General features: G+C 39.1%; 1 protein-coding gene and 1 long non-coding RNA gene across 2 annotated transcripts; both read right to left on the reverse strand.

Moving 5' to 3' along the window:
- Positions 1–2,091: 2,091 nt before the first annotated feature.
- On the reverse strand, positions 2,092–43,905 carry crtac1b (cartilage acidic protein 1b). Its single transcript, XM_082154475.1, has 15 exons — positions 43,828–43,905; positions 36,401–36,600; positions 35,337–35,533; positions 35,109–35,245; positions 22,572–22,728; positions 20,616–20,750; positions 20,358–20,503; positions 16,849–16,985; positions 15,297–15,379; positions 14,013–14,113; positions 12,734–12,902; positions 8,616–8,761; positions 6,892–6,934; positions 5,841–5,984; positions 2,092–3,814 (listed from the first exon to the last, which is right to left on the reverse strand). The coding sequence occupies exons 2-15, from the start codon at positions 36,592–36,594 to the stop codon at positions 3,702–3,704; spliced, it is 1,902 nt and encodes a 633-aa protein (XP_082010601.1). The 5' UTR covers positions 36,595–36,600; positions 43,828–43,905; the 3' UTR covers positions 2,092–3,701.
- A 15,840-nt stretch (positions 43,906–59,745) lies between these two features.
- Positions 59,746–60,722, reverse strand: LOC309486673. The gene is made up of 3 exons (XR_014201640.1): positions 60,565–60,722; positions 60,278–60,362; positions 59,746–59,812 (listed from the first exon to the last, which is right to left on the reverse strand). It is a non-coding gene; the product is annotated as an uncharacterized lncRNA (long non-coding RNA).
- Between the last annotated feature and the right edge of the window lie 9,979 nt (positions 60,723–70,701).

The following is a 70,701-nucleotide window of genomic DNA, read 5'->3' on the forward strand; positions in this document are numbered from 1 at the left end:
ATCTAGTGTGAATAGAATATATTGCTATTTGCACTTAGTGTACACAGCATATCACTAAGAAAATACTGCTATTTGCACTTAGTGTAAATATATATCTAAGAAAATATGCTAAATAGCCGCCGCCTTAAAAGTTTGGGGTCGGTATGTTTTTGTGTGTGTTTTTTTAAGAAGTCTTTTATGCTCACCATGCTGCATTTATTTAAGCAGAAATACAATAAAAACAGGACTATTGTGACATTTTATCCCCAGTTAAAATAACTACTTTTCTATTTTAATAATTTTTCAAATGTAATTTATTCCTGTGATATAAAGCGGAAATAATTCAGAAATAATTTTTCCCCATCATCAGTGTCAAATGATCCTTCAGAAATCATTCTAATAAGTTGGTTCTCAAGAAACATTTCTAATTATCATCAGTGTTGAAAGCAGTTACGTTGTGCTGCTTAATATATTTGTGGAAATGTGGTAAAAAAAAAGGATTATTTTACAAATAGAAGTATGTGTTTACATAATGTATGTATACACACACACACAAATACATATGTGTATATCTACACACATATATTAAACACAAACTTATCTTAGATGCGATTAATCACGATTAATCAATTTGGCTATATAAAATGTTATAAGTAATTTTGAACTTTCTAACTAAAAAGCTGCTAAGTATTTAATGTAATAATGTAATAATGTTATTTCTAATTCTTAATGCAAGTACCTGAGATTAATTGTTACTGAGAAATCTAGCTTTGTATTTTTTACTTTAAGGTGGAAACAGGCTTCTATAGTCAGTCTGGGAGGCTCATGAATGTTGAACATTGCTGCGAGAAAAAACAAGACAAACACCAAGACAGAAAAAGATCTTGACTTTATTTTACACATGGATCCCAAATTATAGTGAATTCTGCAAAAGAAAGGAGCAACTATTCATTGGATTCACTGGATCTAACCTGTTTTTAAGTCAAAATTGCCATCTTTTCTTTGAACATAATAGGCGTGTGTGCTATTTCCAAATAAACCATTTTCACATAAAAGTAGAGATGACATCACCATCAGGAGCAGCTCTTCATATAATCTAATCGATCATTCAGTACTTTGCCAACCCTGTTGAAAACACATGTGTTTTGCATGCTATTCTGCCCACCAGGCTTAACCAGTCTTCTTTTTTTTTCTTTCTACAGGAAACCCATGCTGGTTAAACAGCTTTAACCACTCTGGACTAGCATAGAAATTCATGCTGGTATTTTCAACAGAAATTGCTACAGTATGGCAGAAAATATGAAGACTGATCAGTCTCACATATCCCTTTAACATGCATTTCTTGAGATTCTACACTGTGCCTTTCCTTGTAGCCATGACACTGAGGTGAGATTGATTTAATCTGCTCTGTAACTACATATCACTATCATTTCAACACTAATTATAGGTGGCATCTGTCAGCTCATGTGAGATCTGACATTCCGCGTGAGACTCAACATGGAACATTAGAACAGTGTAATAAAATAAAAAGAATCTATTCTCCCCAGAGACTGAAGGGTCTTTAGCCAATGCACACATCATGAGTCAGTTTAGAAGTTATTTAACACCTCCAGAACACAGTGGATTCATGTCAAATGTTTCTGAGGTTATGACAGTTATGACAGCACACAATGTTTAAAAAATGCAACAAATGTGGATTCTGAACTCTGTAACAACAGTGATGATCTGAAACCCTGTCTAAGCAGACTCATTTCAGTAAAGGACATTCTGTAGGAAATAACATTTACATCCAAAGCTAACGACTATGCGAACGGAGCTCGCTCTTCATTTTAAAATGCCTTTTCATTGAACCACACACGGTTCATTAACCTTTGGTGAATCTTCTGCATAGCAAACGCTAATATTCCCGATAACTAGGGTTGAAAGGCAAAATTAAATCAATTTATAAAAAATTCATAAAAAAAAAAAAAATGTCTAGAGTACATAGTGGTGAATTTACTACTGAGCCTACTGGTTTAGAATAAAGGGGGGTTGTAACCATTATATATATATATATATATATATATATATATATATATATATATATATATAAACTGGTAACTATTACCAGTAAATAATGATCTAAAGCATTAGTTCATCTAAAAATAAAATTCTGTAATATATTTACTCAAAACAAAACACCATAAAGGTGGTCCATATGACTTATCTTTGCAGACTTCTTAAGCCACTTACAAGCTCTGTGTGAGAAATTTTCATTGAATAATGACCTAAACTTTGGTCATAACTCTTCAGATAACACTAGGAAGACTGCGGACTACAGGCAGACTATTTTATGGTGCTTTTATGGGTTTTGGGATCCTTTTCTGAGCAAACGAGGTGTGAAGATTATTTACCATGTACAGAAAAAAAATAATAACAGCGTACAGGTTTGAAACAAAATGAAGATAAGTAATGACAATTTTCATGCTTGAGTGAACTATTCCTTTAAATTTCTACCTATTTCCCACAGAAAACTACTATTTGGCTTGTAACATTGCACAGAAGTATCAGGTGTTTTTACATTTTATATATGTTTGACATTGGCTATGGATACGTTTTACTTTAGTAGAAAAGATCTCTTTACAGAGCTTTAAAATATTATAACTTTAAAACATAAAAAATTTGGTAATGGCAATAAATAAATAAATAAATAAAACAACGAAGACTCAAATGAAACCTTGACATACTCTAGTCTTAAAAATAAAGGTTCTTTATTGGCATCGAAGTTTCCATGAAGAACCTTTAAAATCAATGGAATCTTTCCATTCCACAAAAGGTTCTTAAGTAGAAAAAGGTTATTTATATTATTAAAATGTTCTTCACACTTAGAAAATAAAATGATTATTTTAAGAACTGTTCACTGAAAGGTTCACTAAAAATGTTTCTTCTGTGGCATTGCTAAAAAAAAAAAAATAAAAAAAAAACTTTTGGAACCTTTATTTTTAAGAGTGAACTTTAACCTGACAACTTCTATAACAATATGCTTAAATCAAAAATAATACAAGTTTTACCTCATGACAAGATCTGGGTCTATGTTTCTGCAGCTAGATTGCTGTGAAATCCCATGTGTGTAAATCTGAACAACATTTTGCTAAATGAAACAGAGTTTTGCGACACTCATCCATGCCAAAAACATGCACCAATCCCGAGGGCAGTCGTGAGTTCTGGTGAGGGTCAAAAGTGTAACGTACAAATCTCATGTGAATGTATTATTCAGAGAACAAGGAATGTAACCTTGCGTGAAACAGATGGCCGGGCATATGCTCTCCTGAAAAACCTGCAAACACGCTGCTGCCCATATGAGACTTTACTCGCTAGAACCCATCGCCTGTTTATGTGCCTGTAACACGCTGGGACACGGCCTTTTATAAAGATCACTACAATTACAATCTTATCCCACATCATAGTTGACGGACATGAAGGTCATTAAGTTTCCCTAAATCTAGATGGAGTCAGAATGTTTGTTCTGTCCTAAAAACAGGGATTTTTTTGTGGTTCCCAACTGGAAAGCGAAGCATTATTTATACAGGTCTGTTAGTGACAACATTGCAGGAGCGACAGATCCATGAAGAGTTCAGTTTACAGCTTACGTCCAAACACCTCAGTGCGAAAACGAAGGGAAAGCAGAGAATCAGAGACCAAGCAGGGTGGCAGAGATGTCAGGAGAGGGGAGGCACTGCCCTTTATGCCTCAAAGCAAGCAGTAAAGATAGCGAAGAGAGTTAGTAGAGGCCAAAGACGAGACTCGAAGAGTTTGGAGGCTGAGGACCTGTTTCCTCCGAAATAAGCCACCTGAGCTGCAGAGAAGAGGGAAGAGTATAAAATTACACAAATAATTGTATAAATTACACAAACTAGACTGTTTGTGTAATTTTTTATACTTCAATTTTTTTGAAGTATATTTTACAAGAAAATACTATCTCACTCTTTCTACTTCAAAATGTCACTTGTTACTCGCCATTTCTTTGTAATTGTTTGTAAAATTGACTAGCACTTTCTAAGTGAAAACTGTTTCAAATACATCCTAAACCTTTTTTAGGTGCACTTACTATTTTCAACTTAAAATTAATTGCAATTAAAATAGAAAATATTATACAATAGTTGATGTAAAGTAAGAAATAAAAGTAGTTATAAAATTAATTTGCCTCATTTGGTCTTAGAAATGTTTTGAGTTCATATTGAAATAATGCAGATTTTGATATCTTTGCAAATCGTTGCGCATGTTATTCAGATGCTATTTTAAGGGTGCATGCTTGGCCATAATCAATGTAGCGTGTGCACAACGCGCATACACTTTGCTTATCTCATCTACACACAGACGCAGCAGTTCTCATTTTTAGAAAACCATACATTATCACAAGGAAAAATATTAACACATGAGGGAAATCATTGTTGTGTCCATGAAGATGTGAAAAAAATAGGCATAAATCTAGCTTACACATTTACCCAAATTATTATACACCAGTTTAATCGAAGCTAATTTGGGTGTGTTTCTCCATCCCCAATGTCACTTCTCTGTGTTTTACTGACGAGAACGTCGGTCTCCTCGGCTGTGAACCGCTCCTGGCGCGCGCCTGGCAAATCCGCCGTTATAATAGCAATCCGCCATGGTATGGGCGCGCCTGCTCTTAAAGGTGCATTAAGCAACTTTTTCATGTTAAAAATACCCGTTTTCTAACCCATACATGCTTAAACAATTGCCTGATGGGCTGAATGAGCCCTTCTCTGATCACTGAGATTGTCTCTATAATCCTGTAAAGTAAAATAAATAAGAGGGATTCGGGCCGGAATTTTAGACTGGGCGTGACGTCATGCGCGTTCACGGCACGCTCACCTGGCTGTCTGGCAGGTTTGTGTATTCGCCGCCATTCTCCGTAGAAGATGGATTCTAAGAGACCGGCTTGTAGTTCATTTCAAACACCAACGCAAACTCCACGTAAGATAAAAAAAAGAAAACTTTTGTCCGTGAGCGTGCACACTTCTGGCTGCAGTTTCGCTTGCCGCCAGAGGGGGCATAGTTCTGCAAAAACTCAGAGCACCTTTAAAGGGAATGTGAGATGTCGCTCTGATTGGTTTATTCCACGTTACGCCCAAACCACACCTATGAATAATGAAGCTACTTCAGACCAACCCATTTTAGATTTGCGTCGGGCGCAAGAGTAATTTATCCCGCCGGTATAATAGCAGCAGCGCCCAAGACCCGCCCACAAAGTTACTTGCGTTTAGCGCTTGATACTTGCGTTTCAGATCGTTAAAATAGGGCCATAGTTGATGTAAAGTAAGAATATAGAGATAGAGAATTAATTTGCCTCATTTGGTCTTGTAAGTGAAAAAAGTTTGAGATTTTTGAGAGAGTATTGAGAGTATAATTTCCAGAATGACAACGCAATCTACCAAGAGCAGCACAAATTAGCATCTGGTTTAAGAAAAAAAAAATTGGGTGGTAAATAATGGCGCAAATACCAGTAAATTGACTAGCGCAAACCTTAGTAAATCGCCTTGTGGGATTCATTTAAATACTGTCCTCCCATCAATTTTGCGTCTGACATGGAAACTCCAACAAATGCATATGCAATACGGTCAGCCTCAAAAATAACTGTGTCCACGCCTTTTTCTTCCATAAATCCTGACAGTAGTTTTTTGACACCAAAAGAGGGTTTCCGCTGGCAAAAGCAGTTAGTAAATCTGGCCCTTAGTATTTTCTCAACTACACCCCCAGTCCCAAAGCTGAAGTGAAAGTCTACCTATGTGAAATGTGAGAAAACAGCTTTTCTCCAGGGCTTCGTATTGCATCAACCCACCCTGGCTTTAGTCTCAACTCACCTACACATGCTGTCCCTTCATCATTAGGCTCATATCCCTGGTTACACCTCTTGTTTGCACGGCACTTGAAGCTCCCGTACGTGTTCGTGCAGACGGGGCGCTCAGAGGGACAGACAGACGGGAACTGTGTGCATTCGTCTCGGTCTAGGGAGTGAAGAGGAGTGGAATAAATATGAGGTCTTATACATGATGCTATGGTGACAGCCACATTTGCTTGTGAAAGTGGATGCTTCAAGTTATTATTATATGTGTCAGTATAGTTATCAGTATAGGAGTCGCTTCTACAAGTTTAGCTTCTACTATCAAACAAATGATGGCTGACATAGCTTCTGTACCAACACCTGCTGTGCTGTCTTGCTGTCTGTTGCCTACATAGGTAGCTTCCCATTAAGACAACATCCTAACTGAAATGGAAATTCATAACTCGAGTGATTGATTTGGACTACTCTGCACCACATTATGCAAACAGGGATTTCATTGTGAATTACATAGGAGAACCGACTCACAATTTCAATAACGTTTGCCATTAGTATGTTGCTAAGCTAAAGACCCGGTAATTATTTTATTTTTTTTGCCTTTATTTTTGCAAAAGAAAAACATTTAAAAAAACACACACACACACACACACACACACACACACACACACACACACACACACACACACACATTTAAAAAGAGCAAAATTATTCCTAACTTCAAATCAAAAGTCAAAGTTTGCAATAATTCTATAATTTTGCTTTTTGCTCACCAAAAAATATTGAAATACAGTAGTATTGTGAGATATCATTACAATTTAAAATAACTGTTATCTGTTTGAATATATTTTAAATATCATGTATTCCTTTGATGGCAAATCTGAATATTCAGCAGCCATTAATCCAGCCTTCAGTGTCACATGATGCTCTATAAACCTGCTGATTTATATATTTTGTAATTGACATTACTCTTGCTTTGTCCACCATCTTTCATTTTGTCATCTTGTTGGAATCCATTATGGGATTTAGGCTTTACGGGAGGTTAAAATTAAAAGTCACAGAGCTCAAATACTTACCAGTGCAACGGCCGTTTTCGTTGACCTCAAATCCTGGTCCACACTGTGAAAATAAAGAGCATTTATTGAATACAACAATTACACTTCTCAAAGAAAGAAAGAACACATCATTGTTTTCTCCAGAGCTGCTTTATAGCTGAATTGAACTCTGTGGCGAGCAGGACGAGGTCGAGGGCCGTGGGAGAACGGCACGAGGCCGGTGGCGTGATTGCAAATGAGTGACACCTGCGCGACGCACCGGTCTCGCATCTCTCACGGAGGAGCGGAAGCATAAAGGAGGAGCGACGACAGTGAAGAGCGAGAGAGGACAGGCCTGATTTTTAGTTCATGTTTTGTTTCTGTTTGTGTTGCCAGCAGTCGTCCGTGAGGGGCTGCTGGCTTTTACTTTCATTTTTGTATTTGTGTATTTATTTATTAAATATGTTTGAATGTCCGCCGGTTCCCGCCTCCTTCTTCCCATAACATCTGTCTGAACCCCGTTACATTGGTGCCGAAACCCGGGAAGAAGGAGGGACACGCTGTCGGAGAGCCCTCGCTGCTGGGAGGAATCGCGGTGCTGAGGAGGTCGGGCAGCACGAGGGAGCGTCGGCCGCCGATTGCTGCCCGAGGCGATGGTGCTGGATCGAAAGAAGATCAGGTGGGACGGAGAGCTCGCTGCCGTCCTCCTGGGTCGAGGAGGGATGGCTGCCATCCGCGAGGGAGCGGAGGAGTCGCTCCCGTTCGCCGTGGGCCGGAGCCTGTTGCCGTCGGCCATGATGGGGGCGGAGCAGGGGACGGGAGGCTCGCTGCCGGCTGCCCTCGACAGGAGGAGCCATCGCCGTCCGCCAGGAGGCGGAGGAGCGTCGAGCCGTCCCCCAACGGATGTCCAGTACCATCGCATGGCACCGCGAGTGAGTCTCTCAGCTGGTTGAGGGCCGAGTGGCAGTGTGTCCGGGAACCGGATCAAAGATTTTTTTTTTTTTTTTCTCTCTCCCCTCTCTCGTCTCTGTCGCTCCTCATGCTTCCGTCTCCTGTACTCTCGCCTCGTCTGTCCATACCCCCAGGTACCGCAGCCGCCGTGATCGGTCCTCCCGGGGAGGGGGGGGGAGTAGGCGCAGCCTCGGTGGTACCCCCCGGCCTGCGAGGGGCGATGGGGGTATGTGGCGAGCAGGACGAGGTCGAGGGCCGTGGGAGAACGGCACGAGGCCGGTGGCGTGATTGCAAATGAGTGACACCTGCGCGACGCACCGGTCTCGCATCTCTCACGGAGGAGCGGAAGCATAAAGGAGGAGCGACGACAGTGAAGAGCGAGAGAGGACAGGCCTGATTTTTAGTTCATGTTTTGTTTCTGTTTGTGTTGCCAGCAGTCGTCCGTGAGGGGCTGCTGGCTTTTACTTTCATTTTTGTATTTGTGTATTTATTTATTAAATATGTTTGAATGTCCGCCGGTTCCCGCCTCCTTCTTCCCATAACATCTGTCTGAACCCCGTTACAAACTCATTCCATATTGATGAACTTTACACAGTTACTGAACCGAACCGAATCAACACTGAACTGATTTCAACTGAATAATGATTGTTTTATATTGTCTTTTAGAGCTGCTTTACAGCAAATTGAATTCTGTTTACATCACTGAATTATTTTCCTGTTTATCACCGTAAAGCTGCTTTGAAAGGATCTGTATTGTATAAAGCGCTATATAAATAGAGGTGACTTGACTTGACTTGAGTATGATAGGTATGTACCTCGATCTCCAGCGCTGGGGTTGCCTCCTCCTCATTCTCAGGGTAATAGATCTCCATCACTTTGTTCATATCACTGGGCTCCAGAGGCCTAGCCACAGAACGTCCATCTGGCCAGAAGACTTCCACACTGGTGGCCACATCTTTCCCTGTCAGGGCGGCAAAGAAGCAATCCTTTTAATACTTTTACGAACAGTCTGCCTTTATAACTTCCCCTCAGGCTTAGGAGACATAATGAATGATTTATTTTCTTAATGTACAACTCTCCATGGAAAAATACCATTCTGGAGAAAGGGCCCTCCCAAGAAGTTTCTCGGCAAAAGCCAGGTTGGAATAGGCTCTGGTTTGGCACATGCCATGTAGACTCTTAAACAAATGCACAAGAATGTGTTCAGTCTCAGCTGTGGGCAGCAACGTGAGCAGCGAGGCCTGAATACGTCTCATTTGATGTCGGCAAGCCCGGTTTCTCATGACTGCCGGTGTGTGGGGTTCACAGGCCAGAGAGTTTCTGGCATAGCAGACACTGAGGCATTACAGCAATGAGGCTCTCATATGCCAGACCGATGAAATCTGTCTGTTGTTCAGTGGATGAAATAAAGAGCCATATAAATGGCACGGTGGTTGGAAAGCACTTCATTTAAGAAGGTTTACAGCGGCATCCATTTACTGACTTCAATCTGATTGTCGAAGACACTTTCTCAGAGACAGGACGACAGCAATTAACAAGGCAGTTAGAGGAGACTGTCATAGTGATCATGAATGGAGAGATCATCCATTAGAAATGAATGTGGTGGAGGAGGAAGGCAGAAGTTCAAAGGAGCAGAGATGAGGAGGGACAGGGTGGGCTCTAGACTTTCCTTCCATTATAGTCTTTAGTCAAGCAGGAGAGAAGCTGACCGCCTTCCCAGTTCTTAATTAAAGTGACATTTCTTAGGTAAACAGATCCACTGGGCTCCTGGCATCGCCCGGACTGGCACAGGTGTCTCTTCAAGACAAAAAGCATGACATTTCACCAGCGCTTACTGAAAGACACAGTTTAGTTGGGGAAGACACATTGGGCATCTGTTGGGTTTTTATTTAATGAAGGGGTAACACGTTGCAATAAGATCTAATTTATTAACATTATTTAATGCATTAACTATAACATGAACTAACAATGAGCGACATTCTTACAGCATGTATCACCTTTGTTAATGTTAAAGGTGAAGTAAGCGATTTCTCAAAACTGTTATTGAACACTGTTGATTTTTTAAATCAACCCAAACAAACACACCCCTCCCTTCATTGCTCCGCCCCCAAAATGCACGAACACACAATGCAAGAGTGTCTTTTTTTCAATGCAAGAGTGATAATCGCCCGCACCACACAAGCTCCAGACATGACACTCAAAACCAATGTTACTCACGTATGGAGCAGAAACAACGCAAACCTTAGCACGTTTAGGCCTTCCCCCTTCCGCACTGGAAAACTTTTTTAATATTAACATGCGTCCTAAAGCTCTTGCCTTATCATAGCCCTCCTTTTGACTATGAAATTCTTCAGACCATTTCTCTTTTGTAATGTCTCTCAGCTATCTCTCTTTCTAAAGACTTTCTTGAAATTTCCCTTTAGCTCACTCTCTCTCCTCCCCCATCATGAGATGACACGCCCCCTACTGCTGATTGGCTACAAGTTTGTTGTGGTGCTCAGTCTGACACACTTTCAACAGTGTTTTTCATAAATCACTTACTGCACCTTTTAATAAAAAGGCTCATGTTCATGTTAGTTCACAGTGTATTAACTAAAGTTAAAAGATACAACTTTTGATCTTAAAAATGTATTAGTAAATGCTGGGATTAACATTAACTAAGATTAATAAATGCTGTAGAAATATTGTTAAAGGGATACTTCACCTCTGGAAAGATGAATGTGTATTTAAAATAGGTAATTTATGTAGACGAAATGTGAAATTATTTTTGAATTTGGAGCTTTCTAGACTGAGAAAAGCCAGAAAATGTATTTTTGGCTTATGTGGATGAAAGACAACAACTCCCAGAATGCACTTGCTTCGCTGCCCTAGGAGGCCACTCCCAAGCCGCGCCTACCGGCAAGAGAGCGCAGTTGAAAACAATAAGGCTAGGCTACTAGTGAGACTCCGTGACGAGTTTGCCCGGAATTTCGAGATCGCCCAAAATGTCCGGGATTCAGCTTTTGCGTTCTACAGTCGCCATTCATCATGTTTACTGTGGCGAGCAGGACGAGGCTGAGGGCCGCGGGAGAACGGCGCGAGGCCGGTGGTGTGATTACTGATGAGCGGCACCTGTGAGACGCACTGGTCTCGTATCTCTCACGGAGGAGCGGGAATTTTCTTAGCAATGTTAAAATGCACATCAACCGATCACTTGTTTAGCGTTCATGTAAACACTACATTCAGATTCACCAATCGGAATGAATTCAGTTAGATTGAAACAAAAGGTGTGCATGTAAACAATGAATGGCGACTGCAGAAAGCAAAAGCCGAATCCCGGACATTTTGGACGATATCGACGGCCGGACATGTCCGTGAAAAAGAGGATGGTAACCCCTACTACTCAGCTTTCTCCTACTTCTCAGCTTTCTCCACAGAACAAGAGCCTGCTAGCTTAGCTTCCAAAGAAAGACGGCTGATACTATGTGTACATTCTGTGAGTGAGATCCCACCCTCTATGGGCGGGTTGAAAACATGCGGGACAGCCCCTCCTACTGGCTGTAGTCTTTAGCCTCTGGCCAAAAAATCCTCCGATGACGCAAAATGATGATTTTTGCGTCATCGGAGGATTTTTTCCAGACAAAAAATACATAAATCTCTCATCTCAGGGGGATATGAGGGTAGAAAGCATGGTAATTCGAAAATAGCATATATACAATTATTTCTAACAGATCTATACAGGTGGAGCTGGGGAAGGTGGAGGGTTTCAGATGGATTCTGAAGCATGCTGCAAACTGCTTTAACAGACTCTAACCAGCAATTTAAATGTTGAGGTTAGATTGGCTGCAGACGTGACAGGAACTAGCTTGTGCCATGCAGTAAACAATGTAAATATCATCAGGTTGCATTAAAGACCCATCAGCCTGTGCCATCTAGAGTTTCAAGACAGAACTTGGTATTTCATGTTAACTAATGTAGTTAACTAATGAAAGCTTATTGTAAAGGTTCACAAACAAAAAGTACCATGGTATTTAATGAATTTAAATACCATGGTACATTTAAAATTTTTGGATTTCTTAGACATGCATTTGTGACACCATACTGTAAAGTATAACTAATCCAAAACATACTGTAACTGGGAACTTCATTAATAACCAAAATCCCATTGTGAGATATAAAGTATCAAATGTGACATACAGTCGCAATCGTGATAAATAAAGATGCAATTGTAAGATATAAAGTCATAATTTGAGACAAAGTCACCATTCCACAAAATAAGGCAGAAAACGGATTTCTATAATCTGATAGCTTTACTTTATAGTGTAGACATTTGACATCAATTTACAAACACTCTTACTGATAGAAACATTGATGAGAGGCCTGAACACGTACACACATATTTACGAGCCCTCGGGGTGATCCTGTGGGTGATCCTGTGACCGCTGATGGCTATCGTTTTGTTTTTCACAGCACATTCAGAACAATTCGAGCTTCCAGCTGGCAGCCTATTCCTGCCACAAATCCATCCGAGAGCTCCCAGATGAAACCATGTGCCTCGAAGCATCTGTAACACGGCCGAGCCGTGGGGAAAAGGTCCCGGTCCGCTGCCACTGGCTGCTGCACCTGCAGGCTTCTCTCCGGGTCTCCAGTCTATGAGGATATTTAAGGAGCCGGCCTCCACGCGGAGGATAATGTTACTGAGACCCGAAGCCCCCCACTGAACATGACCTGGAGTTACATCATAATTGTTTCTCTGTAATGAGTCAGCAGAGCGAATTTTTGTTTTCCCGCTGCTCGGCGACCCTGAACATTTCCGAGACGGTGGATGTACTTATGAAATAGATATATTACAGGTCTGGTCATTTTCATAGCTGTTTCTTTCTTAATGTCATTTTCCCGCAAAGATTGTTTAGGCAGACTTTTTAGGGAAAGAGAGTGGAAAAGAAATACATACCTAGTCCAAAGTGAGCCACTGGCTCCATCTCGCACAAGTACCCTGATCCTCCGTCTATAATGCGTGTGTGAGGGCCGTTTCTCTTGGTGTAGACGATCACCTTTGCCCCACGAGCAAAAGCCCCAAACTGTGTGCGTGGAATCACACGGAGCCATTTATTAGTTGAGCCCTGCAATGAGATATCAACAAATTATAAACTCAGTGTCAGAACAACAATGTAAAAACTTTCAGATGTTAAAATGAACCAAAAATGCAAAACACTTTCAATAAACTAACAAGCTACTGTATCATGATGCATGCCTATTTGGACCAAATAGACCTGTGAAAAAAGTACAAATTAGATCTCTTAAAGTCACTATGAAATCAAAATGGACGATTCTCGTTTTATGGAGTATTGCAGTATTTATTATAAATGATGTATCTGAATAAAGATGAGGGCATTTTTTTTTATAAAGTAACTTCCCCTCCCTCTTGTAACAACATCTCTTCTCTGATGAAGTGTTTACTGGCGTGAGGGCGGGACAACCTGTCACTCACAGGAGATCAACTTACTATCAACAATACAATCAATTCCCAATGGATAAAAAAATCAAGTCCTGCCCTACATTTTTCCTTATTTAAAAAGCCATGTTACTCTGACATATGAACATCATAATAGGGAAGACAAACACAACTTTCGTTTCATGCCGACTTTAAATATCTCAATTGTCTCTCCTCAAGATCAAAAGGAGATATTTTGTCTGAGAAATTATTCCAAAATAATTTGCCAAAAGTCAACGATTTCAAAATGAACACAAATAGTTCCATCACATTCTTTCTAGACCATATTATCTGCTCTATGCTATCCACATTCATGTTATACTGTATCTCTATACTATTTTATACAGTTGTCTCATTTGCAGATACTGTACTTTCACTTATCCTAAGGAATTTTAGGAGACAAAGTTGAGACAAAGATGATAAAACCAAGTGTAAATGATTTCCCTGATTTTCCGAATAAGAAGTCGCCCCCCTACACCCTCAAATAGGGCACTATTTGAGGGGGCAACCATTTGTAGTGGTGTCCGAAACCATAGTGAATGTTATCGAGTGCACTCATTCTATCCCACATTGCACCGCAATAATGAGTGTCAGCTGCTGAGAAACGTATTCTCAACAGCTGTCCAAACTCACTCACTCGTTTTCATTCACTCCTTCAACTGAACTGTATTAGTAGACTAACATAGGGTATAGTGAATGAGGGTATAGGGGGCAATTTCGGATTCAGCCATGTTCTCACCTGAGTGACTCGATACAATGAAATGGGTTGAGCCGCACTTTCCCCGTGTGTAACCAGAAGATCCAGCTGTCCATCTCCATCAAAATCAGTCACAGCTGCTCCTGAAATTACAGATCATTCTGCTCAGAAACAGCTGTAACAAATGTTGTTTCAACATCTCAGTATTAATACTGTGGTTTTCTAATAATGATGATTCAGCTGTGAGTGGTGACTGCAAATGTCAGTAAATGACCAGGGTGCAACTCATGACTACAGTAACATAGAAGCCTGGATTTATAATGCCATCTAGTGGTTGAGGATAACCAAGATTAAGATTTGAAGAGACACTGAACCATTCCATAACTGCAGTTTAGGTGTTTTGTTCATCTAACACACGTAAAATCATCATCTCTTCATTACCTGAACTGAGTGTGCCTAATTAATATACACTACTGTTCAAAAGCTTGGGGTCGGCATTTATTTGATTAAAATGCAGTAAAACACTAATATAGCGAAATATTATAATTTTTTTCTATTTTAATTTATTTTAAATTTAAATGTATTCCTGTGATGACAAAGCTGAATTTTCAGCATCGTTACTCCAGTCCTCAGTGTCACATGATTCTTCAGAAATCATTCAAATATGGTGATTTTGTGCTCAAGGAATATGTCTCATTATTTTCAATGTTGAAAACAGTTGTACTGCTTAATATTTTTGTGGAAACTATGATACATTTGGTTTCAGAATTCTTTTATGAACAGAAAGTTCAAAAGGACAGCATTTATTTGAAATAGAAATATTTTGTGACATTATAAATGTCTTTACTGTCACATTTATTCAATTTAAAGCATCCTTGCTGAATAAATTGCAGAATTTCTGAATGTTAGTGACATTTTTTCACCACTCCTAACAAATGGGAATTCAAATTATTTTTTTATTTATTTTAGTGGTGTTTGCACAGTGGATGACAGTGGTTGACAAGCAAGTAGGTGGTCCTTTGATACTGTCCAAAATGCATCAAGATGCACCACATCATATTTTTACACAAGAAATATGATGTGGTGACATGCAGTAAAACAACACAAATGTGAATACATTAACATTGTCTTTTTAATACATTTTTGACAGAACACGCTCCTCAATTTTTTATTAAGAAGTGAGTATTTTTAAACAAGCTTTGGGTAAATTACCAAGTTATTTTAAGGGGAAAATCTAAAATTTACGATTTGTAAAACTCATGGAATGGATTTACAAAATAAACAGTCTTAAATTTTGATGGAATGAAAGAGCCAAACCCTTCATACCGGTTCCCCGTCCCTCTGGTTCCGCGGCCTCCCCGATGTTCAGCTCCTCGATCTGTGGATCTCCGCGTTCTCTCCGAGAAACTCTGCCATGGTAGAGATTAATTACTTACTGACTTTGCCTTTTGGCTTGAGAGAGCTCCACACAATGGAACAGTCAAAGATAAATGTACCTTGTCAGCTGCATGTTATATAACATGTCTCAAAGGAGATATTCATTTACAGGCTCATGAAATCCCGGCAATATTGATTCAGTTAAAACATTTCTGGGACTGGTAGTTCCTACTTTGTATTTTGATGACTAATAGTGCTAATGAAGAGGGTTCTTTATACAAAAAGCTTAAGTCTTTGCTTTCTGAGAACTAAGGTCAAGATTGTTTGAGTTTGGGATTAGGAACAAATTTGAAACAATGTTCTGTTTAATGCTACATCCAGTCTTCTCATTAGAAAGCACTCGCATAAAGAGGTCGGATGTAGGGGGAATTTCCCATCAGGTAAAGTTGTGGTTGGACTGGGTTGTATTTGTGGTCTGGTGGTTGGACTTTCTGGCTTGCCCTGCCGCCTGGGCTTACCACCAAATCCCCAAAATAGAGAAAGAGTTTCCATAATTATTTCCTACCTTACAATGTAAATGTTAAAGAAATAACTCTGTTACATAATGAAAATACTGTTTTGTGAGGTCATGTTGATCTAGCAAGCAATTGTATAGATACATTCCAGAAACACAAAAGATCCCTGGGAGGTTATACTTATTAGTTAATTTATTCTTATTTCTTTCTAAATTAAATCTTACTGATATCTATAAAAAATAATAAAAATAAAAATAAATAAAAGAATAAGAAGATTTTATCTTTTTTTGACCAACAGTATTGTTACTGTTAATTAATTGAAATTAAAGCTGAAATGAAATAAAATAGAATATAAATTAAGAGAAAATAACAAATTTTGCCCTGACAACTAATAAAAAAAATAAAAAAGTTAAAATATAATAAATAGTCAAATTAATAGAACTAGAACTAGAAATGAAATGAAAATAATAAATTAAAGCTAAATAAAATAGAAAATAAAAAACAATAACTATTGATTTAAAAAAAACATACAAAATCTCAAAAAGTTCAACAAATGAAAATATAACATTAAAAGCCAATTCAAAATATTAATAAATACTCTAATTATTTATAATTAATACTAAAATAACACTGGTGACGAGATGTAACGTTCCAAAAACAACAAAAACTTGTGCACGATATTTCTAAATTCCTTACTAGATTTCAGAACTATAAAGGAGGGATGTTTTTAGTGAATAATGACCAAAACGTTCTTTCTGTCCCTAAGACAAAGTTATTGAAAGGCTTCTGAAGACTTTAAATATAGCACAAGTCATATGGACTACTGTTACATGTATGTATTTTTAAGGCACCCTATTGCCATTTTTGGAGCTTGACAGTACTTAATCACCATTCACTTACACTGTATATTCTGCTAAACATATCCTTATGTATTCTGTCCTCTAAGACGTAGCCTATGCATGCCGGTATAGTATTTTTGTACATACCTAAACAGTCTGTTGGCTGATGGTCCTCTGTAGGCAATGTTGTTGAAAAAAACCTCCAGTTCATTGTCATTATCAAAGTCAGCTACGATGACAGTGCGAACAGGAGATGGCATGGCAAACTTCTGTGTGGCAATGTCCTGTTACAGAGATCAAAAGTTGAAAGCACACTGTTTATATTCTTTTCACTTGGGATCAATCCACCAAATAATGGCTCACTTATAATGTACAGTATCTGTCTCTGCAGATTAAACTGGGACAAGAATGTGTTTTTTCCCCCTTCTCTGACAGGAGAATGTCAGCTTTAATATTTGGAGAGTCAGATGTATGATATCTATGATGACATAAAGATCTAAGCTGCAGGTAAATCACAGTCTAAAAACTTCAGGGAGTGGGAGCAGAAAAAAAGTAACTGCTATCGTCGCGCTTCAATAGTGCAGCAACGAGTCATGGAAGAGTTATTGAGCATGCCGGCACTCTCTCAAGTATTAACCCCAATTTTAATTATAGGGCTCATAAAACCTGCAGGTGAAAGCCCGTGAAGTGACCTTCTGCTGTCTGGTTGAAGGAGAGGTGATGGCCATCTCTGGACAGGACCCAGAAGAGGAGGTACAGTTGAGCATGAGAGAATACTGATCATCCCATGGATGGATAGATGGGCGGGTGGATGGACAGACGGGCAATTATTTTCATAGAGAGATAGAACGACCGAAAGACAGACAGACAGACAGACAGACAGACAGACAGATAGATAGATAGATAGATAGATAGATAGATAGATAGATAGATAGATAGATAGATAGATAGATAGATAGATAGATAGATAGATAGATAGATAGATAGATAGATAGATAGATAGACAGACAGACAGATAGACAGATAGACAGATAGATAGACAGATAGATAGATAGATAGATAGATAGATAGATAGATAGATAGATAGATAGATAGATAGATAGATAGATAGATAGATAGATACAGTAGATAGATTTGTTCACCCTTATTATAACTAAAACATGCACTTACACTAGCTGGTGGCCTTGTTCAGCCAAAGTTTAATTACCACATGGAATATAAGAGCATCTTAATCACAATGCAATTATACATGGCAAAGGTCACAGTACCCTACGCTGATGCACAAATCCTTCTGTAAGCTCTACCATGATACATTAACCCAACAATTGACCCCCATAAAACAGCTTCCTGCTGACATTTATCACTGTGCTAAAGAAGCCAATCACTGGCGCTAACACTGGGATCAAACTAAAGCCAAAGATGGCTTACACACACAACCGTCCAGTCAAAGACAATTGTCTGACACACTCTGGTAAAACAGAGCTCCATGACTTACTATTGCTGGAAAATAGATACAATTTTATGTTCATTCCTTTTTGTGTGTTCTATTTTTAAGGAAAAGCTTGCTTACATAGCCTAATTAGCCAAGATTAGCAGACTTCCAAATTGATTGGCCTCATAGGACAAATGTTTCTCTTAGACAAAAATAAGATTAAGGAGAGCAGATTGAAATTCTTTAAGACTTCTGCATATCAGATGGCAGTGTCAAAAGTCTCTTCTGCTCACCAAGGCTGCATTTATTTGAAAAATAAAATAAAATATATAATATATATAATTGACATGCCAAGCTCCCGTTGAGTCGTAACCTACCCAGCGCCCCACGTAAGCCCAGAATGATTGTCCTCCATGCCAACGGGATGGAAGGGACAGGGCTTACCATGGAGATGGTTGTAGCTGCTGTTCCTTTACATTGTTATTTCACAGAAAGATGGCTTCGATTCACGATTCCATTTTTTCAGCCCTACTACAGTTAGACACAGAAGCAGGGCAGAGCAAAGGGAAAGACATAGATTTAACTACAGGGAAACCGCGCCGTGGAAGAATACACATATGGGATTACCCAAGGGGAATCACAACACATGGGGCATCTAGCCCAGTACAGGTACTCGAGTACAGGGCCTGGCGTCAGACGACTCCGCCGCATCTGACTGCTGAAGGATGCTCGGAGGAACTCAATTCAGGATTCAATAAGTGAGGAACTTACCTGGAGAGCCAAGAAGGCGCTCATATCCTCACTAGGGGTGTCAAAATTAATCGTTTCTACGATGCATCGCGATGCAGACGAGGACGATTCGGTATCGGTTCAGTAATAGACCATAACCGGTTATAATGTACTGACGCTTTTCTTACGTCATTTGTCGCGTACGAGCTTTGTTGCGGTAGCATACAATGGCAGAGGGAGGTGAGACGCGAGTGAGAGAAAATTAAAAATGCTCCAACTACTTTAAAAGCCAACATCTGGGCACATTTCGGCTTTTATGAACAACGTGGTAAGCACGACCTGCAGAAGACACGCGCTGTGTACGCTCATGTCACGCACAAATAGAATATGCAGGTAATACCACTAACTTGATAAACCACGTTAGCCGTTTTCACCCCGAGCTGTTATCGCCCGGCAGAGTCTGACTGCTTTAGAGTAAGTGGATGAGCTCCGTAACCCGAATCCGCAGCCAAAAACAAATCATCCACCCGCCCCAATAACTTTCTCTGATTTAAGTATCCGCACCCGATGGTCAAATTACAATTATTCTGTGTTGTTACGCGTGATTATAAATGGATGATCGTCACTTTCAACAGCTGACTCGGCGACGGTTGATGCGCGCATCTTTAATGGTAACATAATACACTGATTAATGAGCGCTGCTTTTAAATGAACATTTCTTTAAAACAAAATTTATTTGACAGATTTTCCTTTTCTTAGTGTCATAAACAAGCTTTAATCCCATGAAACTTAAACTGGAATGTCACTGTTTCTGTCACTGCAACTTCCCGAACAGGCGAGCACATGCGCGCACACATCACTTTTGAAGTAAAATTTAAAATTGAGGATGCGGTGCATCGTGATATCGAATTTAACCGGATCGATGACATAATAATCATAATCGAATCGAACCGAACCGTGAGACCAGTGTCGGTTCACACCCCTAATCCTCACCCATAGAGGGAAATGGGGCTGCAATCTAAACACCAAACCAGCGTTCCCACACATTAGCCCACACATGTGTGAGTCCCAGGAAAAAAAGAGGGTCTTCGATCTTACTGTGACTAATTACAATCACTGTGCTTTACCAGCTGAAATAAAGGCCAGGTTTCTGCGCAAACAATAGAACAATGATTAGAGAATAATTGAATACTCTATTCAGACAGCAGATGTTATTATTTTATCCTCTGTATTCTGTCATAAGAATTTAATTATGCAGCTTAAAATTTAGGGATCATGTTTTGTTCTGCATTACAAAGATGAAGCCTACCATTCAGATATATTCACATCTAATTAAAACAAAACTAGATTTGCATTTCCTGAAGGAAATACCAGTGCTTGCAGAGCAGCTAAAGAACAACATTAACATATCAGGCCTCACAAGCACTGTAATAAACTTTTAGTGTCCTCCATTACAGCTAAAAGCATAAGAAAATAGAGATTTTAAAATCTGCACCTTAAACCTTTGCTTGCGATTGTTGCTGAGCTGTAGAAACAGACGATGAGGCCCATTCCAGTTTCCATAGACGATGTCTGTCTTCCCATCTCGATTAAAATCGGCTAACGCCACTCCACGGCCATGCTGCATTGGGTCATCCACCCCTGCAACAACAAAAAAGCTCATATTTAATTTCATATTTGCTGTAAAAGGTTAACAAATTCACCATTCAAAACAAAATCATCAAGAAAAAGAAAAGTGACAGCTCTTGCTTACCCGCTTGTGCCGCAACTTCTGTAAAGGTACCGTCTCCGTTGTTGCGAAACAGGAAATTAGGACTGTACTCATTGTCACAGAATATATCAGGTAGGGTCTGACTGAGGATCGGACCGACCACGACCCCCCGTCCCCCTATAACACAAAGCAGAGACGGCCATCATCACCAAAAGCACAGCAGAAATCGTTAGTGGCTTTCCAGCTCATTTCCCCGGCCCCTGCTCACTGCTGCTTTTGCTGACACAGACTCTGGCTGCCCATAATCACATTACAAGGAGTGTGAACATGTGCATTTAAAAAGCTTTCCTTCAACACATCTTGCCCGACGATCACTATTCTACAGCTTTGACCTCTAGTAGAATTACAGCAGCAAGACAATTTTATTTGTATAGCACTTTTCACAATGCACAATGTTTCAAAACAGCTTTAAAGAAAATCATGCCTTAATGTCTATAAGCCCAGCTCTACCAAGCTTTTCTTTATGCTAAATATGAGCATCATATTAACAGGTTTAATCGCTCTTACTCTCAAATCTTTTGAATAACATTGGAGCAGAAATGTGGGAGTTGCAAGATTTCTGATTAAATTATTGTAACATTAGGTACTGATTAAGTACTTGTGACATTGTTGTAGATGGTTAGAAATAATATAAAATAAAATAAAATAAAAATACTTTTATAATAGAAATAAAATAAAATATAGTGTGGTTGAAACCATACCATGTTTTGTGTCATTTAAACGTGATATGTGAATAGTGTAAGATATGTAAAAAATGAAATATTTGAATAAAATAAAATAAAATGCATTTAAAAACTTAATTTACTTAACTTAATAAATAATTAAAAAACATACTACGGTTAAAACCATTCCATAGGTAGGTTCCAATAGCCAAAAATACATTGTATGGGTCAAAATTATCGATTTTTCTTTTGTCAAAAATCATTAGGATATTAAGTAAAGATCATGTTCCATTAAGATATTTTGTAAATATCCTACCGTAAATTTATAAAACATTTATTTTTGTGAGTGAATGCAGCACAATCGCGAACATAAATGGACAACTTTAAAGGCAATTTTCTCAATGTTTCGATTTCTTTGCACCCCCAGATTCCAGATTTTCAATAGTTGTATCTCGGCCAAATATTGTCCTATCCTAACAAACCATACACCAATGGAAAGCTTATTTATTCAGCTTTCGGATGATGTATGAATCTCAATTTCAAAAAACTGACCCATGTGACTGGTTTTGTGGTCCAGGGTCACATATATGAATAGGCCTTGGAATAAAATGTGAAAATATGTGAATAAAATATGTAAAATATTAAATATGTGAATAAAATAAAATAAATAATGCATTTTTAATATAAATTAAATAAAATATATATTTAGTTTAAGCCATTCCATGTTTAGTCATTCAAACATGTGATCATATGTGAAGCTTGCCGAAGTTTTGACAGAATCCTCCATGCTGAGGTGAGAATATCTTCATTTTGTTGCTACAGTGACATTTCACTCTTGCTCATACAAGAGTGCCTCCCTCGAAACAGCTCTGAACAGTCGTCCAAAGCCCTGCTCTCCCCATAGAGATTAATGGAATGGTTGCTTCATTGAGTAAGTCAGAGCTGAAATACGGCTCACTTGTCCTTGTTCCTTCACATGACTTTCAGTGCAGTAAACAGCTGAGTGGGCCAAAACTCCCATCTCTTTATTCAGCGCTGCCTTCCAGGGCCCTGTTCTCTCTATTACTGGCTGCTTTAGCTGATAAACACTGTCTATAACTCAGTGATTCAAAGCTGATATGAGCACTGAGGTCTACTGTAAATCAGCCACAAGGCAAAAAACCTGGATCCTACAGCTCATGGCCTTTAAAGAGTCCTGGGTAATATATTCACTGTCTGACATCATCATACACTTACACACTCCTGCTCACGCATTCATAAATAAGCGGACATGCACCTGTGAACTTGTTGACTCCTGCCTGCTCGGCCACGTTTGACAGTGCAATGATTCCCTTGGACAGGTCACTTGAACTTTCATCCATTTCAATCAGAGCATGAGGACCTACAGTCCCACTGGCATAATTGGCAATGTAAATGGAATAACGACCTGTTCCCTTAAAAAAAGAAGAAGACAAAAGCATTAAGTTGTACAGAGATACCTAATAGTAGTTCCCTTTTGAGGGAACTCGAACTGCGTTGATACGACACTTTGGGGAATGCCCCCAGCTTGTCTGAAGCATGAATGAAACTATTCCAATCCTGATTGGCGTTACGTCATGACGTAACATGTGACGGCATACACGGAAGCTACAAAGGGCATACACGCCGGCACACAACAGAGTTAGATTTTTGCTCTTCAGGAAGTGCTCTGTGTCAAACTGTCTGTCCTATTTGGTATTGTTTGTCCCATAAGAACTTAAAATAAAGATTCTGTGGCTGGGATCTTGCGTTTGCCGAGGCAGCGCGTAGATTTAAGGTTTGTATTGCAATACAGAATCTAGTGGCTTGGATCTCGCGTTTGCAGAGGCAGCGCGTAGATTACGGGTCTACTTTGCAATAAAGATTCTGTGGCTAGGATCTCGCATTTGCAGAGGCATCGCGTAGATTTAAGGTCTGTATTGCAATACAGAATCAAGTGGCTCGGATCTCGCGTTTGCCGAGGCAGCGCGTAGATCACGGGTCTACTCTGCAATAAAGAATCGGTGTGTGAGTGTGATACTGTTTGGCTGCGAGGCATGCAGGGTCAGATCCTGAGGGGGATATTATCTGACTTAGAGAAGTTAGATATTTTAATTCAGCCAACCATCCAGAAAAGGAGAGTGTCGCTTCAAGAGGTCCCCCTCAGAGAGCTTGGGACTGTAGGCGGCGCTCTCGCCCACAGCCTCCTGAGAAGACGGATCTGAGGATCGTCATTAAGGCCTGGAAGGTGTCAGGAAAGAGATAGGAAAGAGATCCTACTTCCTAAATCCGTTCCATATGATCATGGTTACGCACAGATGCCTTTATTCCCTGTCCATATGGAAGAAACCTTGGTTCCTGTCCCAAGGCCCAGAGTGAAACCTGTCCGCCGGAAAACCGTTTCGACAGACACATCCCTCATTGGCTGGGGCGCGGTCATGGACGGCCGCTTTTCGAGAGGTCTGTGGCAGGACCGGCACCATTTTTGGCATATAAATTGCCTGGAAATGCTGCCGGTCTTGAGGGCTCTGAGGAGCTTCCTCCCAGACCTCAGGGGTCACCACGTTCTGAAACGGTCAGACAATGTGTGGTGGTCTCCTACTTGACTCATCAGGGGGGTCTGAGATTGTGCCCTCTATCCAGATTGGCGCACCAGATCCTCCTGTGGTCCCAGGGGAAACTGTTATCTCTCAGAGCAATGCACGTCCCAGGGGAGATCAGAGAGCAGACATCCTGTCGAGGCAGGGGCTGAGGCCTGGGGAATGGAGACTTCACACTGAGGTGGTGAAGTCGATATGCGAGAGGTTCGACCCAGTGGAAGTGGATTTGTTTACATCTCGAGGGACGTCCCACTGTCCACTGTGGTTTTCTCTCACCCATCCAGCCCCACTGGGGTTTGGATGCCATGGTACAGACGTGGCCGAGGCTACGCCTGTACGCTTTTCCCCCGATCGCTCTGCTCCTGGGAGTTCTGGAGAGGGTCCGTCGAGACGGGATCAGCCTACTTTGAGTAGCCCCGTACTGGCCGGCCCGAGTATGGTTTCAGACACCATAGCACTGGTAGATCCCTCTGAGGAGGGACCTGCTTCCGCAGGCCGGGGGCTCAATATTCACCCTCGACCAGACCTGTGGAAACTTTGGGCCTGGCCCTTGAGGGGGCTCAGTAACTAGAGCTTGGCCTGTCGGCTGGAGTGGTTGAGACCATACTCAGTTCCAGAGCTCCTTCCACGAGGAGACTGTATGGCCTAAAGTGGAATGAGTTTGCACTTGGTGTAGAGAGCGTGAGGTGGACCCAGTTAACTGCACGGTTGGCTTCAGTGCTGGAGCTCCTCCAAGATCGCTTATCGGCTGGTCTTACAGCCCGTTCTCATCCCAAGGCGTCATATATTGACGCTTTTGACATTTCGTCTACATCGAACGCACATGGCACCCTTTAGCGTCAATATGAGACGCAGATAGAAATGGGCCAGAAGGCGCCTCCTAGCGGTCTAACCCTATCCCTACACTACACCTAAACCTACCCATAACCGAACAAAGCTCTGTGCGTCTCATATTGGCGCTAAAGGGTGCCATGTGCGTTCGATGTAGACGAAATGTCAAAAGCGTCAGTATTATGACGCCCAAGGATGAGAATGCGTTGGGTCTTACCCCGTCCACACTCAAGGGGCCCTATCTTGCACCCAGCGCAATTGACTTTGTACACCGACGCATGTATCATTCCTATTTTGCACCCGCGCAAAGCGGACTTTTCCCTCCAAAGACGCACGTCGGTAAGTTAGGAAATACACTTGCGCTCCCCAGGGCGGTTCAGCGCAAAGAGGAGGCGTGTTCCGGCGCAAACGTTCCTTCATGCTATTTTGCAGGTTTAGAAAACAATTGCGCCACTAACCAGGAAAAAATCGTTTAAAGTCAGTGGCGCGTTGCGCATGTTATTCATATGCTATTTTAAGGGCGCATGCTTGGCCATAATCAATGTAGCGTGTGCACAACGCGCACTTTGATTCTCTCATCTACACAGAAGCAGCAGTTTTCATTTTTGCAAATCATACATTATTACGATAGATAGATAGATTAGATAGATAGATAGATAGATAGATAGATAGATAGATAGATAGACAGACAATTTATTATAAAAGCATACATCTAGCTTACACATTTACCCAAATTATCATACGCCTGTTTAACCGAAGTTAATTTGGGTGGGTTTCTCCATCCCCAATGTCCCTGACGAGAACGTCGGTCTCCTCGGCTGTGAACCGCTCCTGGCGCGCGCCGTTATAATAGGAATCCGCTTTAGAACAAGTGCGCCTGCTCTTAAAGGGAATGTGAGATGTCGCTCTGATTGGTTTATTTCACGTTACGCCCAAACCACACCTATGAATAATGGAGCTACTTCAGACCAACCCCTTTTAGATTTGCGCCGGGCGCAAGAGGCATTTATCCCGCCGGGAAAATAGCAACAGCGCCCAAGACCCGCCCACAAAGTTACTTGCGCTTTGCGCTTGACACTTGCGTTTCAGATCGTTAAAATAGGGCCCAATGTGTACGTGGCTGCCATTACAGCTTTCCACACTCCTCTGGGTGATGGGCCTCTGGGGAGACATCAGCTGATCGTACGTTTCCTCCGTGGGGCTTGGAGGTTGAGACCTGCGGCTCGTACCAAAGTTCCCACATGGGACCTGGCAGTGGTTCTCGAAGGACTGGTCGAGGCCCCCTTCGAACCTCTGGAGTCGGCTGAGGCCAAGAATATTTCCCTCAAGGTAGCTTTTTTATAAGCCATTACTTCTCTGAGGAGAGTAGGAGATCTTCAGGCGCTCTCTATATCTCATGGGTGCCTGGAGTTTGCTCCAGGCGACATTAAGGCTATCTTGCATCCCAGGATGGGCTATGTGCCTAAAGTGCCATCTAATGTGGCACGGCCTTCGGTTCTGCAGGCTTTTCATTTCTCCACCTCACGTGACGGTGGATGAAGAAAGAGATTTATCTCCAGAATTCTTCTTCATGGTGGAACTCAGACCAGTTGCTGGTGTGCTTCGGGTCACCCAAGAAGGGGCTTCCCGCATCCAAACAGACCATCAGTAATTGGATCGTTCAGGCTATCTCTATGGCCTATCAAGTGCGTAGCTTGCCTTCACCTTTGGCCATGAGGGCTCATTTATCCAGAGGCATGACGTCCTCTAGAGCCCTCCTTTCAGGGGCCCCGATCGGAGAAGTGTGCGATCCAGCAGGATGGGCCACCCCTCATACTTTTATCAGATTCTATAGGCATAGTGGGTACTCGTTCCCCAAAGTGTCATATCGATGCAGATTGAGTTCCCTTGAAATGGAACGTCTCGGGTTACGACTGTAACCCTTGTTGCCTGAGAAGGGAACGAGACACTGCGTCCCTTCGCCACGCCTTTCTCGCCTGGGAGCGACTTGCTTCATCGCAAAAGCTAACTCTGTTGTGTGCCGACGTCCATTTGTAGCTTCCGTGTATGCTGTCACATGTTACATCATGACGTAACGCCAGTCAGGATTGGAATAGTTTCATTCATGCTTCAGATGTGCTACGCTGGGGGCATTCCCCAAAGTGTCGTATCGACGCAGTGTCTTGTTCCCTTCTCAGGGAACAAGGGTTACAGTCGTAACCCAAGACGATTTCATGAAAAATACAGTACATAAAATTTCTTACAATTCTACATGATGCTAACACAATATACACATGTTTCTGTGGTGACTTCTGGCACTGTGGACTTAACTCTTTCCCCGCCATTGATGGACATTTCCATAATGACTCATGTGTGAGAAAACGCTTCCCCGCCATTGAAGGAATCTTTATTTTTATTTTTTTTCGTTCTGATGTAAAAAATGAATAAACAGCTTGAATATTCGTTTTCTACACGTGGGCGGGAATGAAATGCCCCTTTCCTCTGATTTGTCAGCCGAAGATCAAACTGTTCCATCATCAGTTCTTCCTCAGTTCCGCTGAACAGAACAATAGTCCTCCGCTGCTGCAGTTGTGCGGATTCTTAACGCATTTATTGCAACTACATTTCATCTTTTTCTCATCAAACAACCAGACTAACTAATGGCTAACAACGAATGGCTAATGTCTAACGAATGGCTCGACACAACCCGTACCCGTACCAGGGATCTTCGGCTTATCATCCGTTCAGTCGTTTTTTGATTTAATATTGAAAGTAGGAAAAGGAGAAAACAGTTCTTATTTCGTTTTGTTTTTCGTTCTGAGGTAGAAAATCAAGCAGAATTCTTGTTTTTCTGGGGTTTTTTGGAAACACGATTTACTCCATCAATGTTTCGATCATCGTTATGAATCTTATCTGGATGTAGTCTTTTTCTCAGCTTTTGCTCAAAATATTCCTCTTTTTATGAAACTTACCCACATTCAAGTGTTGATAAAAAAGAATGCATAAAGCCAGAATAACACAGTTTTATTTTTTTATTTTTTTTAAGCACGTCTGTTCTTTCTATTGCTATATTGCATGTTCAGATATTCATACAACAAAATATTCTGGGGGCCATGACATTTTTGTGAAAATGGCGGTGGCTGGCAACTTTTTAAAATAATCGATGGCGGGGAAAGAGTTCATGGGTTAGTTTCATTTCCCAAAAATGAAAAAAAATTTCATTCATTTTCAACCACTCGATTCATATGGATTAGTTTTACAATCTCTTTATGAACTTTTTGAAGCAAAAAAGTGGTAGTTGCGGAGAATGTCAATGAAGGGAGAGAAATCTCTCAGATTTAATTTAAAATGTCTTCATTTGTGTTTCGAAGATGAACTAAAGTTTTACGGGTTTGGAACGACATGAGGGTGAGTAATTGATGATACGTTTTTCATTTTCAGGTGAACTAACCCTTTAATAAACTCGATATTAACTTTAGCTAACCCTTTTCACATTCTCAACATATAATCATGTCCAACAGTGAATATACATGCATCACATTTCCACAACAGTGCCATTTCCACCACTTCTCAAATGTTGTATTCAATAGTGATTCATTCTGCACTGCAATGGTGAAAGTGACTTTTAATTAAATAAAATCTGATATAATTAATTAAATGATGATAAATATATATATTGACATATCATGAAAATATAAATTAATACATGAACATAAATCATTTCAGTATTTACAGTAAAAAAAATACAGTATATCATAATTTAATTAATATAAAACATATATATAAAAATGTATTATATAGAAATTAATTATTAATTATTATTATTATAATATAAATTATTTTCATCATGAAAGTCTGTCCGTCTGGGTCTGGGACAAGGTTGATAAGCAAAAGAGTTTCCAAGACATTTTTGATGTGATCTTCACAGAACATACAAGAAACAAGTTGGTGCACTCATTCATATAGCATATACACGCACACATACTCACACACCACACACATATTTCAACTGCCTCCCCTTGGATATTAATTTCACACCCCATTATCAGAAAGATTCCCTGTGGACATGAAGTCAGTGAAGTAGCCAAGCAAATGAACTTACGCACACAGTTTCAATAAAGACACCTACGATCCAACAGCATGGAAATGGTGAAATAAAGAAATATATACATAAGTGTATAAATATTAGCAGCTCGTGACCAGAATCCTAATGAGGCACAACAATGAAAATGTCAAACGCTCTCTGGTTTCTACATAACCGCCACTTCAGGTCAGAAAATACAGATTAAAGCATAATGGAGTTAAAACGCATGCTGCCCCAGTTTGTATTAGCAGTTTTAGGTTTTAATGTCATGATTTCCATGTTTTTGCTTTGGTTTAATGTTCTTGCTCTGTTTATCAATAAAAAAATTGAGAAATTCTGCCAGTAACAAGGGCCAGCAGAGAATTTGAAATGAATATTAATATTTTGAATTAATATTTTGTTCCAACTCATTTTTGTACAATTGACTTTACACTCTATGAGCTGAAAATAATTATTTAGGAAAAGTTACCACACCACATAGTTTTACCAATATTGAGTTTTAGTCAATACTGAATAGCCTAATTTTTGCATAAACAAATACACACATGCATAAATGCAGGTATGTATGGGGCACCTCTGTTTTAACGCATCTGAGCCCTATTAAACCAATTTTAAACTGAGAAAACTATTTTGTTGCAGTCTCAACTGTTAATTTTTGCCCTTTTTATGTGCTATTGGAGGAGAAAACCTCAGTAAGCACATAATGCAGGTAATCACTAACCCATGCAGATAGGCGAATGAGAGGACCAATCCATCTCCCTACAGAAACAGGCACATGTGTCTTCCAATCCACTTTGAAGTGACAAATGACTGTTTCAGTTTCAAGCAGAGAAAAACTACACATTACATTTGAATATTAATGTCTCTGAAGCTGAAGGGAATACACAGGGGTGTGTATTGTGTGTATTGTTTTTGCAAGAATTAGATTCTTTGTTTCCAGACAAGACTTAGAGAAACTTGTTCATGCTTTCATCACCAGCAGGGTGGATTAATGTAATGGACTCCTCACTGGCCTTCCCAAAAAGACCATAAGACAGTTGCACCTCATACAGAACGCTGCCGCTATTCTGAACAGAACCAGGAAATATGAACATATCACACCAGTCCTCAGGTATTTACACTGGCTCCCAGTTAGATTTAGGATTGATTTTAAAGTACGTATTTTTACTGGTATATAAATAATTCAATGGCCTAGGACCTCAATACATTGCAGATATGCTCACTGAATATAAACCCAGCAGATCACTCAGATCATTAGGATCATATCAGCTAGAAATGCCAAGGGTTCACTCTAAACATGGCGAGTCTGCTTTTAGCTATTATGCCAGCCGCAGCTGGAACCAGCTTCCAGAAGAGATCAGATGTGCTCCTACAGTGGTCACATTCAAATCCAGACTCAAAACACTTCTGTTTAGCTATGCATTTACTGTGCCGCTGTTCGTCCGACTGTTTGTACTGTACTGTTTTTTATTTTATTTTTCTAAACTGTTTTAATTATTCTTATTTCTTTTTATTATTTTAATTTCTTCTATGTAAAGCACTTTGAATTGCCATTGTGTATGAAATGTGCTATATAAATAAACTTGCCTTGCCTTGCCTATTGTTCTACAACTGTGGTGGCAGATGCTGTCATTTGCATTTATAGAAAAAGTCAAACTTCAGTGTACTTCATTGATGTATTCACAGGGGTAAACATATATATACAGTAGCCTATAGTATGCTTTGAGACACTGCTTAACTGTCATTTGGAAAAGTAGGCTATACAGAATATTAGCAAAATTCGCATAATAGAATGATTTCTGAAGGATCATGTGACACTGAAGACTGGAGTAATGATGCTGAAAATTCAGCTCTGCAAACACATGAACAAGTTACATTTCTTTCAAAAACATTTTAAAAAAGAATGTTTCCAAGAAAATGAATAAAAAAAAATAAACAGCATTTCTGCATCTTAATGCCTGTCACACTCAAATAATCTATTGGCAATAAAATAAAATAAAGAAATAAAGAAATAACACAACAGTTTGCATCTTACTTTCTTTTTTTTTTTTGTAGTTATGACAGCTTTGAGTGAAATTACGTAAACAAGCATTGAGTTAGAGGAACTTAATAATTTGTAGCATAAACACAATTTTTTGTTGATTACTCAAAAAAAATAAGTCGCTCCAACTACTTGAGTTGTAGCCGTGAAACCAATTAATCTCATCTATTCCAGTTCAAATCAACAGCTATCATAGCACATGCTAACATAACTTATTTAACACATACTTAATGATCAAGAAAAATATTACTTGTCACATGACATTAGCGCAGTCAATGTAGTGTTTACCTTCTCTACTCTTCAGTGGTAACCACAAAAACCTCAAGATTACAGAAACTCTTTTAAAAGTCAAACATAACAGCATTAAACAGTAACAGGTATTCCCCTTCACTAAAAACAAATAACTTAACATTTAATTTCAACATTTATTCTCCTTATCCAGTCCTATGCAAGGCATGCTGGCAAATAGAAATCCACTGCCTAATTTCTGAAGTTTATCAAGAAAATTTCGTTAAGTTACTACAACTAAATGTTTTTAAATAGCTAATTAATGGAGAAATTTAAATTAGAGATGATATTAAGTTGAGGTAATTATCAACATTATGTCAACAGAACTCAACAAAATAATATTTGCAACTTAAAACAAAAAAATTTGATTCGATTTTTTAACTTGCAACCATGCATTTATTTAAGTTGTGATAACAGGTCTCCTGAATTACTTTTTAGAGTACATTTGACAGCTCTGTGACCTTGTATGAATGCAGTTGGGAATAAATTAGGCAAACTCAACCATCTGCATCAGCAGTTAATTTCAACTTTGCGAAGTCGCTATGGGGATCGACTGCATAGCATCCAATGACAGGGCGATTTTTTTCCCGGCCAATTCAGTCCCATGAAGAGCAAACACATTTTGTTTTTATTTTTTCTTTCCAAACCTATTATAAGCCTGATCCTAAATCATTTAAATCATAAAATCATTGGTGAAATACTTTTAAGCAGCATCATCTCACTATTATCAGCCCAGTCAAATGACTGCGGGTGAAAAAAATCCATTTCAATCCCTCGCAGCTCTACCCCAGGATTACTGAGCATCCTTCACTGCTGACTGCTCCACACAACAGCATGGCGTCCAGAAGTAATTGCGAAAATATGCTGTTCAGCTTATTGTGTTTTGGACTAAATACAAATCATTGACATGTTTGGCCATTCATCATGCCGTCTGGGATTAGGTGAAGCGCGGTCAGACGGTGGGAGCTTTGATAACATGTGTGCAGAGAGACAAATTAAGGCTGCACTTCCCACCTAATACGTCTCCTTACAAAAAGAAACAAATGAGGCCTTGAGTTTTCTAATTATCACAGCACATGATTTAATATCAGAGACAAATATCGCAGTTCGCTGGAAATGAACATTGGTTGGTTGAGAGGGGCAGGACTCAACGCTGATGGCGGACAGTAAATGATGGCCGTAGAAGATTTTGAGTCTGTGAGGGTGAAATGATCAGTAATGAGATGTAAACAGACACTCAACACCCTCAAGAACTCACTTTCCCTCAGATTCAACATGCTGCTCTTCTGCAATTCTGTTGATGATCAATACATATAGTACCTCTGGCTGCAACTTACTATTAACATTTTCTTCCCATACATTTCGACCAAGGAATTTCCATGATTTTCAGTCATTCATGATTACTGGATTTCTAAAAAGCATTTTATTCATGCTGCACTCAGGAAGAGCAATTTCTAATCTATGAAATGTTTTAGAGCCGAGCATATACCAGAAAAGTTCATATTCACTGCAGCAGTGGTTCTCAAACAAAAATGAGACATGTCTGACCACGTATTAATGCACAAGTAGAAACGAAAAATAAAACTTTTAAAAGGGAGGAGAAATCCACATTTATATTATTAATTCAACTGTCACTTGCTAACTAGCCAAATTAGGAAGATGGGCAGGTTGCTTGACATCCCTCATTCAAAAAATTATAATTATAATATGTTTGACTGCAGACTGGTTTATTTGTAACCAGGGTTTGAAATTAACTTTTTCACTCACCGGCCAATTTGGATACTACATTTTTAAGTTACCGGCCATTCATAACTTCTACTAGCCAAAAATAAACCAGATTAACTACATCACAGTTTATATAGATATAAAATTAAATTTGGATTTCATACATCAATTTCTTATTCAAACAAAATCCTGTCATCCAGCCATCTCCTACCCGTCCTCTTTTATCCTCTTCCTTTTCACCAAAAAAGTATTTTAGGTGGACAGATCAATACAGTACAAAGAACATCAATAAAATGTAGGATGCTGGAAAATAACAATGTATTTTCTGTTAACCAAATGCTTTTTAATCTTCGCTATTGCTTGAATGAACAAGCGCGCCTGACGGGCATGTTCAAGTAAACCATATAGGCCTATGCGCAGATTCTGTGCAATACGCTGTATTTAAAGGCCGTGTTGCAGGGTAAATTTTTCAACGAATTTGTGCAGTTTGCTTGTTCGTAATAAACATTTAAACTGTTATCCATTGTATTTTATGTTGTTTGGTATCACAAAACGGAATATAATACGAAAAAGTAGGTACTCTTACAGCTGTTTGCAACGATTCTCCTTTCCCCCACAATGCATTGCATTACGTCACGTTGGGGAGAGAATTTACCAAAGCCCGCATTGAGAGCGACTAGAGACGAGTGGTAGACGACAGTATTCAGATAGCGCAGATTATAGATAAATAGATAAATACATAGATATAGATAGATAGATAGATAGATAGATAGATAGATAGATAGATAGATAGATAGATAGATAGATAGATAGATAGATAGATAGATAGATAGATACAGTAGATAGATAGATAGATAGATAGATAGATAGATAGATAGATAGATAGATAGATAGATAGATAGATAGATAGACAGATAGATATATATAGATAGATAGGCTAGTATAGAGAGAGATAGGCAGACAGCCAGATAGCATAAGTTAACGTTAGCATAGATAGCTAGCAGCTAGATAGATAAATAGATAGAAATATATAGTAGGTAGATTGACATCTGGTCACGGGGTGAGCTCCTCGACCAGCGACCAAAACGCACTCACTTCCCTACAGCACAAGCTTTCCAACGCAGTTTCCATGGGACGGCACCGCCCACACAAGCACCTGCCAAACACAGCGACAGACACGCGGCGGCTACGTTTGCAACAACATTTTCACCGGAGGAAGAGATAAACGCTTAGAAACTCCCATATAGCTAGATGCCTTCTATTTCTAGATGACAAAGACAAAGTTTACCAGTACTACGATACTATGACAAAGGTTACCGGTACTTATCTGAACTAACGTCATGATCTTTGCCACTAGATATAAAGAAAACGTTGATTTTTCACTCGGTGCTATTCAATGACAGTAAAAATAAAATAATATATATATATATGTATATGTGTGTCGTTATTGTGCACTGCTGCTCGTAGACTAGCTTCAGTGCTCATTGCTGCGTTGCTAAATGATAGCAACTCACCAGGACACTTCACCAACTCTCCACTCATTCTCCATAGTTCTAATACAGGCTGAGGCTACCTTTCCTCCACTTCTCCCCAACGTGACGTCATCACCGAATTGCGTAAAAAAAAAAACGTTAATACCAAAAACGTAAAAAAATGGTCTTTAAGACCATTTTTGAGACATTTTAAAAATGATATACATATCTTGAGTGATTTATATACCCATTAATCGACAGTGGTGGTTAACCTGCAACATGGGCTTTAATATACCATGATTCACGAGTTGAGTATTTGCGCTAAATCTGTGCAGAAATGGCTAACACGAACGTCCCCAGCAAAGTGAGTAAACATAATATTAAGTAACAGGCCAAATTGGCTAGTGATTAGACAGCGTTACCCACCACAGTTGAATTTTACCCGCATTTCGCGGGTTGGTGGGTGTTGTAACACAGTTTGTGTTACTGTTTGTAACACAGATACACATGGTTTGTGCAGACCACAATGTGTTTAAATTGTGTCACCACTTGATGTCCCACTTAAAGCAGATAACCATGGCACTATCAAATTTCCCATAACTCTTCCATTAGAAATCAATGTAAAAATCCCTGAAAACGATAGGAATCTTGATCTGAGATGATCCACAAGATTTTGTAGGAAAACATACAAATTATTCCTTTTTCCACCTGGCTGGTTTTACTTGAGGAAAACATTTTCGATCGGGATGAAGTGGCAAAAGCTTTCACTTAACGCAAACTTTAGTAGAAGTGTTACCTTTCTGTCCACACATGCGACTGACCGGCCAGCCACACGATTGGCAACGTCTCTGTTTTCATTTATGTCATCGTTGAGGAGATCCTCAAACCGTCCGTTACGGAACTTAAAGAGCTTGTCAGCGTAAGTTGCTCTACCTGCATGAAATGACAAGAACAATTACATGAAACTAACATCCATTTACTTTACCATTATCTCCAGAGCCTCGTTCATTAAACCGTTTCATACCTGAGAAGGCATTATTAGTGTTAAGGACGTAAATTTCCTCCCTGCCATCACCATCTATGTCACATGCTGTCACTCCGATGGCATTGCCGTGTCGATCTCTGAGTGCATAATATGGAGAACTGCGGTTGTCAACTGCAATGTTTAAAAGCCTCTTCTTAAACTTGTCATACTTTAACACCAGATTTGGGCCATTGTACCTAAAGAGAAAAAAGTAGAGCATACATATAAGTTAAATATTTAAAACCGACTAACAAAGAAGACAACAATTCTTAATCAGTAGTTATGTCTTATATGTGTGTACATTCAGTATTAAAATGTAATATTGAATATAGTAAGATTTACTAAAAAACAGTATAGGCCTATATTATATAACCCATTGGCTTTTTTTTCTTCTTCTTTGCTTCAAGCCTGATTGTTGTTAGATTTATGTTTAAAACAAGAAAAAATTACATTGGCAAAGGAAAAGTAAACTTAATTCAAGATACATTCTCTGAAAACTAAACTCAAAGAAAAACATGCCTTGAAGGATTACTATAAAACCATATTCCATTCATTTAGTCTCCTGTTTCCAACAAGGCACATCCTTGTTGGTGCATTTCACTGACCTGTAATACCACAATTCAACCTCGGCTGTCATTTAATAGAAGGAAAAACAAATTCTAGTTTCCCTAGAGATACAATTCTGTCAGTTGCACTTGGTTTCAGTCTTGAGCACAATTCAAACAAAACAATGAACTCTCCAATTACATCTATTATCATCAACATAAATCCGCTGAGATCCAAACCATTTCACAAATGGTTTACAAATAATCCCAATTAATTGCTTTGACATTTCTGTTTCTCCTAGAAAATATTACTTTCAAGCCCCAAACTGAGGTAATGTTCTTGGCCAGTCTCTGTTCTGTGTCAATATTCCAAAAATGTAAGTTCACTCAAACGGCACAAAAGGACCATTTAACTTCTAGACACTGATTAAGTATTTTCTCTAAAGAAACGTAATGTCATAAACACTTCACGTTCCCATGTGATTGGGAATCCAATCATGAGAGGACCAGAACACTCACCCTGAGACAAACATCTCCAGATCTCCGTCTCCATCCACGTCAGTGACAGCCACGCCGTAGTTGAGCTGCGTTGGGTTATTCTCATAGTCCGAGGGGAAAACACTCTGAGTTACTGAGGCAAACATGGGTTCAGTCCGCTGACCCCAGGACAGTCCAGACACACCCACAGTGAGTAGTAATATCCACACCGACATTGTTATCTGTGAAATTCATCAAGTTTTATAAAGAATAAATCACTCTCTAGAATGAAACTATGACAAGATCACCATCATACTTACCTGTTGATCTGTGAAAAACTCTTTCATTGAGGTTATGACTCACTCAAGAGAGAGGAACTGTAAAACATCCTGAACTGAGCCACACAGTCGAGATATTCCACTTTCATTGAGTTTTGGGAGACTGAATTGCTTTCTACAGTGTTAAGAGGCAATTACCTTCCCAGCATTACACTCACCGGACAGAGACATAAATACAGAAACTGCAGACATGTGACAGGTCAGAATGGACCAAATTAAGATCTGAGAGTAGAAGCCATTTCACTGCACATGAGACAGACATTTAGGACGGCAAAATCCATATGTGACAGAGAAGGACGTGATCTTTCTATCAATCTATGTTCAGGGGCATTTCCTCCAAGGAAGCAAGGGAGTGCCTCCTCAAAAAATGGGATGAGAAAATTATAAATAAAACAACGCAATACAAAAAAGGACATTAAAAGGTGTATAATCACTTGTTTTTCTAAAGTAACACTGACCAACAGCGACACCAGCAGATAAAGTTATAGTGGGAGTCAGAGGCTCTCTTGCCTCCCCTAAATCCATTGACTTTTTGGAGGGGGTTTGGAGGCGGGTAATTGAGAATGAATGGGGGGAAGTCAAGTGAGAGGAGGCAATGCCTCCATCGCGCTATGATTGGATATGATTGGTTATGATTGGTTTATGCTATAATTCCAGCCTCTTGTTTTCGTGCACGTGCGTGTTCGCGGATCGGTCTGAATGAACAAAATCATGTCGTTGGGAAGACTAATTAAAAAGTAGGTAAACAACTCACCCACTTAGTGATAATAGGAAATTAAAATAACAGAGATTGTTTTGGCTTTACAGCAGCTCTAGAATAAAGTTATTGTACAGCTAAAGTTAGTTGATTGATTCACTTCCATTGCAACGATCATTAGTTATTAACTTATGGGCCGCTAACACAACACCGTTCTAACAGAAAACCCTAAAGTTCTCTCTGCTCAAACTTTAAAAACGCTAACCTGTGAGAACACTGATGGCGTGCACATGCATATTACTTGTACGTGAGTCTATAGGTATGCACGTTTGAAAATATGTGCGCAGGCATGTAGTCTTTCTTTACAAACCAACCCTCAACAAACTACTTGTCTGGCCTTAAAATTTATAATACAGAATTTTTATCGCTTCTGCGTAGCCACGTGAACCGGAATTATCCCGACAACGCTTTATCTGTAGAGAGGTAAAGGGAGGGGAGGAAGGCCTTAACAGGGGAGAGACTAGTTGACACTTCAGGACTGCGTTGTCGTTGTGTCCAGACACATCCTTCATCAGATCCGGATACGGCCTGGATCCGGCGGACTGCGGTAAACCTCGGGATAAACAGAGAGACTAATATTAACGTAGACGCCATCCTTCTTATGATGTAACAAGTACATCAGGATTTATGGGAAGTGTTCCCGGTTCCGGCTGACCTAATCTATGCAGCTTAACATTTAATTATAAAAGCCTATAATGTGTTATGTGTATGCTAGGTCAAAGAGATGTGTTTTGAGTCTAGATTTAAACTGACAGAGTGTGTCTGCTTCCCGGACAATGTTAGGAAGACTGTTCCAAAGTGTTGGTGCTAAATAGGAAAAGGATCTACCGCCTGCAGTCGATTTTGATATTCTAGGTATTATCGACTGGCCGTAATTTTGAGATCGCAATAGTCGTGAAGGACTATAATGCATTAAGAGCTCGCTCAAGTACTGCGGAGCTAAACCATTTAGTGCCATTTGGTGCTTTGTAAAACAGAACTGGGCTAATATGGTCATACTTCCTGGTTCTGGTAAGAACTCGAACTGCTGCATTTTGGACCAGCTGTAATTTGTTTATTAAGCGTGCAGGGCAACCACCCATAATTACATTACAATAATCTAGCCTTGATGTCATGGACTTCCGGTGTGACCGGTGTTTACCGAACTTTGATGATCCAAAAATAAGTTGATTATTGAACAACTGAACATCAGCTCACAAATAAAATATATTGTTTAAATTGTACTGCCTTTAGTTATTATTTTTAGAATAAATGTAAAAAAAAAAAAAAAAAGTGCTTAAAAACACTAAGGGCCCTATCTTGCACCCAGCGCAATTGACTTTGTACACCGACGCATGTATCATTCCTATTTTGCACCCGCCCACAGCGGCCTTTTCCCTCCACAGACGCACGTTGGTTAACTAAGAAATACACTTGCGCTCCCGGGGGCGGTTCAGCGCAAAGAGGAGGCGTGTTCCGCCGCAAACGTTCCCTCATGCTATTTTGCAGGTTTAGAAAACAATTCCGCCATTAACCGGAAAAAAACTAGTTTAAAGTCAGTGGCGTACATAATCAATGTTGCGTGTGCACAACGCGCATACACTTTGATTCTCTCACACAGAAGCAGCCGTTTTCATTTTTTCAAATCATACATTATTACGATAGATAGATAGATAGATAGATAGATAGATAGATAGATAGATAGATAGATAGATAGATAGATAGATAGATAGATAGATAGATAGATAGATAGATAGATAGATAGATAGATAGATAGATAGATAATTACAAAAGCATACATCTAGCTTACACATTTACCCAAATGATCATACGCCTGTTTAACCGAAGCTAATTTGGGTGGGTTTCTCCCATCCCCAACGTCATTTCTCTGTCTTTTACGGCCCTGATGAGAACGTCGGTCTCCTCGGCTGTAAACCGCTCCTGGCGCGCGCCTGGCAAATCCGCCGTTATAATAGGAATCCGCTATAGAACAAGAGCGCCTGCTCTTAAAGGGAATGTGAGATGTCGCTCTGATTGGTTTATTTCACGTTACGCCCAAACCACACCTATGAAAAATGAAGCTACTTCAGGCCAACCCATTTTAGATTTGCGTCGGGCGCAAGAGTCATTTATCCCGCCGGTATAATAGCAACAGCGCCTGAGACCCGCCCACAAAGTTACTTGCGTTTTGCGCTTGATACTTGCGTTTCAGATCGGTAAAATAGGGCCCTAACTGTTTTACTTGGTTTTAATAAGTAGAACATTAATTACATAGTTAACGTAAAAAAAATTAAATGTATTATATATTTATGTATTTGAATCTTTTAAGACAATGTAAAACTGACATGAACATTTATGTTGTTCCCAAAACTGCTCATTTGTTCACCGTTGAATACATAGCAAATTCCACGTATGAACATAAATAAGTGAATGCAAACAAAGCGAATGACATCAAGGTCTTATAGCCAGGGGTGCACATGCCTGGTAAAAATAAATGATGCGCAGCAGAAAACGTGGAGGAAAACGCTTTTGAGTACCAACATTTTTGGGGACAGGGACGTTTCTCTGGTCGTTTTCTTTTTTTTTCTCCATTTTTCTCCATCTCTGGTAAGATAGCAATCATGATGATGTGTGTTCATTAATTAGATCATTAGATTAATAGGGGTGCAATGGATCGCAGTTCATCCGTATTTATCAGGCCCCACAGTTCGGCACACATGTGATTAACTGCTAAGTTTAATCATCATAGAGTGAAAGTTTATCATTTGGACTTGTTTTGTCTTGCCAATTTACACATTCAAACGATTTTAAACACGGAAGAAGAGACAAAAATCAGGACTCGCGCGATGTTATCTGTGATGTTAACAGCCACACCCGAAGCGCGTGCACGCATAGAGAGCGAGAGAGAGAGAGAAGCACGCTCAAACACCAAATTGATTCGTCTTTTGCGTTCACTTGCGCTTGAACAGACACATAAACTTATATCAAAATTATGTCAAAATACCTGTCTCGGCAAGTATTCTCTCGTATTTGTCATAAGTGAACAGTTGAGAAAGAAACCGGATGTGTGTCATTATATTCGGTCCGTGCATTTAATCTTAAAGTGACAGCAGCCTAATATTCCTGCTGTTGTCTGTGTCATTAAAGGGATAGTTTACCCAAACATTTTAATTACCCCATGATTTACTCACCCTCAAGCCACCCTAGGTGTATATGACATTCTTCTTTCAGACGAATACAATCGGAGTTATCTAAAAAAATGTCCTGGCTCTTCCAAGCTTTATAATGGCAATGAATGGCCGTTTATGTTTTGAAGTCCATAAAAGTGCATCCATTCATGATAAAAGTGATCCACACGACCCTGGGGGGTTAATAAAAGCGATGCGTTCGTGTAAGAAAAATATCCATATTTAAAACTTTAGCGACTAAAATAACTAGCCTCCGGCAGACAGCCAACACAAGTCGACTTACGTCAAAAGAGTGACACTTGATGATGTATGACGTAGGAGTAGTGTAAGCTTTGACGCCTCTTGCGGTTCAAACAAACAGGGCTGGGCAACAAACTCAAGCTCCTCCCACATTTCTCTTTAAAAATTCTCGTTTTAGACTTCTAATTCATGACTGGTGTTTTGTTTTGCTCTATCCTCTGCGCTTCTGCGTTCGTCAATGCGTCATGTCAAAGTTTACTCTTTCGCTGTAAATCGATGTGTACGGTCGTCTGCCGGAAGCTAGTTATTTTAGCCTTAATAAAGTTTTAAATATGGATATTTTTCCTACACGAACGCATCGCTTCGCTTCAGAAGGCCTTTATTAACCCCCCGGAGCCGTGTGGAGCACTTATCATGAATGGATGCACTTTGATGGACTTCAAAACATAAAAGGCCATTCACTGCCATTATAAAGCTTGGAAGAGCCGGGACATTTTTTTCATAGAACTCCGATTGTATTCGTGAAAGAAGAATGTCATATACACCTAGGATGGCTTGAGGGTGAGTAAATCATGGGGTAATTGAACTAACCCTTTAATATTAATAATCATTTTAAAAAACATCATCATCATCATCTCATGTTCGAGAGAAAAGAAAACGATGACAGCGTGTAGGATAAGTAATAAGTAATAAGCTGCATAAAGTTTGAGCACCAAACAGCATCTCCAAGTGCTCCCTTGAGAACCAGACCAAAAAAGTTACAGTATGTGCACCCCTGCTTATAGCCCTAATTGTAAAAGGACAAGTGTGTACAAAAGTGAAAATTATGTAATAACTTGTAATAATTTTCAGTGAATAGCAACTTAAAAAAAAAATTTTTCTTCACACAAAGCTATCAGAAGCGCTGAAACACTTCCGGTTTCAGAAGATTTGGAATATGGAAAATGGGGCTTTTAGTCTTTTTTGGAGCTTGACAGTCCGGGTCTTCATTCAATTTCATTGTAAGAGAACAGCTCGAACATTCTACTAAAGATCTCCTTTGGTGTTCCACGTACTGTTTAGGAAAGTCAGCCATACAGGTTGAAATGACATGAGGGTGAGTAAACAATAACAATAATGTTAATTATACGCTGTAAGAAAAATATCAATAGAACAACATAAAGGTACCAATGTGCTGCCAAGATATAATCCATTAATTTACGGATTTTTCCTTTTACCCTAAAACACAACACTAATAATTATTTGAAATACAGGTAAAACACCTGAGAAAAATGTATATGGAAAGTTCATTCATATTAACACACTACCTTTGGCCCTATTTGTATGTACTTCTCAGAGTATAGGGGAAGACAAAATCTGGATTCAGACAACGGCATTTGTGCAGTATGGCAAGGAAAGAGAGATGACATGCTCAAGCTGGTGAGAAACACAAAGAGGAGAGAGATGAGTGTATGTGTTTGCAGTAATGATTTCAAAAAATATGCATGCCCCAACTCCTCTAATCAACCCATTGAACTCTAACATCAAAGCCATGTAATTAATTTAGATTAAGGTTGTCTTAATATACGCTCCTCTGTTTGAGATGAAAGTATTGCGAAGCACCCAAATAAGTATTGTATTAGTCATATTACTGGACCAAAGGTTTGAGCACAGTGATAATTTGAGTGTTGATGACAGAATGTACATAGTCAGAATGATTAAAGGCCTCAGCAGAGGTTGTCACTTTGTTCTTCTTTACTGTCCTATATTATAGCATTATTTTACCCATTTCATATTAATAACTCAGTGCAAAACAGCCAGGGCAGAAACAGTAAAAGCAGAGTAAACATGTCATTTTATTGTAATTTATTTAGTGTTTAACACTGTGAATGGCTGGAAAAGGGCAGTGGAACACCAGTGCTCTGAGAGTACCTTATGTACTGTCATCTCTCATCGTAATACGATGATGTAAAGGTTCTCGGATGAGGTGAGAGCTGGATGTGTTCCAAAGTAAAAAAGTCTTCATATCTATGGGGTCATAAATCCAGAGAAAGACAGGCAGAGGAACCACAAGAAGAGGTGAATCTGTCCTTGCACCAGCTCTTCATCTCGAAGAGGCAGTTTCACTAAATAATGCGATCAGCTCCATCTCACTGCAGCTATCCCACAATACGGTTACAACTGAGATGTTAGATGATATGCATTATGATCTTTATGAAAACCTCCCCCAGTATGTTTCATACAACTATTGAATCAAAGTTTGTAATGTATCTGTATTATCCAAATGATACAATAATTACAGAAATTAATAACGTGGAACCATAAACTCTCTTTCTTTGCATTTTTTTTTTGCCTGTGACCTTCACCTCGTAAATTATAGCCTATTTTACTCTCATCTTGAGTGTGTATTCATGCATTTCTGGACTCTGATCGGACTGCGACAAACACCAGCACAGTCAGTCCCTCAAGCATCTTTGATTTTACGACAAGACACTGCTTTAAAGTAAACTTAGAGAAAATAGACAGCTTCCTGATGATAAAAAGAAAGAAAAAAAATCTGGGTCTAAATGAAGGTGATGGAGGTGCCCTGAATTGAATAAAGTTTCGTGATGTGGTTTTGTAAAAAATAAATCAAATAAATAAATAGGCCTAAATGCATTTGAAAATAAACGACTAATTATTATTATTATCAAAGTAGGCATGCAAAGCAAAGCGAAAATATTGGTGATATAAACAAATGAAAAACATTCTTTTGATGTTGTTTCATATTTGTTTAAAAAGTCCGATGAGCAGAAGCCCAAATGAAAAGGCAAATCGACGAGTAACTGACCATTCTCTTGCGACCTCCCGAACCTTTATCCATACTGTTATCACATCTCATCTGATCGGCTGAGAACATTTAATTAGATGCGCAGTGAAAGATCAGATCAAAGGAACCGCTTCTAACTTCAAAGCCGCTGCGGCAGATATGAAAGCATCGGTACTTACATGAATGAAAGTCCAGCGCCGCTCATAAACGACTTCCCTCCTCACAGATTAAGAGATTCCCTGTGGACCTTGAGTTTGTGTCTTAGTGATTTTACACAACTTCCCACGAATTTGCTTTATGAAATCAGCTGTGTAAGAATCTATCCTATTACAAGCCCCTGCGGTGAATATTTAAAAGAGGCAGCCAATGACTGCGTTGGAGGGCGGAGCTATGCGACGCTTAGCTGAGGCTTCCTACTTAATAATTCAAAAGCACGGGTCTGACACACAGAAGAGGAATATGACACAATTTTGAATAAGTTTAATATTCAAAATCAATTCTATTTGAATAACAATTGCACTTAAATAATCTGTTACTTTGAGAAATAAGCCATCTTACATTGTGTGCTTTCTTGCATATTATTTAAATGTGAAAAAGCCATTTTCTTAATTAAAGTGCTGATTGCCAGACTTATGATCATATAACCATTTTATGAGAACATTTTATGGATCCATGCCATTTATAGAAAAGTAACGGCTCATCTGCTGTCTTTAGGATGTTGGCAGAAGTCCACCTTCTGTATCTTTTTTGTTTTAATGCTTTAAAGAAAATTCTCCAGCATAACCTTTTATAGCAAGACAGAAAACTCAAGCTCAGATTCAAACGTACAACCTCACAATTATGGCTTAAATACATCTTTGAGTGGGGTTAAATCAAAATCAAATTTTCCTTGATATTTTGCAATAAAATAATTTTTCAATGAAAGCATACTGCACTTTACAGATCTCAAAACGTAGTCCTTAGTCCAAAAAAGCGAATTATTGACAGAGCTGAAAAACCTCTCGCTCTGAAATCGCTCTGAAAATATTAAGTTATGAATGCCCACATGTCAGTGATTCCCAATAATCTCATGATCACTGTACTTAATCCAGTACAAAATATCTGTCTGTCTGAATGACAGACAGATATTTTGTACTGGATTAAGTACAGTCTGTCATTACAGCCATTATCGCTAAATAAACTTCCATGCAAAGCAGAGTGGACAGTAGCCGTGATATTCTGCGATAAACACTAATTGACTGTACATTGTCCCTCTTATTACACATCTAGTTAACAAATAAATAATACACAGACATGAAATATTGATCTGATCTGAAGCTTGAAGTGTTTTTTACAAGGCCCACAATCATTTCACACCAATTTCATCAGTTTGTGTGGCAAATGTTATGCTAGCAAGCGCGTGTTGTTAGCATTCTAGAAAAATGCAGCTGTTCTACTGGTAGAAAGTGCAAGAAATAGAAAATATAATTCCAGTGGCATTTGTAAAGTAATAGATTTTTGCATAAAAGAACAAATTGTATTACCAAAAATGGTAACCTACAAAACTCCAAAGTAGCAGAAACGGTTTTCCATGTACAGATGACACCATTGTCAAAACTATCCCCATTCACATGGATCCGCGAAAACGACTAAAAACCCCTGTATTCTGCTGCCAGGCCGTTAGATGGCAATGAAACACTATAGACTGAACACGTAATATGCATGTGCATGATGTCATCGTCTTCAGAGATTCAAGTTTTTGTTGTTCACAGGGAGACCGTTTTCAAAAACGTGCACTTTGAAACTCGTTTTCAAAAGTTTGCGTTTTCAGGCACCCAAAACGCTGTTGTCGTGTAAATGAACAGCCAAAACACTTAGAAATGTTTATGTTTTTGTTGAAAACGGTGTCGTGTAAACAGCCCCTTAGGCTGATTCCGAAATTGCATACTTCCCTAATCCCTACCATATGGAAGGCGAAAAAAACTAATTCACAGTACTAATAAAAAAGTAGGCAAAAAATGACCTACTACTTCCGGCGAGATTCTGAAGTGTGTATACAATGGACATTTTACTATCCCATGAGACCACAGTAGAGGATTTGTGAATGGCAGTGATGCGACGCAACTGACGCTGGTAGGTCACATGATAATGACAACATGGCGAATGTAGTACGTCCAGATTACATACTACACACACTACACACTACATACTACACACATTCCAGCCCGATCTCATCCCAAGTCGTCAAATACTGACGCTTTTGACATTTCGTCTACATCGAACGCACATGGCACCCTTTAGCGTCAATATGAGACGCAGATAGATATGGGCCAGAAGGCGCCTCCTAGCGGTCTAACCCTAACCCTACCCCAGACCTAAACCTACCCATAACCGAACAAAGCTCTGTGCGTCTCATATTGACGCTAAAGGGTGCCATGTGCGTTCGATGTAGACGAAATGTCAAAAGCGTCAGTATATGACGACTTGGGATGAGAATGCGTTGCACATTCATACTAAAACAAACTTTTTTGGTGGTCGTGAAGTAATTACTTATTCAAAATAAGTACCTACTCAAGAGAGTTTGTGATTTCGGCCACAGATCCCCAAACAGCCCCACGCAAAACATTAGGAACAACTTTAAGTTAATGTCAATAACAGTATTTCTGTAATCTCAGCACAAATGGTTTAAGTAAAAATCCCAGTTTTTCATAAGGGGACATAAGTCTTAAAGGGTGTTTAACACTAAGGGTCAGAGAGAGAATGGAAAATAGTTTGGATTTAATACTAAATTAAGTTTTGGCACAAATCTGCTAACATTATATGTGGATGATAATATATTTCAACATGATCTCACGACCAATTCGTACAAATTCGTACAAGTGATAAAAAGGGTATGAATTCGTGCAACCTCACTCGTACGAATTTGTACGATTTGTCTAAACCCACGTGATGGGTAGGTTTAGGGGTGGGGTCAGGGGTAGGTCATTCGTATGAATTCATACGAATTGGGCAATTCGTCAAATATGTACGATTTAGCAAAAATCGCACTAATTCGTACGAGTGAGGTCGTATAGATTCGTACGAATTAGCCACCTCGTAGAATTCGTACGAATTGCCGTGAGATCAGGCTGTATATATCAGTAGCCTACATTAAAAGAGCGTCACTTACAACAGAGAAGACTGGTAACAGTAAAACACTCTCAGGTTAAGTATCTTGTTCCCTGAACAAAGCAAGGCTTTTCAATTCATTAAACTTCAATTAAGGCTCCCAGATGTTCTTTCTTTCTTTGCATTTCATTGTTCATTTGTTGGCTCTACACTTCAGTGTACACTTTGACCTGCACAACATCATCTGTCACTACAGGCACTGCATACATGTCGAGACCCATTCTTTCTCAAAGAAGAACTTCTCAACCCCTACAAGAAACGATCCACAATGGCTCAGCCATCCTTGAACGAAGCCAATTACCTTTCTGAAGACACCTGATGTGATCCCATCGCCAATGAAATTCAAAGTTAGATCACAGCGATTGGATGTAGCATGCATTGCCATAACCCTTTCCCCCATGTGCCCCATTTGACCTTGCTTGCAAGCTCAGGGTTAGTTTGTGGTGTAAAGTGTCCTTTACTGCTGTTCTGATTTTCTGCGGCAGGGTTTATCTGCTCCATTAGGATTTGCTCTCTGTAGATTAGCATGAATTTGAGATTTCGAAACGAGAAAAGCACCTGCTTGGATCTAGTATTCGGTTTAACCTTTAGCAAATCCATGCATCACCTTCTTCTGACAGCACAATACAATGTCCTTGGCAGATTCTCGTGGGCTTTCAGTGTACCAAACAGCTGATGGATGCCATCGTGTGTCTCCTGCTCTCCCCAAACGCACAATCATCATTGGCTCTCATAATGCATGACACTACAGGCCGAATCTATACAGAAGAATCACTGGCCCGCCGGGTCAAAACCAGGAAATGTGACAAAGCCTTTTAAGTCAATTAGTGCACTGTAAGCTGCAACTAAACTATGTGCTAAAAAACAATGAATGCATTTGTTTAACATGATCTCACGACCAATTCGTACGAATTCGTACGACCTCACTCGTACGAATTTGTACGATTTGTCTAATCCCACGTGATGGGTAGGTTTAGGGGTCGGGTCAGGGGTAGGTAATTCGTATGAATTCATACGAATTGGGCAATTCGTAAAATATGTATGATTTAGCAAAAATCGTACTAATTCGTACGAGTGAGGTCGTATGAATTCGTACGAATTAGCCACCTCGTAGAATTCCTACGAATTGCCGTGAGATCAGGCTGATTTGTTTTGTTTGAATGAGATGCGATTGATTTTCAGAAGGCGATTTTAGTGATTTAAGTACATTGTGTTGTTCACAAGCAGTGGTGGACAGTATACGAAGTAGAATATTTTTCAAGTATCTGCACTTTATCTGAGGATTTTTATTTTGGGAAACTTTTACTTTTACTTCACTTCATTCCAAAGCACAATATCGTACTTTATCATACATTAAAGTACTTTTACACATTTACTCAAGTAAAATTGAAAAGGAGGACTTAATATTTTTATTGGAGTATTATTTTAATAGGGTATCTGTATTTTACTCAAGTATTTGATGTGTACATTGTCTACCTCAAGCTATTGCATATACATTGAACAAACTACTCATTTAAAGGAACAGTTCACCTAAAATTTTAATGTAAATTTTGTCAATATGTTGTTGCAAACCTATATGTCTTTCTTCTGTGGATCAAAATAATTTGGTTACACTTTATTTTAAAGTGTCATTGTTACAGTATGATTATATATTTAAGTACTGAGTAATATTAGGCAAATACATGTACTTTCTATAGGGTTAGGGTAGGATTAGGATTTGGTTGAGGGTTAGTTGCATGTAATTATGCATCATGTACTGTTATTTCTATGGTAAGTACATGTAACATTTGTAACAAGGACACTGTAAAATAAAGTGTTACCAATAATTTTCTAAATATCTCTCATGACAATAGTGTGTTCATCAGAATTCATGGTTTGTGGATGAATCATTCTTTCAAGACAATTTTTTTCAATGAATCAGTTGATCCAGTTCATAAAATGGTCTGAACGATTTGTTTGAGTTCAACTCAATGAAAAGGTTGTGTTGGTTAACAGTTCAATGAGAGGATGATCTTTACTGAATAACAGCTTCATTTTTCAGACTGAATTTCAAGGCATGAAATATAAGACATACTTTTATGATACTTTTATGGTTCTTTTTGTCACTAAAGTATGGCCAGGATATTCTTTAAAAAAATTACCTTACTCAGTGTTACAAGGAGGACAGAAAGTCATACCGGTTTACAACGACATGATGGTGTGTAAATAATGTCAGAATTTTCATTTTATGGCGAACTATCCCTTTACATATTTTGCTCACCTTGTTTGCCCTTCAGTCTATGCAAAAGCACTGATTAGATTTTTATTTTATAGTTTCAGTAAAGCACTCTAAAGTGGACAATGAAATGAGGAATGCCCTTTAATTGCCAAAGATCACAAAACTCCAAAAATGGGTTTAGACTTGTTTTTAATACTCATTCCTGTCTCTTGCACTAATATTTAATCTGCCATTTCGTTCCACTCTCTCTGTCTAAACACCATCATTCACTGTTTTAATTTAAAGTATGAATATGTGATTTATTTTCCGATGGCATGGAGCATAAATCTACTTTGCTGTGTGATAACAGAGGTGATGTCCCCTATATTGATCAGGAGCTTAATAGTGTTTGTTCTTTATAGCTGATCTCAGGAAATAAGGGGAATATACAGTTTTGAAGGAGCTCTCTCATGGTATCTATGGAGCTACAATGGAACAACACACACTAATATATGACAGCACTGCATCGAAACCTCAGAGAGGTGACTTTGGTTCAAAATAGCAAACACTAAGGAGTATTTTTCATAAACAAAAGAAGAAAATGAAAAGACTCCAGTAATCTCGAAGAGTTTCAAAATCTCAACAATGTCTCAAATTTAAGATTAGCCAAAATACTAAAGTCTGCAATCAAAAGTCAGAGATTTTAATACGAGTATGTAAAATTCCTTAACAAATTCTTCCAAAACCAAATCATGCCAAAACATGTCTACTCTTAGGCCTGGTTTCACAGACAGGGCTTAGATTAAGCCAGGATTAGTCCTTAGTTCAAATTAAATTAAAGAAACTTTAATAAATGCGCCTTAGAAAAAACCCATTACTGATGTGCATCTTGAAACAAAAGAAATTGCAATGAGATATTTTAAGATTTGTTAAGATTTCTGTTAAAACAGCTCAAAACAGTCTAGGACTAGCTTAAGCTTTGTCTGTGAAACGGAGGGTTACAGTAATGTGTCCCAACAAATGTTTCAGTTTTATTTAAAAATGAAGTCTATTTTTATCTTGAAACATTATCTAAGAAATCCTTTTCTCTCATAAATCGCTAGTAAATTCCAAAATTAATTATAAAGAAATGGCAAGTATAACATAGAATTAAACTTGAAATTTTGAAATATCCTATTATTTTTTTATAATTTCCCCTTCAAACTGACAAGGAGAATGTGTCATTTGATTTTAAATGCAACTGTCAAAAAAGTATTTGTCTAAAACGTGTCAGGAATCACCTATTCACATGTCTAAATTTGGTCAAGGTTTTCAAAATTTCCTACAGATCAGTTTAAAATGCTTAAAACCACAAAAACTGCTATCATATCTACATCTATGTTTATATATATATATATGGAAATGCTTTATGAGTGTTCAATGTCAAGTTCAGTTTGCATTTTTCTTGAATTATTTGAAGAAAAAAAGTTCAGGATTTGAACTATACAAAAAACGAGTGCATGACAGCCCTAGTCTCCTGGAGCTATAAAATAGCAACCTCTTCTGTGTGTTCCGTTATCTCTAAATCTGAAAAATAGTATTTGACAAATACTTTATTTCAGGGGAGATACCTGCTCCATTGAACACTGTATCTATCACTGTAGTGTTATACCATCATGCGCTTGATAAATGGATGAAGAAGGTTTTCTGCCATTGGCCTACAAGCTTCTTAACTTTCCTAATTATTTTTCTCAATGTTTGTTGCATTGGCTATATTGCCTGAAATCCTGCTTGTTGAGCAAATAAAACACACAAGGCCATCACTCTCCCTCTGCTCTCCATGCCAGTGCTTCGTGGCCTGAGGATCTGTCAAATCAATAAGAGAAATCAAAGAGTGATTCCCACAGTCATGGCACAGGCAAGCTGGTGACGAATAGAAATGTTCCAGATGTCTCAGCACATCAGCATCACAGATAAACCCTGTGTGAAATGCCCTAAAGGTGATGTGTCATTTTTGTTCTATATTGATACAATCACAGCTTAATATGCAACTAAGCTATTCATAGGTTAATTTCCCCAAAAAGATTAACACTGTGGATCTGTTGGCTAGAGCATCCTGACCAAAGCCCAACACAATACATTTTTAATATATAATAATACCAAATATTTTTTAAATAAAATAATAATAAACTGTCTGTTTGCTGCTGACCAGTGGAAGAAGGATTGTTAAAGTCACCGTGAAATCAAAATTCATTGTCACAATGAAAAAAAAAAAAAAAAAATGCACATCATTATTTATTTATTTAAAATTTGTGTGCCCTTAACTTTCATAACTTTCCCTCACTCTGACATCTCTTCTCTGATGATGTGTTTACTGGTGTGAGGGCGGGACAACTTGTCACTCATATTAGATCAACCAATAGCAAACCGCAACCATATAATCAATTCCCGATGGACAAAATCAGGGCCCGCCCTACATTATTTATCGTTCGAGAAGCCGTTTCACTTGGATATGTTCAGTAGGTAGACAAACAAAATGCTTATTATCACCGCGTGTAACGCCACCGCAATGACAGGCCGTTAAATACAACGCAGTCAAGTGTGACATCTGTTTGCGAAATCAACACCAGATGGCGCAAAGGAACGTTCGCAATATTCCTCAGTAAAGGCCGCAGTATATATATATATTTTTTTTACGCGTATGCTAGGGTATGAATACTTTTCAAAGCTAACATGTAGCTTTTCAAAGTACTTGATTTGAGAGTGTGCGCGAACGCAGGCGGTCGACACGTGCTCTGCAAAGTTCCATGACAAAGAGAATCCATGACAAAGTTCTCTCTAGAAGTTATGATCGGTAAAAATGCCTTTGTATTCTTTTATACTAAAGTTGCAGGTATTTCATCATTACATTCAACACAAGTGATATCAATGCAGGGATCATCTCCAGTATTTTTTGTTGTCTTATAGTTTTGTTTTCTACTGTAAAATAACAGCCCGGGCCATTGTTGCCACCTTAGCGCAACCAATTAGTGCAAAACAAATTCAATGCGCATGTGCGACCTACGCATACAAAGTACGCAGGGTTAGAAGAATTGGGCGGTGCGCCTACTATTCTGGTGACGAAATTTGTGTCACATGCACTGCACTCGGACCCGCGCATATGAGTAAAACTCGAAGTATACTTTGGCCTTAAAGGGATAGTTCAACCAAAAATGAAATTACCCCATGATATACTTACTCTCAAGCCATCCTAGGTGTATATTACTTTCTTCTTTCTTCCTGACTCTTCCAAGCTTTATAATGGCAGTGAATGGAGGATGAGATTTTGATCCAAAATTCGTCTGCCGGAAGCTAATTATTTTATATTATATTTTATATTATTCTAAATATTTTTTTCTTACACAAACACATCGCTCTGCTTCAGAAGGCCTTTATTAACCCCCTGGAGCCATGTGAAGCACTTTTATGATGGATTGATGCACATTTTGGGCTTCTAAATCTCGTCCTCAATTCACTGCCATTATAAAGCTTGGAAGAGCCAGGATTTTTTTTTAATATATATATATCTCCGATTGTGTTCGTCTGAAATAAGAAAGTCATATACACCTAGGATGGCTTGAGGGTGAGTAAACTGGGTGAACTAAAATAAATAGTTCACCCAGTTAAATGAAGATAAATTAATGAAATTAATTACTGGTAATAATAACAATAATAATAGAGCATTATAACATTTAATCTCAAGTGATTAATTTTTATATAAATGCTTAATGTTCCAGCTATTTGACTACTGTTACAGTGAAATCTCACAGTAACGCCAGTCAGTGATGAAGTGTGATTACTTTACTATACGTCACGCTATGGAAAAAAGACTATTGCAACTTCCGTTTCATGCCATCTTTAAATTTTTATTGTTGCACTTTGGTGGTGTAGAAATTGAACATGAGTTAGCATAATATGTAATGCATTTAAAAATGGAAGTATGAGCGTAAAGTCTTTTTATATAGCACATGTTGGAAGACTCGCTCACGTGCAGGACATAAACAGGTGGGCGGGACAGGACAGATAAATCAGTGCAATTACTGATGGGAACTCGTACCGATGGACCCGCCCTCTGCTAAACCAAATATAACTTGTTGTGTTTAGACAAAGCGGGCTGTCAGCGTGAGGTAAAGAACTTTCTAGCATGTCATCTCTCTACTGATGCCTGCAAATTAATTTTCCATCGATTTGCAGAGGTCTCGGAGAGGAAACGGGGAGATGATGTCCATCTCCGGGGAAAGGGGAGTGCGGTGCGGTAGCAGGCTAAATATCCGTACGGATACCACGAGATGTGAAGTCTGGAGGAGGGAATCCATGACAATGATGAATCATTGTAATATCTGTCTTTCACAGAAGATGAGTAGAAAAGCAAGAGTGTCTACAGAGACCTTTGCTGACCTTTTTATATAAGCACAAGTTTCTTGTGAGAGGACATGCAAAATTGCATGTTAACTGCATACAATTAATTTTAATACATTACAAGTTTCGTATAGTATACATAATTGACAAGAAATCAAACATTGCATTGATTTTACTTTTGCAAATCTGTCCTTCAAACTTCTTTAGTTCTTCTTTTAGATTATGGGCAATAAATAAATAAATAAGGTCATAAAAACTGTTTTAAACAGAGTACTGACAACATACCTATTACAATATTTGATAAATCCAAGTAGAATAGAATAAAGGTGCAAGACATCAGAAACATAAAAAGGCATAGGCTACATGTAAATAGTGCCAGACAGAACTTTGTAATGGATCTGATAATTATTTTCCACTATGTTTACAAGTATGCATGCTATCATTAATGATGCCTCCAGATTCCTGCCACCTGCCTGCAGGGAATTATCAGCTTTCCGTGTGTATTTTGCTTCGCTTCGCTCTACGTGAATATTCATGCACCGTAACAGCAGCAGTGTGGCCTGCTGGAGAAATTTACTTTCATTTTTTAATTTCAGGATTATTGATCTCGACTCGCTTTATTGCTGTATGACATCCATAATCAGAACAACAGACCGACAGTGGAGATTAATAAGACAGCAGGAGGAAGGAAGGAAGGGGAGCGAGGGAGGGGAACTCGAGTCCATCTCTCATAACCTCGCTTTAATTACACATTTCCCTGATCTTGATGGATTCCACTCCATCAGCCATAAATTTTCCCCTTTTTTTTCCTTTTTTTTTTCCGTGATATCTGTTTGTTTAAGAACACATTAGATTGTGGGGATTTGCTGCAGTTTAAATTAATCAGTTGACTGCTTGTTAAAATCATTAATATGATCATTCCTGAAGTTAAAATAAGGGAATCAGTGTGTCACGAACTACATTCACCAGCCCAGTCACCTTAGCACACTACATTTCCCATCATTCCTCATGTTCCTGACCTGCCCTCACCTGATCCCCATCTTCTATGCAAATCACCACCTCAGTTCCCTCAGCGTCTGGCCTTAAACAAGGAATATGGACCTATTTATGTGATCTCCAGTGTACTTTCTCCATAGTCTTTCTCCAAGTTTGTTGTTCTCCACAGCGTTACCAACCTGCTATCCATACTCCACCAGTATCATGAGGTGTGTGCTCTACTGGACTGCCAACCATCACATCTTTGAGACAAAGACTTTCATTTACATCATTCAACCATCCATCGACTGTCACAACCAATATCATCTCCTGTTTGTTTCCTGCACCTACTTTGTGATCCAATAAAGTTTCTTTGGAATAACTACTCTTTTGCTCAGTGAGTATTATCCTGACACAGTGCAAGCTATTGTGCCATGCGCTCAAAGCATCTACAATTCAAAACTAACGATATAATTTCATAAATTAGTCAGGTAATTACAGGTACTGTTTTTAGTTTTTTTTATTATTAAAATGCAGTAATTTAAGTTTGTATAGAAATATAAACATGCTGAACAAAAGGGAGTGGCTGACCTGTAGCTTTTCTCTTCGCAAATGAAATTTCTTCTATTCCAGGTTAATATGCAGAGATGACTAATTCATACCCGATAAGTGTCAGAGGTCATCTTCAGCTTGCTTGTAAAATGCTAGCTCATAAACTGAAGGGAAGCCTTCCAAAGAGTAACCTGCCGGATCTGTTTTCCACTCTCTGCTCACAGTAGCCTGCAGAGGGTTTCTGCTCCCTGTTTAGTTGGTATGCAGAAAATACTGGCTGCAGGAAGCCATGTGTCACTATGCTCAGTGTTTGCATACAGTTAAGCTTATCAGTGCTTAAGATGAATTGAGACGCAGGGCAACAGTACTTTATCTTGGTCAGGAGTGCACGCTTATCTTTGCAGGATAGAAGACATAGCATCATCCCCATCTTAAAACATTTAGGTTTCAAGAACAGGTTTTTTTTATACAGTGTCTATAAAACAATGACTGCTTGAGCTATTTTTAGTACGCTAAAGTAATTTTATAGTTAAATACTCAAGAATATATACCCTTAAGCGATTTCTGAGGGAAGTTTTTCCTTTGAGTTTTCTGCGTACTGACGACACCATTGTCAAACTATCCCCATTCACACGGATCCACAAAAACTACTAAAAACCCTGTATTCTGCTGCCAGGCCATTAGATGGCGATGAAACACTATAGACTGAACACGTAATATGCATATGCATGACATCATCGTTTTCACAGAGACTGTTTTCAAAAACGAGCACTTTGAAACCCGTTTTCAAAACTTTGCGTTTTCAGCTCCCCAAAACGCTGTTGTCGTGTAAACGAACGGCCAAAACACAAAGAAAAAGTGTTTTACGTTTTTTGTTGAAAACGGTGTTGTGTAAACAGCCCCTTAGAAACACTGTTGAAAGTGGAATAGACCGAGCAGCACAACATACTTGTAGCCAATCAGCTGTAGGAGGCGTGTCCACTCATGATGGGGGAGGAGAGAGAGTGAGCAGGAGGGAGATTTGAAGAAAGACTGTAGAAAGAGAGATGGCTGAGAGACATTATAAAAGAGAAAAGATCAGAGGAATATCACAGGAAAAAGAAGAGCTATGATCAGGCAAGAGCTTTAAGGACCAGGTTAAAATTAAAAAAGCTTTCCAGTGCTGGAGAGACCTAAGTGGGAAGGTCTGATAATGGTTGCTGAGGTTTTTGCTTCTGCTTCATTAACCAGTAATATTGTTTTTGTTTTGTTTTTCACAGAACCAAGATATGCTGTTGTTTAGGGCTGGACCCGAATATTCGAATATTCGTTCGGTGGGTTGGTATTCGATTTGAAAATTTGACATTCAAATATACTTTTTTTTTTTTGCACACCTGGGATCCCCCGCGAAACGGTTCTCATTCGCGCTTGAATAAGGCCGGCGACACACTGGATGCATGGCGTGAGCGTCTCAGCTACGTGGCGTGTCCGTTTTTATTTCGGCTCCCATGTTAACAGGTTGGAGTTTGCACACTGCCTGCGTGAGACATGCGTCTCAGGCGCGGCTCGAGCCACACGGAAAACGCGTGCATGCTAGAAATAGAACCGACGCCAGTGTTCCAGCAACGGGAGTGTTCTCTGGCTAGCGCAGAACAGCAGAGTTTGTATGGACCGAAGTGCATGCCTGAGCTTGTGTTTTGGGTTAAGCTTGTTGCTTTGACATTGTGGAAAATAGAATAATAGAAACAAAATGTATTAACCTTTTTACCCGTTATTATCAATCTAAATTAATCTCGTTTTTAATTTAACTTAATTTCGTTTTTCTTTATTTAAATTTCGTTTTGTATTTCAATTTTGTTTTTCTTTATTTCAATTTCGTTTTTCTTTATTTCAATTTCGTTTTGTATTTATTTCAATTTTGTTTTTCTTTATTTCAATTTCGTTTTTCTTTATTTCAATTTCGTTTTTTCTTTATTTCAATTTCGTTTTTAAATCTACCCTTTACTGTGTCAGTAATTTGTTAGTCAGAAAAGTATAAGACTACCTTAAAGGACAATTCCGGTGAAAAATGAACCTAGGGGTAATTAACAGCTCGATGGTGTTTTAAGCCCCCAATGGCTCCTTAGAGGCAGCTAACCCTACCCTCAACCTTAAACCTACCCTACCCCGTTGGGGGCTTAAAACACCAAGTGCCTAATTAACACATGGTTACCGAGTCGATCGGTCCCTGGGATGCGTTTTCATGAAAATCGAATGTAATGAGTTTTATCTTAAAAAAACTGATTATCTTATAACGCTAGTATATGGGGCACAGAGTAAGTAAAAGTAAATCGCTAGTTAATACCACTAACAAGGCTCAAAATAGCCTCACACTAACACGGTAGCATAATGAGGGTCCCTACATGCAAACCGAGACATTGAGAACTTTGTAAGTGTACAGACAGTTTAATAAGAAGATACTTTATAAAGACAGTACATTACGCGTTTACAGAGAGGATCCATCTTGGAAAACAGTCTCGACTAATCGAGTCACGAACGCCGTGCTACGTTAGATTTCACAAACGTAATTCCTATCGACCAGCTCACTTAGCACGGCGTTCGTGACTCGATTCTCGAAATAATCAAAATGCCGCTTTACCCGCCATACAGACACATATGGCGCTTTTCCACTGCATGGTACGGCTCGGCTTGGCTCGGTACGGTTCGACTCGGCGCGGAACGGTTCGGCTCGCTTCGCTTTTCCACTGCGTGGTACGACTCGTCTCGGTACGGCACTGTTCGGTTCGCTTTAGCTCGGTTGCTTTTCCACTGCAGTTAGTACCGCTTCAAAGTGGGTGGGACTGATCGTTATAGTTACCGTCTCTACTGGCATTACAACATCATATTAAATGCAAATTTTTCATTCCGTGTTTCCCCATCCACTCCTCGGCAACCAACGAGAGGAACGTCTGCACCTCGTCCACTGACCACGATTCAGCCATTTCTTTTTTGAAGTTTATACTCTTTTTTTTTTTTTTTTTTAAGCAAATACTTTTAAAACAGGTGCTACAGCGTTGGCTGTTGTCTACTGGCTATTTAAATCTAGCGGGTTTAGTGTCTCGTGTCGTAAATACAATGACGCTGGTAGTGATGATTCTGTCTGACCAATCAGTGATCTGCAGTGTTTTCACGTCACATTTTAGTATCGGTACGGTACGCTTGGAACCTCAACAGAGGTGGTACCATTTAAAGCGAGCCGCAGCGAGCCGTACCATACCGTACCATGCAGTGGAAAAGCGCCATAAGTGAGCCGTGCCGAACCGAGCCGTACCGTACCATGCAGTGGAAAAGCGCCAAAGCGTGCCGTGCCGAGCCGTACCGTACCATGCAGTGGAAAAGCGCCAATAGAGATTCCTGCCTTTATTAGAGAGAAGAATATGTTCAGCACCCTCTCTCCGAAGCTTCGAATATTCGATGTTCATTACTACCGAAGCTTCGAAGCTCAAAAAATGGTATTCGGACCAGCCCTTACATATGGCGGCATTATAATGTCAATAATCGCGAGAGGAAATTAGGTCCTCGCGAGAGGAAATGAGATCCGCGCGCGCACAAGCGAAAGCCGCACGCACGCACATTACTTTTGCACGTAGAATTTTTCTGCTCGCGCGAGCAGGATTGTAACCCGCGAGGAGAAAACTGTGCTTTGAGCGCGCGCAGAATCCCATGTACATCTCATCCCATCATCCATCTCTTCTGCTCGCGAAACTTTAACCTGCTCGCTCGCTCGCGGTTAATCTTTTTGGCAGTAGGTGGGCGGATCCAGTCGGCATCATTTCACTACACATGATTGGTTACAGTTCCTGTCCTCTGTGATTGGCTGTACCAGTTTGGATCCCACCTTTGTTGATGTCTTACCTTCTTTGGATTTTTTTTTTTTGTGTATCTCATCATGTGTCTTTTGTATTTTACGTGTCTTCTGTGTTTCATCTTGTAAAGTGTATTTGAACCATGCATTCAATTGTTTTTTTGAGGTATTATTATGTGGGCAGTTTATTTTTATAGCAAGGGTCACATGACCTGAAAATAACTCATTTGAGTCGATATTCATGAAATTCAATCGAATTTTACTGTTTCCATAAGGCATTTTTCATTCGATATCACTAAATGCGGATAAAAACGTGTGGATGGAAACATAGCTAGTGTGAAACCATTATATCTGATGATTCTGGTTTAAGAAGACTGCTGCATTGATGTGTATGTTGCATTTTACTGCTGTAGATGTTTGAGCTCATACTGTTGGGTAGTTTAATCTACAGCAATGCATCATATTGAAAAAGATCTTGTTCTTAATATCACTGTCCTTTGAGAACCATGTATCTCTACAAAGCCAACTTTTCATGAGCTTGGGGAACATGTTTATCTGAGAGTGCGTAATTTTTTTTAAGTAGGAGTAAGAATTTTCTCAAACCATAAAGTGAACACTTCATCCTTCAGTCACAAACATTCAAAATCAACATCTGAAGATATGTTGTGTATACATGATTATTATAAGATGCAGTGGAGTGTATTGATATAATTGCATAAAAGGGAAATACTAAAGCTTCTCAAGTTTGTCAGAAAGTGTCTTTTCTTTATGGTTTACTATTCAACATATTAGAATAAGAAACTGACATTGTGGAGATTTCATTTCTTTTTATTTCCATTTCTCACTTTGAGCACCGGAGTATTCTAATCTTGAAAACACAGAAATTATGCACATGTGATGTAGTGCACTCCACAATGATGGTCAAATTCAATTTGAAGCATAAATCCATCTCCCTGTTGAGGTGATGGGCCTGTCCAGTAGGCAAATGACAGTCCTCTCCTGTTTCTCAATCTCTCTCAAGCTCGTCCGCTGTTTGCATCTGTCTTCCTGGTCCATCCTGAAGTCTTTTCCACATTTGAATAGGCCTGGGAGACTGAGAAGTTAACGGAAATGTGTAAGAAAAACAGGGTATTTAAGAAGCGCTTAAATAACATTAATTTTAATACATCTTAGGATCCAATTCATGAAGACCCTGAAGTTAATTGAAGTGTTTTTACAATGACCATCAGGTCTTCTGTGTTTCATCTTGTAAAGTGTATTTGGACCATGCATTCAATTTTTTTTTTTTTTTTTTTTGGTATTATTATGTGGGCAGTTTATTTTTATAGCAAGGGGGAAAACTCAGTTTAAAAAATTACCCGTGAAACAGTTAAAATTACGTCTGGACATGATAAATAGTCACATGACCTGAAAATAATAAGGTTTGTAAAGGTTTCAGTGGTCACGTTGATATTATGTTTGTTGTTATTTACTGTGCAGCCATTATAAACAATAAAACGGTATCTTAAGTAATGACACACAGCTAAATAATCTTAAACAATGTTAACAGCACACTTACGGTTTTGTGAAGATGGTTCAGCTTCATTATCCAGGGCACTCCTTAACAAGGCTACCACCCGCCTGGCAGCGTTTTGTAACTGTGCCTGTTATACAGACATAAACAACAAAAAAGCTAACGTTAGCTTACGTCAAGTCTACAACATGCTGCCGGCAGATAGCGGCGGCAATGTAAGGTAAGCTAGTAAAATATTTAACTGAATGTCAAGCTAAGGAAATGATAAGCTGTGTTATACCCAATATGCACAGAATATTGTGCACTGTAAGACATAACGTTACGTAACTTACCTCCTGATGGTCAGCCATGCCCCTGTCCTGGCTCTACTTCTACTGCGCCGCCGCTCTTCTTCATGGGATTTTATTGGCGGTTGGCACACAGCGAAATGGTACAGCCAATCACAGAGGACAGGAACTGTAACCAATCATGTGTAGTGAAATGATGCCGACTGGATCCGCCCACCTACTGCCAAAAAGATTAACCGCGAGCGAGCGAGCAGGTTAAAGTTTCGCGAGCAGAAGAGATGGATGATGGGATGAGATGTACATGGGATTCTGCGCGCGCTCAAAGCACAGTTTTCTCCTCGCGGGTTACAATCCTGCTCGCGCGAGCAGAAAAATTCTGCGCGTGGGTTACAATCCTGCTCGCGCGAGCAGAAAAATTCTGCGCGCAAAAGTAATGTGCGTGCGTGCGGCGTTCGCTTGTGCGCGCGCGGATCTCATTTCCTCTCGCGAGGATCTCATTTCCTCTCGCGATTATTGACATTATAATGCCGCCATACTTACATAGTAACTGGACAGTTTTGAGTGTCATTGTTTGTCTGAAGCTGGTGTGCTGCTGGCAAATAATGACCAACTCTTGCTTGTATATCCAACTCTTGTGTAGGACTACTGAAAGTTCATTTTTGTTCTTCCTTGTCGTTCATTTAATTTCCGTGAAGCATTATTTTGCTTCGTTTCAGCTATGATAGAGACATCCACTCTTGCGTTGTGTTTGTGCATTTTGGGGGCGGAGCAATGAAGGGAGGGGTGTGTTTGTTCGGGTTGATTCAAAATATCAACAGCGTTTCTCAAAATCGCTTACTGCACCTTTAATAGGAAATGTTCAAATTTGAAGAGCTATATAAAATAAAAAAAATAAAAAATTACATTACATTCTTGCATGGGTAATTCTCATGCACACAATCTTGTACAGATTTAATGCCACTGGAAAACTTTGGTAAACCCAGTGATTGGTTGTTCTGCTATTTTTGTGACATGCATACATGATATGCACCATACAATCAGATTATGCATGGTCTGTGGAAAGGCCATTTTTGTGACTGAAACTATAATAATAAAGGCCTAAACATTATCAGGCCTGCATGACCTTTGGTATAGTGAGTTATAATAATGTTTGTACCCAGTGTAGTTAATGTAATTGTAATATGTTTGGGCTGGTGGGCACATTGCAAAGTTAATTGGAAGGAAGAGGAAACAGCAGGAGTAATCTGAGGCAGGTGGGGGCAGTGACAGGATCCCGACAATAAAATATTGATATAAGTCATTTGGCAAGGATGGAGGGTTTTAAAGCTGTGTGGTGATGAGTTTTATTTTAATGTGGGAGAGGTCAGTCTGGCAGCAGGGCAGAACACAACTCGATCTCACAACCACTCCAAAGAGCAGGGGAGGGGCTAAGAAGACCCCGCCCTCTCAGGGTTTAAGTGACAGCTCCATAATTCTCAATCATACAGTAAATGCACAGCTGGAAATTACAAGGCAATAACAGTATATCATATACTTGAGATGTCTGATGAATGTGTAAACTGTAGAAACTTCCTGGATTAATTTCCTGGCTTCAGTTGGCATCCTTGTTTGTTTACTTTAAAATGATTACCTTTGATTTTCATGGCATAGATTTAACAAGGTGCTGGAAACGTTCCTCAGAGGTTTTGGTCCATATTGACATGATAGCATCACGCAGTTGCTGCAGATTTGTCGGCTGCACATCCATGATGCAAATCTCTCGTTCCAGCACATCACAGTGGTGCTCTATCTATTGGACTGAGATCTGGTGACTGTTGAGACAAATTTGAGTATAGTGAACTGTGATGGATTTTAATTAATCAACTTTAATTAATCAACTATCATTTGTTTTTCTTGCAGAAATGACATTCATATGCTTTTAAATGTGTCCAAACTCTTTGGGGAAAACTTGTGACTTTGAGTGTGTGTGTGTGTGTGTGTATAAATAACAATTAGGGAAGTGAAACTAGACAGATTAGTAGTTCTCAAACCTTGTGATAAGTAATCACAAAAACAGAGTTTGCTTGTGCCAGTGAAAAGGTTGGGGCTTTTGAACCAATTGAACCAATCATATTGAAGGTGACATGTTAGTCTTATTTGTTTTCTTGATTCTATAAAAACTGTTGTATCCGTATTTTCTGGTGGGATTCTCAATGGAATTTGTCTGAGATCGTCCGGCCTTGCTTCTTGGGAGAGATTCCCTGAGAACTGCTCGAGAGATCCTGATTAAAGCATTTAAAGGACATTTGCTGAGGTCTGTTTGTCGATTATTCCTGCGCAGGAAGAAAGCTAGTTAGGGAAGCAAGTTAGTTAGGTAGCTAGGGAATGTCGATTGGATACAACCCAGTAGAATAGAAAGGGAATGTCGATTGGAGACAACCCAGGTAGACTTAGAACTGAAAGGGAATGTTGATTGGAGACAACCCAGATAGTTAGGTTTAGGGAAAAATCTACGACAGAACTCATTGTCATGTTCCAGAAACCAGTTTGAGATGATTTGAGCTTTGTGAAATGGCACGTTATCCTGCTGTTTGTAGCCATCAGAAGATGGGTACACTGTGGTCTTAAAGGGATGGACATTGTCAGCAACAATACTCAGGTAGGCTGTGGCATTTCAACAATGCTCAAGTGGTACAAAGTGTGCCAACAAAATAACACACATTACACCCCTAGCAACCTGAACCATTGCTGCAAGGTAAGATGGATCCATGCTTTCATGTTGTTTAAGGATGGAGGGTTTTAAGCCAAATTCTGACCCTAAAATCTGAATGTCACAGAAGAAATCGAGACTCACCTGACCAGGCAACGCTGAGCCTGTGCGAATTGTTGCCTCAGTTTCCTGTTCTTATATCTGACAGGAGTAGCACCTGGTGTGTTCTTCTGCTGCTGTGGTCCATCTGCTTCAAGGTTCGACATGTTGTGCGTTCAGAGATGCAGAGATGTCTTTTCTTCAGACCTCGGTTGTAACAAGTGGTTATGAGTTACTGTTTCTTTTCAGTCAGCTCGAACCAGTCTGGCAATTCTCCTCTGATCTCTGGATTCAACAAGGCATTTCCCACATGCAGAACTGCAGCTCACTGGACTTTTTTTTATCTTTTACGGACCATTCTCTGTAAAGATACCACCTGGAGATAGTTGTGCGTGGAAATCCCAGTAGATCAGCAGTTTCTGAAATACTCAGACCAGTTTCTCTGGCACCATACCATGTTCAAAGTCACATAAATCATATTTCTTCCCCATTCTGATGCTCGGTTTGAACTTCAGCAGATAGTCTTGACCATATGTATGTACCTAAAAGAATTGAGTTGCTGCCATGTGATTGGCTGATTAGATATTTGCGTTAACAAGCAGTTTTACAAGTGTATAAACTCACGGGGAGTGTATGTATTATAATTTTTTTCAAACAGGATTCTCAAAACGCTCTCTGCTCAAACTTAGACACATAACTTCACTGGGCTGGTCAAGATCTTTATGAATGGCTTCTTTAAAGTTGTCTTTTACATTAAACTGGAATAGGAAAAAGTATTCTATCATAAAAAAATGCACACTTCACCTTTAACATCAAGTGTTAAGTTGAAAAGCCCTTAAAAGCTGAAATCTGCCCTTGAAATAATTTGCCATCGATATGCCATCTTGGCTATATCTTCATGCATAGGCACTTTCAATTATGCAGGCCAGTGGAGGGAGACAGAGTGTGACGTTTCCAAAGTTTAAGCCCAGCCTATACAAAACGTGTTCCTACAGGACCCTAGAGGGAACAGTTTCACACTTGAGAGGTGGTTAAAGGGGAAATCTCTCCACTGCTGCCGCTTCCATTACCTTTCACTGAGTGAGGTTCGGAGATGAAGTAGGGTTATGAGACAGGACTTTTGGAAGCCTGCGAGAGAGAATATGTCATTTCATATTGCTGTAGTGATGCTTTGGAGGTGACAGACCGTGACTAAAGGAAATACCACCCACTATTCTCTTTACACTTGTGTAGGCTATTTGGGTGTTTCTTTTTCTTTTCAAATAATGTCTCAAAATGTGTGATAGTGGTGAAATCTGTCATTTTAGGGAACATTTAGTCACATCAGAATATTGTTTAGAACACCCATTTGGCAACCAAGCAGAACAGCCTAACTGCATAGCAATGCACTGAAAATCACTCTGAACACCTTAGCAACTGCATAGGTTTGTTTTGACAACCACTAAAATACCCTAGAATTGTGGAGGCACATTTCTTCATAACATATAAAAATCTAATAGTTTAATAAGAGTTTATGTGCATGGCATGTGCATCCAGCACAACGCATCTCTGCTTGCCCTCAGGTGCTTGAATTTTGAATAATTGACCACTAGGTGGAGACATATTTGTAATAATCGTACTTTTAATTTATGCCTCACTGTCAGATCACCAGCAATCACATCTGAAGAAGTATATGCAAACCAAGTACTGTAGCAATGACTTAAACCATGGTAAAAGCAAACTAAAAGAAAGGAAGTTAAGTGTCTTGCTCATTATAGGGATAGTGATCATTATCTACACTAGAATTTTCTAGGCTAAATCAGTGGATCCTAATCCACACCACACACTCAAATATATTTTGCTTGGCGTAACTAGAAATATGTATAGTCAAACCAAAAATTATTCAGACACCGGATATAATTTTTGATATTTTTTTACTAGTGGGTGTATAGGACACTATAGTTCATTTATGTAAGTGAGGATGGAACAATAAAGGAAACTGTGACATTATACCCACAAATTCATCATACAGTGGACTACCAGAAAAAATGATAAAAATCTAGGACCAAAAATTATTCAGACACTTTGACCTGACCATTTTGTTTAAGTGTTTTTCTTTAATTGCTAATGCAACCTTTGAACAAATTTAGCATTGGTTGGTAATTGGTTGAGCTAAATTGGTATTATCTAATTGTGTACTTAAATTTAACAGCTGACAGCTATTCAACCTAATTCATTTGTGAGGATGGCCAAAACCCATGAAATATCAACTGAATTGAAAACTTTAGTTCTTGTCATATTGTATTATCATCTTTGTTCACCCAAGCCTTCGACCTGAAAACTACATGACTGCTTCAGTATCTGGTTCAAAAGAAGCGAATCGTTATTTATATATAACCGATGCAGAGTTAAAATAAACAAATCACAGATTTAATTTGATAATTTGCTTAATTTATTTAACTTATTTTAGTGCCAGTACACCGACACAAATGAATTACTCACTTCGACAATGACCATTATTTATATACAATAAAATTAATCGGTTGCAGAACCAGCGGCTGTAATGGGACTTTGGTAATTATGGCCACAACATACACTGTGTTGAAAAGCTTCAAGCAATGAAGCATTTTGTGATATTGAGAGGAAAGCTTAATTTAACCACTACCACAATCCAGCATTGTCATGCCGCCATTTTCTTCCAGTGATTAGTCACATGGCAATTTACGGCTCATGTGATTGGCTCAAAAACACCAGCATCCAGATATCATTGGCTACATCCAAATATGCATACTTCCCTATACTCACTCTTAAAAAATAAACGTTCTTTATTGGCATTGATGGTCCCATGAAGAACCTTTATCGTCCATGGAACCTCTCCATTCCACAAAAGGTTCTTTATAGTGGAAAAAGTTTCTGTGGATTATTAAAACGTTCTTTACACTAAGAAAAATAGTTCATTGAATAGAATTGTTCACTGAAAGATCCTTCAGGGAAGAATCGTTCTTCTATGGCATTGCTTCGGAAACCCCTTTTTGGAACCTTTATTTTAGGCAAAAAAGAATAGCTATAATGGCACATACTACTTCCGAAGTGCGCATCTGATGGTTACTTTACTATTCCATGAGGCCACAGGAAATCATTTGTAAATGTCAGTGAGGCGACGCAACTGATACGTTGACATATGACATGGCGAATTGATTACGTCTGGATTAAATTCATACTACACACATCCATACGATTTTTTACTTATTCAAACGAATTCCCCTCTACACATGCAGCCAATATGTAAAAAAGAATTTGTGTGTCCAAATTCATTGATATTAATGGTTAATATCAGATGCTGGCCCTGTCCCAAATAGTGGTGTCGGGATGACGTCAAAACCCGGAAGACAAATTCGCCACTGGTTGGATTTTTAATGAATTTAATGGATTACTAAAATTGATTGTTTTTCAATTTATGAGTAAACTAGGTCTGTGCTAAACATAACTTGACGATACTTTGACATTTTGTCCGAGTGAGTGTTTAGGGTGCCATTTGGGACAGGGCCATTATAGACCTTTTATAGACATTATAGACATTTACAGAGCTTCTCTTCTTTCTCATGCCCTCTTATGGTGTTGTAAAATCCACCTAGCTATACCAACAATGCTAGGTTATTAGCACATCTTTAGAGTATTCAGTCGTTGCGCGTACTATCCCAAAATCCCTCTGTGCCGTGTGGGTCTGTGGAGCTCTCAGAGGAAGCCTCCTGGTTCGTCTCTGTGGCATGGGCAGAAAAACGTCTCTGTCCCGATCCCACCCTATAATCAGTGCTTTTAACAGCTCTCATTTTCTGCTGTATATATAACTGTAATTGTCAGGCAATACTCCCATAGCAATGCATATGTTCGGCAGTAAATTTCAGAGCAAAACTGTGAGGAACCAGGCAAATTTACTCAAACACACACACACAGTATAACACAAAAGCTACATACAGTATGGCTAAATAATGTTAGCTGAGTATGTTTGCAGAGGAAAATCATGAAAAGCCAAATTTTGTTTTTATAAAATAGGAATGAGTAAGTATAATTCACAAAGATACATAATTATGTGTAATATGTCAAACATATGAAGTACAAATGAATAAAAAAGACAATATTAGCCAGAACGCAACACTTTTCAACAACATCATCTTGATGCTGCATTAATATTACCTGATTTTATGAATATGATGTGGTCTGAAGACTGATGCATGGTTTCAGAGGTAGTGAGTGGTTACTGTATGTCATAATTTGATCAAATGAAATGGTAAAAATGATTTCCAAAGTGGAAATGTTGCTATTTTCAAAAATATAAAGATAAAAAGTTAAGTGTTACACACTTAAAGTGTTCATTTTAACACTACTCCGGATCATATATGGTCCCAATCTATTATATATATTAGCTTTAATTCACTTTCACAATGTTTGAATTTAGCAGTCATAAAAAAAAAGTCTTGATGCAGATATGATGACATGATATTCAGTGCTAAGAACAAGCAAAATAGAGATTATGTAATTCACACTTAAACAAAGGGCGAATAAAAAGTTTTTATTCCCTACCTCAGTCTACAAAAAGACTGCATTTGTTGTTTGCACTGCGCGCTACAAGACACTTAAACACGCTGTTAATAATGCGCATGCGTCACAAAAATGGAATTGTTAACGCGTTCATGTATAACACAGCCACTTTTATACACACAAAACAAATCTAAAATTACCATTTGAAGAATTCTCTCATCTGAGAAGGTGCTGGCTTCAGACCTCCTCATCAACTTCAGTGCCAGGCTCATCGTAAAACCAGGCCTCGGTGCGACTGGAGGCGGGAATGCTTACTTTCATGAAGGCTGTCAACAAACCAAAATGAAAGAAGCTAAAAATATGTATAACAAATTGTAAGCACATTCCAACTAATTTATTTTAAACGCAAAATCACCTTCATCCAGGAAAACAAATCGGCATGAGAAACCTTCACATTCTTCTGTAGGCTACATCACATCTCAAGAACTTGACGAGCTTCCTTAATCCTGACAAAAATGCACAGTTAATCATTTCTAAATGTGTTCACCCCCATATTTTACAAAAAATGTTAACAAATGTATTTACAATTTAATTTTAGAAAGAGAAAAGCAATTCAACCTGCCGTCTCGTCACATGAAGATAAAATGGCGTTGTCGTCTTGTGAGGCAGCAGTCATCGAGGGGCGGAGTCAATACAATTCGGCGCGTTATTTTGCACTTTCGGTGTAAAAATAAAATTACACTACATAGCACCCTGTAACTACACTGAAGAGGAGTACTTTTTAACATTGTAGATTGTTAAAGGACAAGTTCGGTATTTTACACTTAAAGCCCTGTTTACAGATCGTATCTGATGAAATAGAACGGTTAAGATTAAAATTTGGACACATGCTGCTGTCCCGAGAATTTTAGGTTTATTTCGCTTCCCCCCCCCCACCCCACAACCACAATGGTTGTCTATATGCACTGGAAGATTCCGACCTAAAAACACATTAAACTTTCGTTTACAAAGACGTGAAACTCACCGAGTGGTCAGGGGTGTTCACTGATATGTTCCCTCAAAAATCGCTGAAAAAGATGCATTCCAACAGGTTTTATCGTAGTTTTTGTCCAACTCCATTGATTAATAGGACATGCTGTGAGACCGCAGCACCTTTACGGTATTACTCCGCCGCTTCTTCTTCTGCTTCTTCTGTGTATTCAATGAAATGCCCGTGGTTTGCTTGCAATTGGCAAAGGTGCATTATCGCCACCAACTGGGCTGGAGTGTCTATTATTCAAGCTCTCAACGGAAGAATCACGGGTGTGACGCGTTTGGCAAAATAGGTCCACAAAAGCGAAATAAACCTAAAATTCTCGGGACAGGAGCATGTGTCCAAATTTTTATCTTAACCGTTCTATTTCATCAGATACGATCTGTAAACAGGGCTTTAAGTGTAAAATACCGAACTTGTCCTTTAATTTAACTCTTTGGGAATTAATAACTTTTAACACTGCAATTTTGACACTGCCGATTTTACTGTGTAAGCTTTTCAGACTTTACAGACTTTCATAATGATCGAGTTCAGATTTAACAAAATAACTTGGGCTTCATAAACTAGTCTGAAACTGAATGTATAACAGCTCATAACGAATTCTTGACTTCAGTTCAGCTGCACTGGTTTTATTGCTTTCCTATTCGATACAACAGTTTCTTCCCAGTGAACATAACAAAACCATACACAAATGACTGTAGAACTGCCATACGCTCTCATAAAAGTGTCACACATCTGTTGATCAAATATAATGTGTCACTTATACTTGTGCCATGTGCAGAATAGACAAATGCATTGATATGAGGGCTGAACTGTGGGATGTCTCGTGAGTGTCCAGTGCTTTCAGTTAGACAGACATGTTGAATGTGCGCAGTGCCCTATAGTGGCGGTTGTAACTTTGGATGAGCATTTTCCATAGCTCTTGCAGGAACTAGGTGACCCTACAGGGAAAATATAGGGTACGTTTACATGACAACAATGTACTAAAAAGTTAGCATTTTCAGGCTACCAGTCACAAAATATACCAAAATATACAAAAAAATATACCCATTCACTCCCAGTATAAAGCTTGGAAGAGCCTGTTGTGTAAATGCTCCTGTTGTGTAAATGAATGGCCAAAATGAATTTTCAGCATAATTATTCCAGTCTTCAGGGTCACATGATCCAAATCATTCTAATGCTGATTTGATGCTTAAGAAAAATGTCTTATCAATGTTGAAAACTGTTTTTAATTTGAAAACTGAGACGCATTTAAGGGTTCTTTAATGAATAGGAAGTTCAAAAGAAGAGCATTTGTTTGAAATAGATGTCTTTTGTAACATTATAAATGTCTTTAAAACGATATAGTTCCCCCCCCACCCCCACCCCCAAAATGAAAATTAACCCATTTACTCACCTTCAAGCCATCCTAGGTGTATATGACATTCTTCTTTCAGACGAATACAATCAGAGATATATATAAAAAAATGTCCTGGCTCTTCCAAGTTTCCCATTCACTGCCGGAAGCTAGTTATTTTAGTCGATAAAGTTTTAAATATGAATATTTTTCTCACACAAACGCATCGCTTCAATGCAGAAGGCTTTTATTAACCCCCCAGAGCTGTGTGGATCACTTTTAGCATGGATGGATGCACTTTGATGGACTTCCAAAAAAATATACCCATTCACTCCCAGTATAAAGGACATTTTTTTAATATAACTCCGATTGTATTCGTCTGAAAGAAGAATGTCATATACACCTACTATAGGATGGCTTCAAGGTGAGTAAATCATGGGGTAATTTACATTTTTGGGTGAACTATCCCTTTAATGTCACTTTTGATCAATTTATAAAATAAAAGTC

This window comes from Leuciscus leuciscus, assembly GCF_965113295.1.
Source record: "Leuciscus leuciscus genome assembly, chromosome: 22".
NCBI classification, from domain to species: domain Eukaryota; kingdom Metazoa; phylum Chordata; class Actinopteri; order Cypriniformes; family Leuciscidae; genus Leuciscus; species Leuciscus leuciscus.

What these genes read in the sequence shown, in the direction of transcription:
- crtac1b (XM_082154475.1), bottom strand. Translation starts at nt 36,594, where the DNA reads ATGTCGGTGTGGATATTACTACTCACTGTGGGTGTGTCTGGACTGTCC. An exon ending in AGGAGTCAACAAGTTCACAG is followed by an intron (nt 20,751 to 22,571) that starts GTGCATGTCCGC and finishes TTTGTGTTATAG; the next exon opens with GGGGACGGGGGGTCGTGGTC. An exon ending in TCAGCCAACAGACTGTTTAG is followed by an intron (nt 15,380 to 16,848) that starts GTATGTACAAAA and finishes CTACCATGGCAG; the next exon opens with AGTTTCTCGGAGAGAACGCG.